Source organism: Adiantum capillus-veneris, chromosome 21 (genome assembly GCF_014529385.1).
Source record: "Adiantum capillus-veneris isolate H3 chromosome 21, ASM1452938v2, whole genome shotgun sequence".
Lineage (NCBI taxonomy): Eukaryota > Viridiplantae > Streptophyta > Polypodiopsida > Polypodiales > Pteridaceae > Adiantum > Adiantum capillus-veneris.
This window is the reverse complement of record NC_140951.1, coordinates 125,513,626-125,585,714: the sequence shown is the minus strand read 5'-3', so window position 1 is coordinate 125,585,714 and position 72,089 is coordinate 125,513,626. Positions and strand designations below refer to the sequence as shown.

Sequence of the window (72,089 nt, the reverse complement as noted above, 5' to 3'; positions counted from 1 at the left end):
TGTTTCTTCTTCCTCTTCCCTACCCTCATTCCCCGCTAGTTCTCTCCACCTTCGAAGGTGTTTGAGGCCTTGGGACTAGGGCTTGGGATAGTTAATGCTTTCTACAAATTTTATGTTATGCTTGTGATGCATGAAGCTTTCCATCTTCATTGCATCACCTAAGTCACAAGGAAGACAAAGATTGTATTGAACCAAGTCTCTCTTAATGGGAGAAACTATAATACAAATGCCTATTGGAGGGGGGGACCGGCTCCGTATGAATTCGGTCCTCAACTGTTGTCATGTTCTCTAAACTCTCTTTCTTGCAAAAGTATTGTTCATGCCAAGTTAACTAAGTACCATATTTATGTTGCTACCATCAATTAAGTTCACCCGCTATGCTCACAAAGTAATCTCACAAAAGTGCTTTATCTAATTCCCTAATTCCGCTATTCTCAAAGTTCATAGGCCATTTCCATTACAAGTATCCATTCTGCAAATTCTCTTTCAAATGCATTATTTAAGCATTGAAGCAAACACATATTTTCAGTTAGTCACAAAACTTTTATATATTATATATGTGAGTGACATAAAGATGTATTGGCAATATCTATAAGACCTTTCTTTTGCACACTTGTTAAGTTTTGTCTGAAATCTCCCCAAACAAAAGCACCTTTCTACGAAAGCATACATCATTTTGCATAATGTCCCTTAATATGTTCCATCTAGTGCCTCATCATATGCATTATGATAGTTTGTGGATCATTAGCCCATATGATTAAGGCGGCTCTCTTCAAAAGATATGTAAGATGACTATTTAATTTGATATTGTGTGTTCATATGAATGAAACTCTAATTTTATTTTAAACATTGAGTGAGTCGTTTGGTTCGTTGGCTAAGAGGTAAAGCCGCAATGGTAGATGAGGCACATGCCAAAGCAGCCTTATCTTGACCACAAATGCATCATAAAGATACCTTTGCTTCTATATGCGGATGTTGAACGATGGTTCACTTATCATCTTGATACTTTAAGTCAATGATATGTTCATTACCAAGAAATCTAAAGACAAGATTGCCATCTTGAAGAATCACTTAGCACACATGCATTTTTCTATGAAGGATTTTGGAGATGCATGTCACTTTCTTGTTATGCATATCAAGAGGGATAGAAAACATGGCATACTGGAGTTGTCTCGGGAAATGTATATCCACAAGGTCTTGCAACTTTTAATATGCAGGGGAGAAAGCTATATTGAGTACCCCAATGCATGCATATGCAAAACTTAGCAAGAATGATGCTCCTAAGGCTGAAAAAGCAAAAATGACCAAGGTGCCCTATTCTTCAATAGTTGGTAGTCTCATGTATGCCATGGTAGCCACGAGACCAGACATTGCTTTTGCAGTGGAATTGGTTACAAGATTTATGGAAAATCTTGGCAAAAAGCATTTGGAAGCAGTGAAGCACATCTTCAAATATCTAAAAGGTTTGGCAAACAAGTGCTTATGCTTTGGGAATAGTGATGCATCCATTGTGGGTTACACGGATGAAGATTATATGGGTTTTGTGGATAGTTGAAGATCCACGTCATGGAGATCATGTCTCCAAAACTGTACGTTATCTTTCGCCATGGAGATGGAGTATGTGGCAATTTCTCATGCTAGCAAGGGACTTGTGTGGTTAGCTTGCCTAGTGGGAGATTTTGGCATTTCTTAGATCCCAGTGTTGCATTGTGATAGTCAAAGTGCAATTGCATTAGCAAAATAACCTATTTTTTGCTCCAAATCAAAACACATAGAAGTCCGGTATCATGTGATATGCGACATAGTGGCTAGCAAGCACATCGAGCTAGTCAAAGTTCATATGAATGATAATTCTATAGATACTCTCATGAAGAGCCTTCCCTCCAAGCAGTATGCACATTGCATGGAGATTATGGGTGTAGGGTGAAGTCACAGGATTGATTCATGGTTGTACAAATGATCATATTTACATCTATAGCCATTTGGGCCATATTGGCTTCAAGTGGGAGATTGTTAGGATTTAGAAAAATTGGTTGGACACCCATCACACTGATCGTACTAACATTATCGATTCTTTTGATCATAGAGAGCAATGAGGAGAGGTGAGGGGTTAATCCTCACTGAGAGATCCACTTAAAATACTCTGCGTTCTCCTTCCTTGCATAGCACATCGAGCATGCACACATCCATGCACACACTCTTCACTGTGTGTGTGTGTGCACGCTCTCAAGAGCACAATCTCTCTCCTTCTTTATCTCTTAATATAGTATCATACCTTGGCTGTGTCTCAAGAGCTTGGAGCAACAAAAGAAGCATTTAAGGTTAAGGATCTCCCCATTCTACTCCCTCATGTGTTGATACTACACCCACTTGGGATTTATGGGAGCCATGACCAAACAAACGACATCCTATTGAGGTGCTTCTTCTTGGAGATTGTGAATCTTGGGTTTGTGAACAATTATTTGGACCACAACTATGAAACCAAATTTTTGATCCGGGCATTTCGACCCCCAATTTGGAGTTAGAATGCTTTCAGATGTAGGAATGCTAAGTTTGGGTTTTTGCAAATCTACATCTGGGTGGTGCAAAAGGCTCTGTTTTGAATGTGGGACACCTATATATTGTTTAGTACTATAGAATAGGTGTATGTACATATATTTGGGTAGAGGAGGTAACTTACTATTTTTAGCAGGCTGCTCAGAGGTAATGAAGAGTAGCAAAGTTCATCGAGCAATGATGGAGTTAGTATAGATTTGATAACAATGTCTTTAAAGATACACATGAGCACAGGATTCATGGGGCACCATCATCACATGTTTAGCGTGCATCTACACCATCATCAACACATGCTCTATCAGCGTGACTCTCTCCTACGGCGATGTCATCAAACTTGGCATGGCTTTACCACTTTCAAAACCCAAGTTTGACCTTCCAAGTTCTTCACAGTAGACCCTCCAAATTCTTGACTTTTCACCTGCGAGTCCTAAACTCACCCTTCACTTATGCATATGAGATGTTTTAAAGGAAATTTTTTTTTTCTAAGATTTCAGATTTGGGGGACCTACTCGATAATGTCATTTCAAAATTCAAATTGGAGGTTTTTACAAGCCATGAGCTCCAACAAAAATTGTGCTACCTTCTACAGCATGCTACCATTCACTACCATGGCCGTGTCTACAAGCTCATAGAACTTCTTCACCTCAACACTAGGTGGCTCTTGAGGGCACACTTGGCTATACTAGCCACCTGAAAGCAGTCTTGCATCAAGGCATCCTGTGTCCTCTTAGTATTTCCACCTTGTGTGTGTGTGTGTGTGTGTGTGTGTGTGTGTGTGCACGCACGTGCATGCATGCACCCTCTACTCTTGTCGCGTGTGTGCACACTCACACACCACCTTGTATGGTGTGTGTGAGTATACACACACATCCCCTCTACTTCTCTTTTCACACACAAATTCACTTCTCCCTCTCCCTCTCCCTCTCCCTCTCTTTCTCTCTCTCTCTCTCTCTCTCTCTCTCTCACACACACACACACACACACACACATCAACACTTCCTAGTGGCCACTTTCAAAGTCTATAAAAGAGAGTTATATCTTTGCATTAGCACACTCGATAATACTACTTGCTACCTTGTGTGCTCTTGAGCTTCTCCCTCATCTTTTCCATCTTTGCATGCATTCTTTGCAACCATATTTACAACACAAAGCGCTAAATACAAAAATCTCTCTCCCTCTCTCTCTCTCTCTCACTCTCTCTCTCTCTCACACACACACACACACATAGAGTCTATGCAAGGTGTTTCATCAAAGAGCTTTACTAGAAAATGCAAATACTTTTGTTCACACACCAATATTTTATTTTATTAAGACCCAAGACAAATGCTAATCAATCCCTAATTAATTAGGACAATGGCTTGAGTTTCTAGGTCAAGAACATGCTCACTGGATACTAATTGAGCATGGGAGCAAAATTGTAAGTACTAATTGTAGATACATGGGTATTTTGAGAATTTTTGAAATCTTAGGGGTTCCACAAATTAGAGGGGTATTTTGGTCATTTCCCCCAAAAAAATCCCCTCCCCAACAAAAACAAAAAACTAGGGCTCTGGCTACCCACCCCTCCATGCGCCGATGTCGATGTCCAAGCCTTGTCCTGCCCCGACCACGTGAGACTAGCCCCCTCTTGTTCCCCTTTTCTCTTTAATCAAATCGATGAAGGAAAAGTTTTCCTTTTTCTTTTCTCTTTCTCTTAGCCCAAGGGATCTCTTTAGATGCCATCTAATGAAAACAGTGGTACTACCTCGGTTGAGAGAAGATGAGTAGGATCTAGCATGTGATTACGAAGTGCTAATCACCCTAAGGCTTTGCCTCCAAAATGTCTTGTATACAATTGTACTCACATGATGCTCATGCTCTCTCTCTAGATTAGAGTAAATAATAATTAACTACAAGGATTATAGAACATAACCCATACCCAAAAAATACGATCTATAAGTTTTATTTTACAACCGCAGGCTCTCACATATGTAATTTACAATCCCTTAACCTTGTTGATGTACACATTAAAAAATTGTGACAAGTAAGAGGTAATCTACATAATACAATTCATTCAAAATGACAAAGTTGTTATACAAAAGCAGAATGCTCAATTGGCTAGCTTATTATGTTATCTTCATTACAACATCAATAGAACTGAAGAGTTCTTACATGATGTGGTGAGCAAAGGATAAGTTGCCACAAAATGAGAGTCTGAACTATTGCTGCTAGCTCCTTGAAGTCCGGTGTTGTGGTGGTTGGGGGTCACCCCAGGCCCATCCTCCTTGGATCTATTTACTTTTACCCCTTCTTGCCATTGTGTTTCATGGTGGGCAAGTGAGAGTTTGTGTTGAGGTTTAGGCCAACTGGCCGAACATCCATCACATTACCCATACTAACCTTGTCTATTCTTTGGTAAATATAAAACAATAAGGAGAACTGTGGTGTTAATCTTCACGTTGAGCTCCACCAGCACTCCTTATCTACTCTTCTTCTCCCTCTCACTCCACATGCACCGTGCACTCCACAAGAGGTATTACAGCTACGGTGGTGTCTTCCTTCCCCATGCATGCAGTAGCTTCAGAACGAGCTAGCCTTAGGTGAAGGACACAGCAAATATTGTACATTGTGCAAATCTTTTGTAGAATGTGCAAAAGCTTGAACACAGGAGCTTCAAAGCTTGAATCTATCACACAGTGGTGAAGTGGAGAGCTCAAAGCGGGTGAGAGAGAGAGAGAGCGCTGAAATTCGTGTTCGCACGCGCGCACAGTTCTAGGCCAAATTTCGGTTCCGATTATTGTTGCAGCTTCTTCATCGCCCGAGGAGTATTTCCACGAGGCATCCTTGGGCTTCACCCCTCTTTCAAATCCCTTTATTCACTTAGAATCTCCATTTGAGCAGAGTAGTAGAAGATGGTTTTTAGCCGACATTTTTAGCATCTCCATTTGAGCAGCACAGGACAAGATGGTTTATAGCCAACATTTTTAGCACCACAATGCTTCTCCAGCATTCGACATCGTCTTCGGCGATGCAAGGAGATTAGGTGCTTCTTCTCCAACATCAGAGAAAGAGACGAAGGGTGTGTACGCACAGTTTTAGGCCAATTTTTAGTTTCGATTATTTTTGCAACTTCTTTTTCGCCCCAGGAGTATTTCCATGCGGCGTCCTTGGGTTCCACCCCTCTTTCAAAGCCATTTATGCGCCTCGCAAGAGGGGGGGGGGGGGGGGGGGGGGGTCACTATGTATAAATTTTTTATATCACATGTGTTCAAGGATTATTTCTAAAACGCCTTATCTGTGAATTTTTTACAAATAAAACACACCCTTTTCCTATTTAATCTATAAATTTTTTTCCCAATTCCATTTTACATTACCCTTCTGTATGTGAAAATGTGAGAAAAAAACGAAATATGATAACCCCTTATGCTACATTCACGTGATAGTCACATAATTTTTAAGTGACCCTCGCCCCGAGTTATGCGCTCAGAATCTCCATTTGAGCAACATAGTAGGAGATGGTTTTCAATCGACATTCTCAGCATCCTCAGTGCTTCTCCGGCATTCGACATCAGGTTCGACGATACAAGGAGCTTAGGTACTTCTTCTCAGTGGTCAAGTGTGACTCCCACTAGTGATCGAACTTTTGCTCTCACTTTGATAGGATTTGTCAGTTTTGGACACAGATTGGTGTTCTCGTACACACTCTCATAAGAGTGAGATTTGCATATGCTCCGTAGCGGCTACAGCTTACATGTAGTCACAAGTTCTATAGGTTACAGTTACATGTTACTTGCAATTGTCAAATTATGAATGTAGTTTTGTGGGATGTGTATTGACAGTCATGTTTTCTCTCTACTTATACATATGCTTATGCATTTTATGTTTTGGTGAGAGTGTTTATCCCGGTCTTAAATTTTTGCTACTCGTTGTGCTTGCATTATGACTTGGTGCTTGTTTATGCACTAAATTTCCTTGGTTTTGAGCAAAGGTTGGATATTGCTACTATATATTTCTTTGGTAGAGCTACATTGGACATATGCAAGCATCAGATTGATGTAGTGATCCATATTAGGGAAATTTTGGACTCTCAAATGGGCCCTACAATAAGGACTTTGACTTTCTACCCCTTGTCCAAAATTGGCACACGGTAAAAATTTTACAAATGAAATCAAAACTTGTCGAGCCTTTTGGATTTACTCATCAAGATCTATCCATTGATATATAGCATGCCATCAGATTTCTTATATTCTAGAAGATTCTTTTTTTGATGTGACAACTCCGTCTTATAAATGGAATTTCTCCTCACATTTCAGCTTTAGTGGGGAGTCCATAACTTCTATAGATCAACTCTAAATATGTCGAAGTTTGGGGATTTAGAACCTACTTTCTATTATATTTCAAATGATATGTTGGTTATTTTTCTCAGTTTATAAGGGAGACTCTATCAGATTTCTCCCATGATTTCTTGCTATAGTTTGGTTTCTTGGCATCCATCTATCAAATGTGTGTAATGTTTCAAAGTCTGCAGACATGACTCATGGGAGACATAGGTCTCGTTCATGCCGATACATGCCTTATTGGCATTGTGGTTACACAGGGCACATTAGGCATCGTTGCTTTTGATGTATGAGGCAGCGGCAACGATGTATGAAAGATGTAGATGTGGTCTTGATACATGTTAGCGAGGTGGCTTTACATGCCATGCCAGTGATGTTACGTTTACCTTTAGCATTCCTCTTGCTTACATGTCTTTGAGAGGTGGCACTTCTCCTCGTTGGTTGTTAGATGAGGATGCATTTTTCCATGTCACACCACATCATGAGTGGTTTAGCACTTTCTCTAGTGGGCTCTTTGGTCATGTACATTTGGCTAATGGTTTGGCAATGTGAACAGGATGAAAACACACACAGCGTCTCTATAACGACCCGACACACACTCTTGGGAAGATACACACACACACTATGGGGCACCACTCGGCTTACACAACCAACCAGGCCGAGACAGGAAATACACAGACGGAGTGAGAAGAGAGAGATTTCCCACTTGCCCACTCAACACTCACACATACATACTCACACACACACACTCAATTCAGCTCAAAGGAGGCAAATTGCTATTGTTTAGACTCAATGAATCTCAGCCCAACACCAATGGGGCAAATAGTTTACACAGTATTGAGGAAATACACCAGATACAACCACAAAGTTAAGCAGAGGCTTCACTCACCGGAGAAGATTACACAGAAAAAAAACAAAAAATTTGTGAGGAATTTGGCAAAATGGACAGCACCATTGCGTCCGGAACGCCCAAAAACCCCAGTCTACAATGTCAAAGGGCTCAAATCCGACCTCGGATGAGCAGTTTAGAGCCAAAAAATGCTCCAAAAACAGCAAAAACACACTTGCGGCTGTTCCTCCTCTCTTCTCCATGTTTTTTCTGGTCTTCTCTCTCTTTTTTCAGTTCCCACACTTAGCTTTATTATTTGGGCACCCTTGGCCTTTTAGATGACCTCAAAAGAACCCGAACATGCCAAAAACTGACCTCGCAGTGCATAGTTGTCACCTTTTTGCATCATCCGCACACCTGGCACTCATTTCTTTTCAATAATGCGTCTCGCAACCACGTGAAGTGGACCCAAAAAGTGGTCCTAATGATGACCTTTCTGCATAACTCTCACAAGAAAACACCCATGTTGTGTCCGTCCTCATCCGCTGCAAATATTGACCCCGTTCGCCCTCCTGACACCACTAGATGCCATCTGACGCACCTGCTTACCTCATGTCGTTGGCCCGCGGATAGCTTCCTCGAGAATTTTTACGCGCTACCAACTCCTCCTTATTGTAGAAAAAACACACTGGTACTGGTAATAGTGAAAATCGATGCACTATGTATACCCTGTCCTACCTGTACACATGTGGGCCCCACGTAACCACCTGGCTCTGAAAAATGGGCAATTCTTTATTTGATGCACCATGCATGTGTATGTACATATGCGCAATCCCTTGCTCCAAAAAACTCCTGACATAATTTGCCCATCCCCTAGCCTGCTAGATCATTCATGATCAGCAATAGCATAAAGCGATATGAGACTCGCCGCATCACAAGTCTCCTCATCCCTCATCAACATTACTTCCTCCACAGACAGCTCATCTTGCTCCACCATCATCAATCTAGCATGATACAATTTAAGACGCAATCCATTTACCCTTGACTTATGTAAAATCCCATCCTTGTTAGCCAACTGATATGTACCATTCGGAAAACACTCCACTACCTTGAAAGGGCCTTCCCACTTAATTTGAAACTTCTTTTGGAAGGTGTTGTCCAGCTTACTGTTGTAGCGCAAAACCAAGTCATGCTTCTTGATACCCTTACTTTTGACCTTTTCATTTATCTTTGCCAAATCCCTATCTTGCATCTGCCCATAATGTTCCAATGCACTCATCCTATCCAGCTGAACCTCTTGTAGCTGTAAGAGCCTCTCTTCGAATGCATCACTAGGCGGCCCAAGCAACTTCTCTAACATCTTGACCGCAGGCAACTCTACCTCTACAGGCAATAGTGCTTCCTTTCCATACACCAAATGAAATGGAGTGAACTCTGTACCTGTCTTCACCGAAGTACGGTAAGCCCATAATGCACTAGGCAATTCCAAATCCCAATTCTTTCCTTGGTGCTCTGTCACTTTCGAAAGAATTTGTACCAACTCACCATTGAATCTTTCATTTAAGCCATTACACTGCGGGTAATAAGGAGTGGTATGCTGGTGCCTAATCTTCATCTTTGTGCATAAAAAATCTAGCAGTTTAGCTCTAAATCCTGGCCCCTTATCTGAAAGAAGCTCCAGTGGCACCCCAAACTTGCAACATATTTCATCATACACAAATTTTGCCTCATCCTTTGCAGTGATCTGTTTTACTGCTATAGCCTCTGCCCATCTAGAGAGATAGTCCACTGCAGTCAAAATATAGCTTTTGCCCCTGCTTGTGATAGGTAACGGGCCTATTGCATCAATCCCCCACTTTTCAAACACATCAAACGCCATAATGGTTTTTCGTAGCTCTGGCTTCAACACTCTCTTCCCAAATGCTTGACACCTATTGCAAGACCTACACCAATGATGAACATCCTTGTGCAAACTAGGCCATACATACCCCTCTTGCAAGATCTTATGCAAGGTGATCTTTAGAGCAAAATGGCCGCCACATGCGCCTTCATGATTCTCTTCCAACACTTTGTAAAGCTCCTCCTGCCAAGGTACACGTCTCAACACGAGATCAGCCCCTTTCATGTACAAGACATCACCGATCAATTTGTACCTGGATGCTCTACGCACAAAACCATACTTCTTAGACTTCTGAATCTCCTTTGGAATGATTTCTGTTAGCAAAAACTCCTCTTCTTGAGCCAAACTTTCCCGGCCATGATAAAGAGGTAAAGTGGTCCTCAACACAAATAGCTCCCCAATCATGCTTTGAGTTGCTTCATGTGCCTCTCCATTTAGAGCACGTTCAATGTGTCTAATGCTCCATGCTTCGAACTTTTTTAACAGGCCTTTAATTCTGAAGCACATTTCCTTCAATGAGGTGTTCTTGCTCTTCTCCACACCCAGCACTTGCTTCACCACTAACAAGGAATCACCTTTTATGCTCAACCTTCGAACCCCATGCTTCAAAAAAATGTGTAATCCGGCTTCCAGAGTAGCATATTCATCCTCATTGTTACTATGAGCATCCAATTTGAACCCTCTCTTGCATACTAGCTTCCCCTCTGGATCATAAAGTGCTATACCCCCTGAAGCTGCATCATGGCTCTTTCTGTATGAACCATCAAAGAACAACACATGTGCATTGCTGATCTGTGGCACTTCTTCAACTACCTTTCTCACCACCTCTTCCTTAACAATAAGGGGATTCTCCTTGTAGGTCAACAAATCACCTAGGGTAGCCCTTGTACTATCTTCCACTAGAAAAGAGAACTCAAACTCTTGCAGCTCAATTACCCATTTCTTCACCACATTTGACATGTTAGTACCATTAATTAACTGTGGCAAAAATTCATAACTCGTCAAGAAAACAAAAGGCCGTGGTAGCAAGTAATGACGAAATCGTCGACAAGCAAATATTACACTGGCCATCACTAGCTCTACTTCCGAGAACTTTCTCTCCGCTACCAACTTCACTCGGCTTGCACAATACACTGGCCTCATATAATGGCTGCCCTTCCCCTTTTGCAATAGCATGGCTCCAATGGCATCATCCCCTACTGATGGATTTACATAAAACACTTTCTCCCAATCAGGAGCCTGCATGGCTGACAACCCCCCTAACACCTCTTTCACCTCTTGAAACACTTCTTCACACTTGTCATCCCATTGCAATGGATCATGCTTTGCCACTTGCTGTAATGGATAAAGAAGCTGCGAAGACAATGGAATAAACCGTGCCATGTACTTCACTTTGTGTATAAAAGTTTCCAATTGCTTCGTACTCGTAGGTGATGGAAGAAGAATAATAGACCTAACCTTATCTGGATCAGCCTCAATGCCATTTTCTGACACCATATGGCCCAATAACTTCACCCTTGGCTGTGCTAGATGACATTTCTTTGGATTTAGTTGTCCTCCACATTCATCATATCGAGCCAATACCATCTGCAGCTTCTCATGGTGTTCAGCTCTACTGCTATAAACACAGAAGTCATCCATAAAAGCTTTAACACAACTACCAATGAATGGTTCCAACACCCAATTTGCTCTCTCTTGATAGAAGGAAGGTCCATTTGACAACCCAAATGGCACTACTGTGTAGCAATAGCAGCCCCATGGCGTAATAAAAGTGGTCTTTGTGCGGTCTTTAAGAGCAATCTTCAATTGAAAATAGCCTGAAAAACCATCACACACACTGTACCTCTCATAACCTGCCACTGAATCCAAGATCTGATCGATGAATGGAAGAGGATATGGGTTCTTCTTAGTGGCTGCGTTTAAGGGTTTAAAATCTACACAAATTCTCCACTTCCCATCCTTCTTTGGACTGACTACAATTGGACTCACCCATTCTGTGGTCTCCACAGGGACTATGAACCCTACCTTCAACAACTTGTCCACCTCTTCTCGCAAGGCTTCCATTTGCTCTTGACCCATCCTTCTTAACCTTTTCCGCACTGGCTTATCACCTTCTTTCAGCTCTATATGCATCTCTTCGCCCTTGAACCCTCTGATCTCTTCATATGAAGTAATGAACAAATCAGGAAAACTAACCAGCATGTGCAAATATATATCCTTCTCCATAGCTGAGAGGTCTCCACTGATCATTTGTGTCATCAATTCCTGCTTCTTTGACAACTCAACCTTGGTTTGCATCAGCCCTTCAATCACTTCATAAGGCCCTTCACTTTCATCTTCAAACTCATTCGCAAATGCAACTAAACCAAACTCTTGGATTTCTTTGTCCATCAAAAGAAATGCAACATCAGCATCCTCATCACTGTTGGTAGTGCTACTACTGTCCTCATCTGTCACCGTGGAAGAGTCTTCATCACTAGACTCATCCTCATCTTCATAAAGCTCCTCTAATCGTTTCCTTGTGTCCATATTATAAAGCTTCTTGGTACCTGTCTTTCCATAGAGGCTAATCGTACCATGTCGCCAATTTTGAACAGCTCCCACTGCACGTAACCATGGTCTGCCCAGTATAATAGGATATGCTCCCAACCCTGCTGGCATCACATGAAAATCAACCACTGCCTTTGCATCATATGCCTCCACTTCTAAGCTCTTTACAACACCCAAGCATTTTACTTTTTGATGGTTTGCCAATCTGATCCGAAAACCTAACACCCCAGCCACTGTGAGACCCATCTTCTCAACGCATGAGTGTGTTATGACGCATATTTAGGCTCCACCATCCACATAACCTTGTCCCAAATTTTTCCTTTTATGCCACACATCTACTATTGGACAAATGTCTGGTAGCTCATCCATTTCCAACACCTTTACTGAACCTCTCTCTAGCTCTTTCTCCATTGGGTTAACCATCCTCTTCCACTGTCGCTTTAGCTTAGGCACCATCTCTATAAGCTGCCCAAAAGTAACATCTGCCTTCCTGCTCGTCAGATCCTCCTTCAAGTCATAGCTTAATTGCCCATCCCCTAGTGGAAAATTTGAAACATGAAACTTTCGACGAGCTCTCCTTTTCCTCTTGGCCTTGACATCCTCGCCTTCATGGCTCTTTCCTTTCTTCTTACTAGGACCTGGGGCACTTCTTCCTTCCTTATCCTCTGTGGTCCTCTTCCCAATAGGCATCACTAATGTATCCTCTAGCTTTGATGCCTTCTCCAAGGTGACTACACTTAGCACTTTTTTCTTTCCCTTTTCCTCTTGGGTTAATCCACTGGTTCCTTCATCTCCCTTAATTTCGATGCCATAATCATTTGACCTAGTTAACACCTATCTTTGGCAATGGATTTACATGTCTCCCCCCATCCTTGGTGGCCACTTATCACATTGCGGGCTGATGTGACCCAACTCTCCACAATTGTAACATGTGGGCGTCTGCCTCCAAAACCTACCATTGCTTTGTCCAACACCATTCCTAGGTCTTTCTTCACCTCCTAGCTGATTTGCATACCTCCCTCGACCTCGATTATTTCCCACTTGACCTAGCATGTTTAGGCTGAGATTCTTCATTAAATCTACCACTTGCCTCATGTCTTGCCTTAGCCCATCATCTTGCACTGTTGTAGTGACCACTGCTGGCATAACCTGAGGAGTAACAGAAACCACTAGTTCATGATGAACCGCTGGCATGCGACCTTGTAAAGAATCCATAGGCTGAAATTCAGACCTCATGGGCAAAGACTCCACCCCTAACTGGCTCATTTTCCTCAACTTCCACTCTTTGTTCCTTGCTACCTCTATTGCATCTTCATATGCCCTAGCCTTCTTTAGCTCCACTCTCCAACGTATATTCTCCCAAAGACCAGCCAAGAACCTGTCCTTCTTCATCATGTCAGGTGGAGGTACTTGTGGTGCTAAGGCCTTGCACATCCGCTCCCATGCCAATGAAAACTTTCGTATGTACGCATCTACCGGCTCACCTTCCTTTTGCACTAAACCCTGTACTTCTTGCCACACTTTGTCAGGATCTTCTATCTTTACAAACTCCACTTCCAATCCATGCCTTAGATTGTCCCAACTCAATCTTACGGGTGGATCCGTTGCACGCAACTCCTCTTCAAATGCTTTGGACCAAACTCGTGCATCACTCTTCAAACAAATTTGAAGAAGATGTAACATCTGTGCTGGGTCATGGATCTGGTTGCTAATGCATGCAACCTCCATCTTTTCCAAAAAGTCTTCCACATCTTCATCACTTCTTCCATGAAACTCCGGATAAGAGAAAGCCATGGCTACCCAAGTTACAATGCTTTGAGAACCCCTTCGAACACACGTGCAAGAACCCAAAAATTTTCACTACCCAATCCCCAGAAACTTCAATAGAGCTCAACTTTAGATAAGGACGAACACATGCACATCAAATGAGTTCTCATAGTTAATCATTGGAATTACAACAGGCAAAGGACATTCCAGTATCTCCCTTAATCTTCGTGGCCCGAACATAAATATTATGTGCTGCTGGAAAAAAATCTTCCTGGACACATGAACATTTATCTGGATTCTTTGAGTTAAATGAAATGGAGTGAATTGAGGGCCATTTTGATCATCCATTAAAGCCAACCATGAAGCTCCCAAGAAGGCACGCCTAACTTAACCTCTGATTTTGCCAAAACTAAATGGCTCAAAAGACCAAAAAACCAGCCATCATAACTTGGAAAACTTTTGGCAGAGTTTCCCCAGAAATAGAGCAGTAGGAACCCAAAATATAAACTGTATATATATGCATAAACTGTCAACAATAGAACCCGAGCATCAAATAGGACTCACTAGTACATAGCCTATGGTGAGGTCACGAAAAGGGTGTTCCAGCTACCTGTATCACCAAAAGGATCTCCACATTTGAGAATCCCCCAGCTCAATAAAACCTCACGCTATCGACCCTCACACGAAGGCTAATGCAAATCGCGTATAGTCAAGTCTCAGAAATGACTATCTTCCAGACCAAGTCTCAGAAATGGCTGGGACTACCAAATAAAACCATATATGGCTCCACAAATGCGTACAATGGCACTTTCCACAAGTAACGTACAATCCAGCAGACAATGCGCTCAAACAGGCGCCAAGTGATGCATATCCACAACAGCTGCAAGGAACATCAATGCTAGTATATCACTGTACTCCAGCTACATGTACCTGTGTAAATCACCTGTACCTGTACCTGTCCCTGTAACCTGTAACCTGTAACCTGTAACCTGCAACCTATAATCCTGAATCTCGACGCTTGAAGCTCGAAGCAGAAGGTACTCGAAGAAGATCCTCCGTGGGGGCACCAAAAGAATGTGAACGGGATGAAAACACACACAGCGCCACTATAACGACCCGACACACACTCTTGGGAAGATACACACACACACACACACACTATGGGGCACCACTCGGCTTACACAACTAGCCTGGCCGAGACAGGAAACACACAGACGGAGTGAGAAGAGAGAGATTTTCCACTTGCCCACTCAACACTCACACACACACTCTCAATTCAGCTCAAAGGAGGCAAATTGCTATTGTTTAGACTCAATGAATCTCAGCCCAACACCAATGGGGCAAATAGTTTACACAGTATTGAGGAAATACACCAGATACAACCACAAAGTTAAGCAGAGGCTTCACTCACCGGAGAAGATTACACCGAAAAACAGTAGAAAATTTGTGACGAATTTGGCAAAATGGGCAGCGCCATTGCGTCCGAAACGCCCAAAAACCCCAGTCTACAATGTCAAAGGGCTCAAATCCGACCTCGGATGAGCAGTTTAGGGCCAAAAAATACTCCAAAAACATCAAAAACACACTTGCGGCTGTTCCTCCTCTCTTCTCCACGTTTTTTCTGGTCTTCTCTCTCTTTTTTCAATTCCCACACTTAGCTTTATTATTTGGGCACCCTTGGCCTTTTAGATGACCTCAAACGAACCCGAACAGGCCAAAAACTGATCTCGCAGTGCATAGTTGTCACCTTTTTGCATCATCCGCACACTTGGCACTCATTTCTTTTCCATAATGCGTCTCGCAACCACGTGAAGTGGCCCCAAAAAGTGGTCCTAATGATGAACTTTCTGCATAACTCTCACAAGAAAACACCCACGTTGTGTCCGTCCTCATCCGCGTGCAAATATTGACCCCGTTCGCCCTCCTGACACCACTAGATGCCATCTGACGCACCTGCTTACCTCATGTCGTCGGCCCGCGGATAGCTTCCTCGAGAAGTTTTAGGCGCTACCAACTCCTCCTTATTGTAGAAAAAACACACTGGTACTGGTAATAGTGAAAATCGATGCACTATGTATACCCTGTCCTACCTGTACACATGTGGGCCCCACGTAACCACCTGGCTCTGAAAAATGGGCAATTCTTTATTTGATGCACCATGCATGTGTATGTACATATGCGCAATCCCTTGCTCCAAAAAACTCCTGATAGCGTTTAACACTACATGTCCAGGAGATGTTTGCTTGTCATTACCTAGTGGTGCATCCTATACGCTTCAACATGTGCCCTATATTCCTCAGGTGAGGATAGAGTTTAATCTCATAGTGAGACAGTTAGCAGATTGTGGATGTCAAATATTACTTAAAGAGTTGTCTTTTTAGATGCATTGTAGATCACTAGTGATTGCCAAGGGAGCCCAAAGTGGCTTGGTCTACTCTATGCATGTGTCTGAAAAATGAGACAGCATAGTCTTGATTTTATTATTGGTATGCATTGAGCGAGAGACGAAACGTGTCTCCTTCACAAGTGATCTCCACCATGATCACGAGATAGAGCTTTTAGTCATGAAGGATATCCCAAAAGACTCGATAGATTGAGGTAGAGCGGCAGTGCTCTAGTGAGAGACCCGAGATGTCATCGAAGTCTATGCAGACAGAGGTAGAGCAGGTGTGCTCCCTAGAAACACACGTAGAGATGACGAACATGGAGTTCTTTGATAAGCTCATGCTAGAGGCTCATGAGTGGATGCCAAGACGCATAGTTCCACATAAGGATGAGAGGGACGTAGCCATCTCAATGTTAGTCATGACACATCCATATGTGATGAATAGTCTTGATGATCCAATGCATGCAGATGTTGAGGAAGCTATCACAACCAAGTTTACATAGATTTTTTCACCGTTCAGACGTCTCATATACAACCTACTAATGTCGAGGCCCAACCTGACAGCTACAGTGGGAGCATTTGCAGTAAGAATTGTCAATCGTGTGATGATTGACACTAGCATGATGCATTGTGGAGCTATGCACACCATAGAAATATGTTTGTGGGATTTGCATACATGCTCTAGCATGGATACAAATCTCGCTTACCACTAGAGCGAATACAGTTACACGTAGAGTGAGCTAGTGGGCATACGTTGAGAGATTCTCTCACCTGTTAAAAGGAATAAAGCTAAGAAAATCTGTAATAATCCAACCAAAATAGATACATGGGTATTTTGAGAATTTTTGAAATCTTAGGGGTTCCACAAATTAGAGGGGTATCTTGATCATTTCCCCCAAAAAAATCTTCTCGCCAACGAAAACAAAAAACTAGGGCTCTGGCTACCCACCCCTTCCATGCGTCGATGTCGATGTCCAAGCCTTGTCCTGCCCTACCACGCGAGACTACCCCCCTCTTGTTCCCCTTTTCTCTTTAAACAAATCAATGAAGGAAAAGTTTTCCATTTTCTTTTCTCTTTCTCTTAGCCCAGATTCCATCTAATGAAGACGGTGGTACTACCTACTTCATGCATTGTCACATGCGAGATTAATGCCCTCATCCTTTCCGGTGTTGTAAGTTTAGAACCACTCGTAGCAACGTGGGGTCACATGAAATGATGCATTGGAGTCCAAGATCTAAGTTTGAGTAAATAGGCTAAGCCCTATTTGCAAGTCAAAAGATATGGAGGCAAAGAGGTAAGCAAAACATCACCATCACCACTCTTGACTGCATTGACTTCTTCAACTTTGGATTTGCTTGTAACCTCTTTCTTCCCATCATCATGCTTATCTTTCCTCTTTGCTCTTTCAAATCCCGCCCCCCCACCAACACACAACACCCCCAAACTCACAATAGTGAGTGTATATGTATACATTACGAAAACGAAAAAAAGTTACATAGTAAGCCATGGTCCTCTCGAGCCATGGCATCAACCAGTAGCCAAGTGATAATGCACATAGAAACTGTTACATCGGTTGACAGAGGGAGCCACCCTGAACGCATACTACCTCAGCACAAAAGAGACTTAGATTTGCTTGGGGTTGCCACCAAGGAGAGAGCTCTGCCACGGCACAACCCTTTCCCACCAAGCCAAATCCAGAAACATATCCACCGCGATGAGACCATGCCAAATGATCTCTTTTTCCTTCCCATTCTTCTTTGCTCTTTCAAATTCTAGCAACGTCTAGCGTTGTGACCTTTCTTTTTACAAGGAATGCATTCAAAATATTTATTGTCTTGAGATTTACTATGATATTGCAAGGCTTGCTGGTCTCATAGAGCTTCCACCTAAGACAGTAGTAAGGCTTGCACTCTACTTGCCTTGATCATTGAACTTGCATCAAATCTCCCAAGGGCTTCAACTTAATCCTCAATATTTAAGTGCCACCAAATAGAGTGAAAATGGAAATAGCAGCCACAAATGTGTCCCACAATGAAGGTAGAGGCCATAGTACTCATTCAAATAACTACCTTCCTCATTTTCAAGGTGCGTGCAACTGCTTTTTGGGGATAAACATACATCACACATGGTGCATGTGCTTTGAGAACTCTCACCCACAGGGTGAGAGAGAGGAAGAAAAACATTAAGGTGGGTGGAGCTCGCGCAACAATGCCTACAGTAGGTCGGGGATCGTGGACAAGGACTTTATTTAACTACAATCACTTATAAATGAGCTATCTCAACATTCATGGTCATTGACTAGATGCCGTTGAGTGAGCCCTCAGAGGTGGCACCTACCTAGAAAGCTTTTGTGCAATAATTTCCATGTGTATGGCTGCCTCCATGCCCAACCAAGTTGTAGAGCTCACTAGTCTATCCCTTTTGTGTGGAAAAACAAACAAAATCAGGGACAAGATCCAAAAATTCAATAACAAGCTAAATCTATTGTTGAATGATTTAGAGTAGGTTCACCAAAGTGAATTAGGGGGGGGAGGGGGGGGAGAGAGAGAGAGAGAGAGAGAGAGAGAGAGAGAGAGAGAGAGATTCCATTATCGTCCTCGAAGGTCAAATATGACCTACGAGACAGAAGGAAACATATAATGTGGCATGTGGCTAGCTAATAAGTGACTCTCAATGCTCTAGGATTGTGGAAATGAGTGTCTCAATTGAGAGTCCACATTGTGGTTGGAAAACAAAATGTGTATAGTGAAAGCTCATGGCTGAAAGCAAGCTCTATTGTGATCAGAAGTTGAGCACTTAATTTGTAGTACTCCACACTTGCAAAGTTGCTAGGGCCATAAAGTGCATAGTCAATGCAACTCCTCACTGGTGCCCCAACACCCAAACTTGAATCGTAGGGAAAGAGAGTTGAGCAAGACGAAGGCAACAGAGTTGATTCAATGCAAGGGATGGGCTTGAGCGTTAACAATGGGTGGGGTTCCCTCGTTCATAGAGAATAAGATGGTTTTGTAATTTGAGGCAACTTATGTGATACAATGTATGAAGCGTAAACGTCTGGAATCCTCCCAAACCATGATACATTGGCGTTGTTTTTATTAAAAAAAGCCTCATCCATACGGAATCCATCGGGGCATCATGAAGCAAGTGGATGCATCCCATCTCCCAAACCACTTCTCGATGTCTTACATCCATTTTGAACTTAAGATTTTGCTTTTGTGCATCTTTTGTACATTTTTTCTTGGAAGTCGACGTAAAGGGTTTTGCAATATCATAATCACAACTCTTTCCATACTCATAAGCTCAAGAAGTGATCTAAAAGTCACTAAGTAAGAGCCTATATGGTGTTTGTGTCTGGAATTGGAGAAACTTTTTAAGAAAATGCTTTTGGACATTCTCAAACTCTTTCTAAATAGACTTAGAGATGCTACCAACCCATACTTCGACTCCATAAAGAAGCAACGGTGCCACCAAGGTGTCAAAGAGATATTTCTAGGGAACCGAACATTTAGTCTCGCGTGCATTGCACATGTTCTCAAATGCATATTGGGCTCTCTCCAAGCATCGCATAGCGCAATCTTTCCGATTATGATTGACCAACAACTCAAGGCCAAGGTACTTAAAGCTCCCCACCACTTTAAGTGGCTCTTTATTGCACACAATGCATGGCTTCTCCTTGTTGAAAGTTTTCACGAGCATAACCCGCATATATCAAAAGCAAGATCATCAATTCCAAGCATAACATGAGAGAGAGAGAGAGAGAGAGAGAGAGAGAGAGAGAGAAATGAAATGAAATGAAATGTTATATTAACGTCTTCAAAAGGCCATAGTGACCTATGAGACCAGAAAGTTACAAGGTGGTGGATCTGATACAAAGTCAGAGTAACAAAATAACAACAGTACAAAACAAAGATATATACTATGAGATCCTAGACTGGTCGATGTGAACTAAGCAAAATTGGGCGGCTTGCTGGGATAGCTGAATCACAAGAGATCTAGCATCGGTCGTTGGCGGATCTCATCAATCTCCTCCATGGTTAGTAGTCTGACCGGGCGTCGTGCATGCCTGGCTGGAGTGCTCCGAATCTTCTGACGTAGCCTCCGTCGATGCTGCGTAGTCCTCCGCAGTCGTGGGCGCCTGGATTTCCCCAGTTCATTCGCTCGGTCGATCAGTGTGCCTCTGGTGTGAGACGAGGGGGAGCTCTGCTGTGGGAGTGGCTCTTGCGGCTGTCCCGTGTCTGCTCTGAAGAAGTCTGTGATCCGTCTTTGAGACTGGCTAGCCTCGCCACTCATCAGGCTATCTCTGTGTCTGCGCAGCTAGAGCAAGAATAAACCCAGGCATCTCTGATCCTCATATCCCATGACTCTTGAGAGTGGTCCAAAACCCTCTCTGAACAAGCAATGGAAGCGGCCTTGTATCTCGTAGTAGACGGGGCAGCAGCATGTATAATGCAGCTCTGTCTCAGGCTCCATGTCACACAAGGGGCATGTCCTGGCCTCTGCTGGTACTCCGCTGTATCTCCCAGTCTCAATCCGCAGCTGGTGAGAAGATGTGTGTAACTGACCAATAGCACATCGTATCCCATGAGACAAGTGGGTGTCCATTTATCTGGGTCTTGTCACAAAACCATCCTCCGTAAGTTGGAGAAGGTGGTCTCTATAGAAAGCCGTCTTCGTGCCCAATTCCTGTGCTGGCTATATCCATATCCTCCTGGAGTCTAGCTGGGTCAAGTCTTGGCATATGAGCTTGGTGATCTCTCGCTGTGTAAGAGTGAGAGATGGTGCATCCAATGAGTACTGGAATGGTGGCAGCCTGTCTATGCTGAACCCATGCGCCTGAAACCATGATGCCATCTCCCCATACCAGCATGTTGTATCTCCTTGCATGGCTAATTGTTGAGAGGACTCAAGTGCTATGCGAGCATATCTGTCTCTAGGAAGTTCCCATGTGCGATTTATGAAGGAGACTGATCTGGTGAGCGCCTCCACCACTAGTGGGGGGGGGGGGGTGCTAGCTCTGCTCGGATAATGGCGCGTGGTACTGATGCCTTGGCTCTAATGAGCCATGAGATCATAGAGACGAGAGGTTTCTCCATGTTCCCCCATCCATCTGTGAGACCCGGCCTCCTGTGGTGATCCAATGAAGGTCCCCATATCTCAGCTCCATAGAGCAATGCTGAAGCCACCAACATGTCAAAGAGCCAGAGCTTCGTCCGGGGCTCCTGAAATTGAACCTGCGAGCACATCTTCTCTAAACTACCCAATGTTGCGTGGGCTCTAGTCAGTCTGGTCTCTGCTGCTCTTCTGAGTGAGAATGCAGGTCCACTAAAAACCACTCCAAGGTAAGTGTAAGCATATGTGTTCTCCACAACTCAAGGCCAAGGTACTTCAAGCTCCCCACCACTTTAAGTGGCTCTTTATTGCACACAATGCATGGCTTCTCCTTGTTGAAAGTTTTCACGAGCATAACCCGCATATATCAAAAGCAAGATCATCAATTCCAACCATAACACGAGAGAGAGAGAGAGAGAGAGAGAGAGAGAGAGAGAGAGAGAGGGGAGAGAGAGAGAGAGAGAGAGAGAGAGAGAGAGAGAGAGAGAGAGAGAGAGAGAAATGAAATGAAATGAAATGTTATATTAACGTCTTCAAAAGGCCATAGTGACCTATGAGACCAGAAAGTTACAAGGTGGTGGATCTGATACAAAGTCAGAGTAACAAAATAACAACAGTACAAAACAAAGATATATACTATGGGATCCTAGACTGGTCGATGTGAACTAAGCAAAATTGGGCGGCTTGCTGGGATAGCTGAATCACAAGAGATCTAGCATCGGTCGTTGGCGGATCTCATCAATCTCCTCCATGGTTAGTAGTCTGACCGGGCGTCGTGCATGCCTGGCTGGAGTGCTCCGAATCTTCTGACGTAGCCTCCGTGGATGTTGTGTAGTCCTCCGCAGTCGTGGGCGCCTGGATTTCCCCAGTTCAGTCGCTCGGCCGATCAGTGTGCCTCTGGTGTGAGACGAGGGGGAGCTCTGCTGTGGGAGTGGCTCTTGCAGCTGTCCCGTGTCTGCTCTGAAGAAGTCTGTGATCCATCTTTGAGACTGGCTAGCCTCGCCACTCATCAGGCTATCTCTGTGTCTGCGCAACTCGAGCAAGAACAAACCCAGGCATCTCTGATCCTCATATCCCATGACTCTTGAGAGTGGTCCAAAACCCTCTCTGAACAAGCAATGGAAGCGGCCTCGTATCTCGTAGTAGACGGGGCAGCAGCATGTATAATGCAGCTCTGTCTCAGGCTCCATGTCACACAAGGGGCATGTCCTGGCCTCTGCTGGTACTCCGCTGTATCTCCCAGTCTCAATCCGCAGCTGGTGAGAAGATGTGTGTAACTGACCAATAGCACATCGTATCCCATGAGACAAGTGGGTGTCCATTTATCTGGGTCTTGTCACAAAACCATCCTCCGTAAGTTGGAGAAGGTGGTCTCTATAGAAAGCCGTCTTCGTGCCCAATTCCTGTGCTGGCTATATCCATATCCTCCTGGAGTCTAGCTGGGTCAAGTCTTGGCATATGAGCTTGGTGATCTCTCGCTGTGTAAGAGTGAGAGATGGTGCATCCAATGAGTACTGGAATGGTGGCAGCCTGTCTATGCTGAACCCATGCGCCTGAAACCATGATGCCATCTCCCCATACCAGCATGTTGTATCTCCTTGCATGGCTAATTGTTGAGAGGACTCAAGTGCTATGCGAGCATATCTGTCTCTAGGAAGTTCCCATGTGCGGTTTATGAAGGAGACTGATCTGGTGAGCGCCTCCACCACTAGTGGGGGGGGGGGGGGGGGGGGGGGGGGGTGCTAGCTCTGCTCGGATAATGGCCCGTGGTACTGATGCCTTGGCTCTAATGAGCCATGAGATCATAGAGACGAGAGGTTTCTCCATGTTCCCCCATCCATCTGTGAGACCCGGCCTCCTGTGGTGATCCAATGAAGGTCCCCATATCTCAGCTCCATAGAGCAATGCTGAAGCCACCAACGTGTCAAAGAGCCAGAGCTTCGTCCGGGGCTCCTGAAATTGAACCTGCGAGTACATCTTCTCTAAACTACCCAATGTTGCGTGGGCTCTAGTCAGTCTGGTCTCTGCTGCTCTTCTGAGTGAGAATGCAGGTCCACTAAAAACCACTCCAAGGTAAGTGTAAGCATCTGTGTTCTCCACAGTCTCCTGGCCGTATGTGAATGTAGGTGTTGACCTCCTGATCCACTGTGGGGTGGTATTAAACACCATAACTTTGGTTTTACCAAGGTTGACAGACAAACCACTTTCGTGGGCAAACCTATGCAAAGCATCCAATTGACGTTGCATTCCCTTTGGAGATTAGATGATCAACACTATATCATCAGCATATAACAAAAGTGGAATCCATGTCCCTACCACCAACTGTGCACCTCTATCACCATCGCTCTCAATGTAGTCAGAAACCTCATCCACATACATACCGAAAAGAGTAGGAGAGAGCGGGCAGCCCTGCTTCACCCCAATAGTGGAGTGAACCGGTGTAGAAAGTCCCTCAGGGGTGCGTACATGCCCTACTACTGATGTGTACAATGTCATGATCCCCCAAATGAGCTCTGTGGGTACTCCCATTTCCTGTAATCTGTGCATCAATCTAGCTTTGGGTACTGTGTCAAAAGCTTTGCGGAAGTCCACAAAGCTACAATAGATCCGTCTCCCATGAGATCTACCCTCCTCGATGATGGCCCTGAGTGTCAAGATATGGTCAAGAGTAGAGAAGCCTCTCCTGAACCCTGCCTTCCTAGCTACATGCATTCCTTCCCTCTCTGCCCATCCACTCAGCTGTTGCTCAAGAATGGATGCATACAACCGTTCCAGTGTGTGTCCAATCATGATAGTGCGATAATTCCAAGGCTCCATGGGGTCTCTTGACTTGAAGATAGGTACGGTCATAGATAGGCTCCAAGTGTCCAGTAGGCCCTCACACATGGCACGATTAAACATAACTGCGAGAAGCTCTGCTAGTAGGTCTTTGGCATGCATGAAATGCTCAGCGACTAAGCCATCATGATCATATGCTCTCCCAGTCCTCATCCTATCAATAGCTTTCTTCACCATCTTAGTGGTGAAAAAAGCACATGTGTGTGGGCATGGATCGGGGGGGTTGGGAAGGGGCGGCTGTCCAGGTACTGTGTACAAGGATGATGCGTACTGACCCCAGGTCTCTATGGAGGAAATAGCGGGGGGGGGGGGGGAACTGCTCATGAAAGAGCCGCCACGCCTCACGCGAGTCCTGACTCAAGAATAGCTGGTATAGATCTTGGTCGAGTCAAGCCAAAAAAGCCCTCTTCTTCCACCACACGAGGAGTCGGAAGTCAATCTGTGACTGTCTGTGAGTGACGTCCCCCAAAAGCACCTCCATCTGAAGTCTGGCTCTAGTCTAGCGGCACTCCTCATCGTACCAGCTGTTCTGAGGCATGCTCCCTGATCCGCGTCTTTGCTCAGGCTGGTGTGTGGGTATGCCTCTGCTGCTGCATCATGTAATGTCTGTGTCAGTATAGTAGTTAGCTCCTCCATAGGTCGCCCAAGGTCCTCAGTGCATAGGCGTCTGTAGATCCCGTCTATGTATACAGAATCCGTCTCCTGTGTGAAGGTGTAGTGAGTAGGGGCTGCTACCCATGGCCTGTGTGCTACACTGAACTGGAAGGAGATGGTCATCGACACCAGAGCATGATCCACTGCCACCCCGACCAGTTTGGGCCCAACTGTGAGATCTTGGATACTAGAGATGAGATTCGGTTGTGCCATGACATAGTCCACTATGCCGGCTCCATGTCTGTGTGGGAAGCATGTAAAACCTCCCGCAGCAGGAAATCTCTGTAGGCCATTCAAGATGGCCAATCCATGTGCGGTGCCCATGTCTATCAGGTGTCGCCCATACTCAATATATTCCACATCGTGTGATAGTCTGGACAGGCCGGTCTCTACAGCATCTAGCTGTCTTAGCATCTCCTCTGAAGTATCATAAAACATTGTCTGGTGATGGGCAGTCCTAGCATTGAAGTCCCCTAGGATGATAATGTCACCATCTCTAGAGAACTCCCATATGTCATCATCCAAAATAGAGAAAGGGGACTGTCCTATGGGTGATGCATAAACTGATGTACTCGGGAGAAAGTAGCAAATAGCAAAGTAGAGATATCTGCCTGTCTCTGCTTTCAATCTCACCCACATGTACCTAGCCTGCTCATCCCTGCGGGCTATATGTATCAATGGCTGCAGATCCTCTCTAAATAACACTGCCACTCCCCCCAAGCCCCGTCCTGTGTGCTCTGAGCGTGTCTCCTATCTGTAAGCTGTCTCCCACCTGTATCCATTGATAGGCATGGATTGCCCAGGGGCCTGGTGTGTCTCGGAGTAAAAGATGATGTCTCTTCCAATAAAGCTATCCTCAAAAGCACCCACATCAAGACGCATAGATCCGTTACAGTTCCAGGCAACCACTTTGAGTGTGGTCCCATAAGTCTCGCACCATCATGTGGAGCGTCACTCTAGTATTACCACTCTTCCATCTCGGTAAAAGGCAATCTTGTCTTTTCCCCTTGCCGCTCTAATCTCCGGCATTACTTCCTGCATATGAGCGATCTACGAGAGGGTGAGATCATCCCCGAGAAAGATGCCAGTCTCTTTAAGAGTTGGTCTTTTCTTCAACAAGGACTTCTTCCCTTCCATGGAGGGAAAACAGAGGATGAGTGCTCTTTCTTTTGAGGTTTCCCCACTGCTTCCATTTTTCTTTATGTTGCCCACTCTCCATGCTCTTGTGTGCGTCGGCTCATGAACCCCCATCAAGGCTATGAGTTCATTTACCTCTTCGTCCACATTGCCTTTGTCTTTAAGACCGCAAATTCTCACATGTAAAGCGCGCCCGTCTTCTTTGCTCCTCCTCTAGTGTCTGATTAATGACAGTGGGTGTGGACGTGGGCGTTATCTCCTTGCCTTTTCCTTTCTTGGCCACCTTGATCCATTTCTCGGCTTCATCCGCCTTCTGTTGAGTTTTGGTAAGAACATCCACCCAAGAAGTCGTCATTTTCTTGTGTTGCTCTTCTCCCTCTTTGATGGCCCATACTTGCTCCTTGATCGTGTTGATTTCTTCGATTACTGAGGGTTGCAGTTCGCCCTCTTCCAGTGTGTTTCTTGATCGTGCTTCGGCGAGATCTTTCTTGAGTGACGCAATCTCTTCATCTTGAGTCGTCACTCGGTCTTCCAGCGTATTTATCTTGCTCTCTTGGATCAGCACGTGTCCTTCGAGCATGTTTATTGTGCCCAAGAGATTGCGGTTCATCTTGGTAATGGTCTCCGTCATTTCCTCTTTGCACTTTTGAATGGCATCCTCTAGGGGGTCGGCTTTATCGTTCAGCTTCCTCATGCTTGATCGCCGTCCGAAAAAGAGTCACTAAGCGCACGTGTGCATCCACACTAGCAGCGGATGTGGTAGCTAGGCGAGTGGGAGAACGCGAGGAGGTATGGCAAGGGAGGGACAGCGATAGAGTACGGACGAGAGAGAGAGGGGGGGGGTAGGGGAGAGAGAGAGAGAGAGAGAGAGAGAGAGAGAGAGAAGCAGCACGATAGAGTTAAAAGTTAAACAATAAGAGTTAAAAAGAAAAAAATATAGAGTTAAGTTAGTAGGTTAAAAAATTAAAAGGCGCGATAGAGAGAGGGAGCGAGGGGGCAACGCGATAGGCGATAGAGAGAGGGAGCGGGGGGGCAGCGCGCGGGGTAGGGGGAGAGAGAGAGAGAGAGAGAGAGAGAGAGAGAGAGAGAGAGAGAGAGAGAGCACAGGGGCAGGGGTGCGGGTGCGAGGCGGGAGAGGGAGAGATTCCCCTGCGGGTGCGGGGTGAGTGGAAGCGGAAGCACAAGGGCAGCAGCGCGAGAGGGGGGGGGGGGGGGGGGAGGGGGGAACAACGCAAGCGCAGAGGGGAGAGAGAGAGAGAGAGAGAGAGAGAGAGAGAGAGAGGAGCCCATATTAGTTAATCCACTTAGTGGATAAGGGATTTATTTTCTGGAACAAGAGCCACCTTCAATTTTTACCCATGCTTAGACTAGAATCTTGATTGTACATGATTTCTTCGAACCACCTTTTCCTATAGCCACGCTCATAAAAAAACTAGACCTTTCTCTCTTAAGCTCTTATGAAGATCACTCCATAGGTAAAGCCTAAACCTTGAATCAAGACATGCTTGTAGAAATCGATACACATGGAGAAGGGAAGGGCGGTTATCCATACAAAATTCCTTCCCCAAATTTCGATCAATTTCTCCAGCTAACAACAACACAATTGGCAAGGACTTTGGCTATAACTTCGTCATAAAGCCATCGATTTAGGGTTGTGACTCTCCCCCTCGCACACGCACGGAAAAAATTTAAAAAAAAGTGAGGAAGCTCTTGTTGGACTAGAGAAGCCAACAAAAGCTGAAAAGTTTTATGGACAGGTTGTAAAGTCTTCCCAAGGTGGCTAGAGCTTGTCCTAGTGCAATACTTGCAAGGCTGAGTCCACATGAATGATGCACAACATTCCACCGTACAAAAATTTAACCCCACTTAAAAAAACAAGCTCTCTCTCTCTCTCTCTCTCTCTCTCTCTCTCCAACCCTCCATCCCACATGAAAGTTTTAGAGTGGAGCTTGCATACCACCCACATTAGTCGAGGCTCTCTTTGAGTGAGTACGTTTCATCCAAAGATTGAGGGAGCTACCGCAAGACAGACTTTCATATAGAGCTCTTTAGGCATCTAGGCAGCTAGCAAAGACAAGTGAGAGTAGCTCATGGTATGCAGATGAGACATTGGTTTAGTACACATGGTCTGGATATATTGCAGCTCCACCTTTTCAAAATGATCCATACTCGCCAGTTACACACTTCACATAGTGAGAGAAACCGGATCCCTGGCCAAGACCGTTTGGCAATTATGCATCCAAGAGACACGGGTTACATTCAGATAGCCTCTTTAATCAAAGATATGGTACCAGAACTTCATATGACTGTTCTAGAGGAGGCTTTATCCAACAACCAAGATATATGGACACATGCCACATTGTGCTAGAATGGCGATACGCCAGCTGAAGGTCTCAAGATTCAGGTTGGGCAGGTAACACAGGTTAACAGAGATCAGAAGACATACAAGGTAAGCAGAGGTGGGGTAGAGAGCGAGGAGCACGATGTATGCAAATGTCCAGCAAGCATATGGGGCCGATATACAGCCCTGTGCTACTAAGTCGGTGACAATTGGTTTGCTTTCTTCCAAAAAACATCCTATCCTTCAAAGAATCAAAGAATTGCTTCGGTAGGGATTTGTCAAAGTCCCCTGTAGCATATGTAAGGAGCCAGCTTCTAAGATTATGTAACTTAGCATCACCTGCAGATGAACATGCAGAATGAATAATGAATAAGCTGTGAGGCCCATATAAAGCAGGAAAGCCTGTTTAGCAGGCCTAAGAACGATTTCTAAGACAGCATGTGAACTTGTATATCATCTTTCACAAAGATTGGTAAAGGGGTGCGGACGAGCCCAGAGACAAAAATAATGTTCCAATCTCCAAGTGCATCAAGGACTTATTTTAAATTGAATCTGATCTTTTCCATTGTTCTCCAACTCCTCTTAAAGAGGATGCAGTACAGTTTAGCCTGCACCTTCCAAAAATGAGTACTGATGAGCAGTGTGATTCGTAAAGCTTTCTACAAAATTACAAAGAATTCCAACAAGCGAGCCCAAAGCATCCCGCAAGAAGTGACTCGAGTATATGTCCTTGCAGATGCCAAATTTACACAATAGAGGAGAAGAACTGAGCTCTACATCATGTCATGAAACCTGGCGAGTGCTTTCTTCTGAATAACGACACGATAACTATCACCAGGCTGTGTCTCAAATCTGGCATCCGCCTTGCGCTGCTGAGATTGGCTCCCTAGGCCAGCCCTCACATCCATCGACGTAGCCTGAACAGGTTCAACAATACCAGTACCATCCTTGCCAAGCCCCTGACCTCATTAGCAAAAAGCCCATCAGGAAGACATGCCAAACATAATAAACCGAAAAAATGAACTGATAACCTGGGATCAAACTTACAGATCCTTCTTGCCATCCCATACTCCGGAGCATCCGATTGCCAACATTTCTCTCATCTATAGCTGTCTCTGCAGTTATCACTTCAAATGCTTGAACTTCTGGACCTCCCGAAGCAGCTCCTGGTGGAGCAGCCCCTTTTGGTCCTACCCCAGGAGGAAATGGCATATCCAAGCCCCAATCCCTGCCTCCGGAACCTAAAAACAGGACCCTCATAACATCAGAAACAAAAAGAAGCTGGAGGGCTGGAAACATCTGATGGAAGAACCTAGCTAACTCTGGATGGGAAGGGTCAGTGTGTCCATGTAAGAGAGAGACTAAGAGATGTGTGTCTGTGTCCATGCGCGCATGCAGAGAGAGAGAGAGAGAGAGAGAGAGAGAGAGAGAGAGAGAGAGAGAGAGAGAGCACACAAAGACATTAAGCTTGCTCTTAAAGAGTGTTGACGAGAGTCGAGCAGAGCCCTTTAAAGCTGGCTGATGGAAATACCTTTGTCTATCATGTCTATCTCCAGTAACAAGTCATCATGAGATGATGAGGAAGAACCATAGAGGCTTCTCCTCTCTGCTGCCCTGTCCCGATATACAGGTTGAGTTGGTTGAGGAGCCTCAGTAAACCTTCGCTTTGATCCTGCCACTGGTGCATAGGAACCTAAAGCTGAGGCATCGGTTTTAAAAGGGGTGGCTCCAGTATTTACTTCCGACGAAGCAGACTGTGAAGCTGCTGCCTCCACTCTTCTCACCGTGGTGCTCTGCCTCTCCTCCAAAGCATTCCCACTGGCCAGCCGGGTCATGCCGGATGTGGGCACCTCACTTTTTTTATTGGTCGCATATGGCTGACTAGGTGGCGTTCCCAGAACAGCGGCAGCACTTTGATACAGGCTCTGCTCACGGCCAGGAGCCGAGACGGAGATCAAAGAAACAGGGGTGGGTGTAGCCGTTGGACCTTCATTCTGCCTTTGCTTCCACAAAGTCAACAGCTTCTTTTTACTTGCAAGAAGAGAACCTTTCATTGCTAAACGAATCTCCTTTTCTTTCTCCTTCATTTTTTCTTTTTCTTTCTTTGCAGCAGCCTGTGCAGCAAGGGCAGCAGCCTGTACAGCCTCTGCTAAAGAAGGCTTCTTCTCATCTTCATTAGATGCATTTGGGTCAACCTCACCCTCTTCCACAGTTGCAGTTTCGTTTTTCTTTTCAGTTGCCACGTCTGTGAGGCCACCCTTTTCAGCCTCTGTTTTGTTTGTTGAATCAGGCACCACTCCTGTGTTGGGTTCAACATAGGGCACATACTGCTGCGATTTATCATCATAGGAGTACCAAAGACCATGGTTGCCATCATAGAAGAGACCTTAAATTTCAATACAAAAAGCTCATCACACAGAGCCAGCAATTTAAGAAACACAAGAAAGCGAAAACGTGTGAGACTGCTCACATCTATGAGGGTCGTAATAAAACCCAGAGGCAGCATCATAGTAATAGCCTGAGGCTTCATCCCACACATAGCCTGATTGAGGTGCTTCTTTAGCTCTTTCAGTACCAGTACTATCCTTGTGAGTCCGACCTGCAGAATCATACTGCATGGTGACGGTAATCAGAAGCGGCTCAACAAATGCCCAGAATAGTGCACCCCTGTGGCACCACCTCAGCTCAATACCTGCTGGGCGAAAGTGGCTGCTTCAATCGCAGCAGCAGCAATACTGCTGGCATGGAACGTTGAACCAGGCCCACCGCTCTTTGCAAATGCTACTCTTAACAACTGGCCATTGTTCTCCAGAGCTGTGTTATTAGTTGCCTCCAAAGCTGCTGCTGCCTCATCCACCTAAATGCATTTTTTATGGAGTTCCCTGGTTACATCATCCTCCCCAAATTGTGGGAAAAAAAGCATTTGGGAAATACCATAACATACCGAATGGAAGTGCACAAAAGCAAAACCCCTTGATACATGCGTAAACTTGTCTCTCACAAGTCTCAAGTCCTGCACAAAGCCCATATACAGCCGACTTAATGGTGAACTATGATGGTCCTACACCATGTCAACGCTAATTCCACAAAACACCCACTCACCTTTAATGGAGCGTACTTGGAGAACTCCGCATGCAGCATATCTTCATTTACATGTTCATCAAGACCCCGAACAACCAAAATGTGAGCGGGACCTGCTTCTGAGCCTTTTCTTCCATTGTTTGCAGCTATAGAGAGCGACATGTCTGCAGCTGGAGCATCATCAGATCGACCTTCATTACACTGCAAGCCCATCCAAGGTCAGTATTCTAAAAGAGGAATTCCAGAAGCAGACAAATTGAGCAATGAAAACAACAGAAAAAATGCACAAGGTTGCCACCTGAAAACACAGTATGCGGCGAGCAAAATTCACACAGCCACATACAGTGCACATCCAGTCAACCGCTGACATGCCATGTTTGGCTACACCAGAAGTCGAGTGAGTTTGAGGAGCTCCCGCACCTCCAGTTGGTTTGCTGCTGTAACTCACAAAATCAAATTGCTGTCAGCAAGCCTTTCAATCCGAGCAGCTTCGACGGCAGACGATGCCCTCTTGTCCAAACCAACATGGAAACATGTCCATATTGGGATTACACATTGCATGACATGTCAAACGACAACTTCCTTGCACATCCAACCTACAGATACTATCCAGGTTAAGATGAACTACCACAAAAAGAAGCCCAAATGCAGAACTCCACGAAGAACCACATCTTTAGCTGGCAACTAAGAAAGCGATGACAGAAATTCCAACAGTAAAAATGTGAGTAAGGAAAAGAAGGGAACCTATATTCAAAATACACACGGCGTCCGTCAAGAACCAAACCATCATCATGTAATCCCTCCATTGCCTTCTTTGCAGCATCCTAATGAGATAGCATCAAGGAGTGAGAATCTGGCAATTAGACCAAGGTATTGAGGGGACAATGCGCTCACCCAACTTACCACAGATGGAAAATCAATAAAAGCAAAACCTCGTGACACTCCTGAAACCCTTTCCTTAATCACACGTACATGCCTGAGTGGACCCCACTCTACCTGCTACACATTAACAAGAAGATCAATAACACAATGTTTGGCACCAGGGTAGTGAACCCTTGATGAGACAGTCCCTACCAGAGCCTTGTACAAGTCATCTTCCACAGTACTCTGAGATAAGCCTTTCACGACAAGAGTCGCGGAAGGTGCCTGCAAGATATTAGTTTTTTAAGCAAGGCATAATAAAGCACATAGTAGGCTCCACAAGTGATGAATGGCTGGAATTTACCACATGAGACCGATCATGATATCGCCTGTCATCTCGATCCCGCCTCCATGCAGACTCATGGTAATCTTCGTCGCCGCTGTCCTCTCTCCTACTCCGTCTGTGACTCAATGGCGACCTGGACCTACGGGGAGAAGATGATCTACGAGAAGAATGCAATCTTCGAGGGGAGCGTGAATCTCGAGAGTGGGACCTTTGTGGAGATAAAGACCTGTCCCGGCCACCATCATAGCTCCGAGAACGGGAGAAAGAACGTGACCGAGAGCGAGAGTGGGAGTGAGAGAGTGAGTGTGACCGGGAGCGGGAGCGTGAGAATGAGCGATGGCGAGCCTTGTATCTTCCTCTACCAAAACTCCTGTCCATTGGCTTTTCTCTGTGCTTTTCCCAACTGCCATCTCTGTGTCTTCGCCGGTCATAATCCGAGCCATCCAAATGCACATAATCCAGCCCTCGATTTCCATCTCTGATGCTACCAACAGGAGCCCTTGCCCGGTTTTCATAGTTGTCAGCTTCATACCTATCAGGAAACCCCCCTCTTCTTTGGATATCATAATCCCTGAACCCATTGACCTCTTGATAGCCATCAGAATGATATCGAGTGAGGTCCCTAAAATGATCCACATCCCTTAAGTTATCCAAATCCCTGTATCTTTCACCATCTCTCACAGCATCCCCATAGCCAACCTTGTCATGTCTTGGACCATTTCGGAGAATAGCATAGTCATCTTCCACGACACTCCTCCTTGCAGGTGGCAACAATCCCATCACAGGGGGAGGTGCTGCAAACCCTTCCCTGTCCCGGCGATATTGATCCCTTGGATACAGAGAGTCTCCTGCATAATTCACCTCCTGGAAACCTCTGCCACCAAAATTGCCACCCAACCTGTGAAAGATAGACAATAAAAACATGAGCTACACTCTAACCCAACACAAACATACCATAAACTACTACTAAATCCTGCTAACAAACAATCCTACAGGCAAACAACGAACCCCTCCGTACAAAAGCAGCACACAGTCAATATTGGACAGGCAAGCACCAAAATTTATATTACCCCAAGCTCATGAGTAGGATATGGGTTAACATATTAGAACATAAAAACAACATATAGGACAGTGAGCGGAAAAACCTGGAAAACAATTTAACTTATCCACAAACTTCAAGCACGGTCACTGACCTGTGATCTGGATCCCGTGCAGCACCAAAGGACGCCAGGGCCTGTGCATCCAAAAGAAGGCGTAGTCAGCAACATAAGAGCATGACTAAATCCCACATCCAAACCCAAATGCGGCCATGGGCTTTTTGCTTGTTTGAAGTGTATGAAGATGGAGATGATACATATGTGAGAATCATATGACCCATTAAACTTGGAAACAAGAGGGATCAACATCCTGTGCACAAGAAAGGATGAAAGCACTTCTGATCTAGTGTGCCATACGCTGTTATTATCCCATCTTGCTTGTGGTGGAATATATCGCCCAGAATCCATTGCACCAGAATAAGTGGGTTTAAACCTCCACAATCCTTATTAGTTTCTTCGAGTTGACTTATCCAAGATCACTACGGCACAAGTTGCGAGCTGCACCTGCCACCTTGACAATTGTCCTGGAATATACGCACAAACACAGGCAGATGTTATAGCGCTATTTCAAAGTAAACCTGAAGCTGATTGGATCCTTTACAGTAAATGGGCTAAAACTTTGGGACTTTCAAATTATAACCTGAATAATACCCTGTTTACAGAAAACGCATGCATTGGTAGGCAAAGAGGAAACAAAATGCAAATTACAGAACATATTTACAGAAATCCATCAATGCAAACAAACAAAGGCAATTACATTTTGCGCAATTTGCCTTAACTATGGGTAACAAAAAGAGTGCGACTTTCAGGGCGAGCTACTACAGAATCCTCAAACACCAATATTTGCAAACAAAGAGCTTGGACATTAGCAGCAGCCAACCATGACTTGTCGAAGCCTTCCACAGCAACCACAGTCTAGCGACACACCAAGCCACTATACACATCACAACATAAATGTACCCTGTACAAACATGGCTTGAACTGAATACTCTTAAGGATCTATACAGCCACGTAAAATTGTTATTCTACCATGCACTCCTCCTAAGGATTCAATTTCTACAACAGTGAATCACAAGCTACTACACTTTTCATTTTCAAAGAACCATCACTCGTCCACATGATCACAAGAACAGAATCTTGACAAACCCCTATACAAGAGCCTGCAGCAACAAAAATCCCAAGACCTAACCGATCGATATATGCAACACGACAACGAAACTATTCCCTGCACAAGTATGGCTTGAACTAAGGTATCAACATGTGGAATTAATTACACTGTGATTCTACCAAAATACACAACTATACTTGAAAAACAAGACCTTGCACACCATTTCAAACTGTTATGGACGCTTATCAAAGGAGACATATAGAGTCAGGAATGATCCAATTTAAGGAGCTGTTGACCTGTAAAGGGCTGACAAAAGCCCAAAATCAGAAGTGATGCATGTGATATTGTGCAGCTAACTCAGACTGCATTTACAATTATCTTAAACCTGGAAGCATGTGGAATAACCTGTATCTGTCGGGACATATTTCTTCCCATTCAAGCTTCAGTACAAAGCGTTCAAAACGAGAACAAAGACGCTTTGCGATTATGGGTAGCGAACAGCGGCAGAGTAATCTCTCATGCTCATAAAACAAGAAAAGAGAGCCCCATGCAGATCTGAATGCAGAAAGAGTGGAGCAGGGACAGCAAATCAGACTTACAAAGACGATGATAAGGAAAGGCCTCCCTGCTGCTCGATTGTCTCCTGCTTCTACAAACTACCCAAAAGCGTTATATGCTCCTATACATGTAAAAAATAAATCAAAACCTTGCATAGGCCGACCACGGGATACACTCTAATTCTAGGAAAATTGATTGTTGAGTGGTTATGTAGGTTTTGAAAAAATGCCACTTATTTTTATCCCTTTTCACCTCATCATTTGGAATCCACCCAAACATGCCTCACAAAAATATTTAGGCTATGGAGGCATGTGATTTGCATTAGACTAGTATGAAGCCACAATTTTTGAAAAAGATTAGAGGAGAAGAATCTAGGGAAATTATTTCTCCCTCCCATCAATGTTTAGTGGGTAGGTGCGCTGTGTCCACCACTGTTAGTTTGCATGCTCTCTCTCTCTCTCTCTCTCTCTCTCTCTCTCTCTCTCTCTCTCTCTCTCTCTCTCTCTCTCTCTCTCTCTCTCTCTCTCTGTGTGTGCAAAGGGCGGTGCAAATCCTCTCTCTCTCTCTAGGGCGTCATTGGTTGTGGGTCTAGAGAGGTTTTGCGTTAAGAAAGCTGTGTTGTTAGCATAGATGTGAAGGAAGCCCTTACTCCAAAGCAATCACCTCACCTTGACCACATGCGCCCTTGAGAGAATTGCCATGTCTTTTATGGTCTTTAACCTTTATGTTGGCATAGACTAAAGCTACATGAGGGGGAGCTTCATATATGTTGTTCTTTGCTATTGTTTCTTCTTGTGGTCGAAGTTTGTTACAATGGGAGACAGTGTAGAGGGACGAGACCTAGTGGATCTAGAGGGGAGGGGGAGGGGATGTTTCAAAGCAAGTTTCCATCCATGTTTGAGATGAGGTTTCATAAAAAATTCAAGATAAATGCTAAGACACATATACACGGACTTAATGATCATGCACATCTCACAGCATGTTCAAGTAAGACATAAATTTGGTGCATTATGCAACCTAACATGCATTACAAGAATTTCATAACATATGCACAAATTCCCTTCATAGCCTTCCAAAAGGTGGTTTTTGAGTTCAAATGGGAGGTTTGCCTCCAAAAAGGAAGAGGAGGGAGGGCTAGGAACCATGGATATCTCCATACAAGGAGATAAACAATTATCTAAGTAGTCTTCCATACATATTGGGCTACTCTTTACCTAGCCATCTCGTTACATCCACATAATGTCGCTACGGGCACTATACGACAAGAGGGTAGGTCACCAAGCTCACCACCCAGCCATGAGACAATGAGGTTACCCATCATCCCCGAACCCTTTATATAAGTGTGGCATGATGTCCACATCAGTTCGGTCATCGGGGCACTACGATCGACTGTTCTCCCCTTGAACCCTGCCTTCTTATCTCTACGCCCGGAAGGCGGTCGATTTGGTCACTGCCATTACATGCTGCGCGACATCCCCCCTCCCCCCAATTAAGATTTTTCATCATCGAAAATAGCATGGGGAAATCTCTTGGCAATCGCACAACGACATTCCCAAGTTGTCGCTTCCTTGTCTAAGTCCATTCACTTAACTAGTACCTCTTGAAACATTTTATGGCATGTTTGTCTATCTTGATACTCTAGAATCCTTTCCAGTTCACGTGGTATCTTTGGTGGCTCTATCAAGTCAACCAAAATCTCTGGAGAAACTACGTTCTCCAAATTGTGAACTAATTTCTTTAGTTTACTAACATGGAAGAGATGGTGAACTTGAGAACTCTTTGATAACTCAAGTTTATATGCTACGTGACCGATCTTTTTAATAACTTTGAAGGGACTATAGTATCTAGGAGAAAGCTTGTCACAGTTTCCCATTTTCATGGTTTCTGACTTTGCAAGGACCTTTAGGGATACAAAGTCACCTTCTTCGTTCTTTATCAGCATACATCTAAGGACGATCATGTGCACTACAAATGCTTTCCTTTGTTGCCTTCCGCATATCATTCATATCTTCAAGGAGATCCTTGACATATTGAATCCTCTCCTTCTCTAGGCCTATAGCCATAGGAGATCTTGGCTATGGAACTTTTGTAAGCAAATTCTAAAATGGGTAAGTACTCTTCCCATTTAGATTTCTTCTTAATTACATAAGCATGCAACATGCCCTCTAGGATTTGGTTAACACTTATAGCTTACCTGACACTATATTTGCGAGCAAGCCATATAGCTTGTAGATATGTTCAATAAAGAGTTTTGCCAATTTTGGTGTTTTAAATGTTCTCTTCGTCGCAATAAACTTTGCCATTTTGGGTTAACTTGTCCACTACCACCCACATTGAGTCATTATCTTGACTACTCTTGGGTAAACCGGTAATGAAATCCATGGAAATGCTTTCCCATTTCCCATGAGGAATCTCCAAAGGATGGAATGGTTCCCCAACCTTGAGATGTTCATGTTTATTGGTCTAACACTTATTGCATTTCAACACATAATTTTAGACATCTTTAAACAAACTAGGCCAATAAAGTTGTCTTTTAACTAGTGCATATGTCTTCTAAATCCCGGGTTGATTGGCACTTGGACTATTGGACTTTCTTTAAGAATGCGGGCCTGAAAGCCACCAATAGTTGGTACGCACACTCTACCCTTGTAGACTAAGTACATGTTGCGTCAATGGAGTAGTTGGCATACTTCTCCCCTCGACAAGGTTTATCACCCCCCTTTGAAGCTGTAGCTATCAAAAGTGATGAAGGGTCTACATCAAAGCTTTTTGACCTATACCGAAAAGTCTCAGTTAGTCTCTCCAAACCAAATCTTGCTTCCCTATTGGTTGCACCTAAGGCTTGTCTCTTCAAACTAGCACTACGTGCCAACGAGGGAGGTGGTCGTGTTTGTAAATTGGTGTGATCGTACAACACGCTAGATTGGGGGAAAGTGGAACACACCCGGAACCCAAGTAATCTGCTTCTCCATAGACCAGGATAATCATTGCACCTCAATCCACTATAGTTCACCTTCGAAACTCACACAATCGACAGCAATCCATACCAATTTTTCCCGTTTACTGTTATGAGCGCGTATAGAGCTAGAAGAGAGAAAGAGGAGGCGCTCACAATGTACAAGAACTTGGATTTGATGATAAGCTTAATATTGATTACAAGACTTAATACTTTATTAAGAGAGCTAGATACAAGACTTGGATTACATGACTTGAGTACAAGACAAGGCTTGATTGCAAGGACAAGACTTGAACATAAGACAAGAACTAGAAGAGGGATTTCCTCATAGGAGGCTCACGACTGGTGTTGGCAAGACTAAGAGTCTTGTGGCCCAAGACCCCTATTATACTAGTGCTTGAGGAGGTTAGGACTTTCTAGGTTCTTCTTGAGGAGGTTAGAATCTTCTAGAACCTTCTAGTTCTTCTAGAATCTTATGGATCCTTCTTCAACTTTCTAGAGCTTTCCAGAAACTTCTAGATTCTTCCGGAATCTTCTCCAAGCTTTTAGAAACTTCTTGATCCTTCTAGTTCTTCTAGATCCTTCTTCAACTTTCTAGAGCTTTCTAGAAACTTACAGATTCTTTTGGAATCTTCTCCATGTTTCTAGAAACTTCTAGAATCTTCTAGATCCTTCTAGATTCTTCTAGAGCCTTCTAGTGATGATGTAGGCGATGACATAGGCGATGATGCAGGCAGCGATTGACTCTCAAGCATCCATGACATTACCCCCTCCTTTAGCGACGAGTTCCACAAGGAGCTGTGGTGTTCCTTGAGTTGGGCTTCCATGGATGTTGTTGATGGAACTCTTGGACTTTGAGAGATGCATGTTGTAGATTGTGTGTTGGTTCCCAGGTTCGTTCACTAACATCATGGCCTTTCCAACGCACCAAGTACTGTAACCTGCCACGCGAAACTCGAGAATCTAGGACTTTCTCGACCTCATATTCGTCATGTCCTTGAATCTCAACCGGAGGAGGTGGTTGTAGGGCTCTTCCTGGGATCTTAGATGTGTGACAAGGTTCTAGGACTGAGACATGAAAGACAGGATAGATTTTCATGGATGAGGGCAATCGAAGTCGATAGGTGACTGGATTGACTTGACGTATAATTTTAAACGGGCCAAGCCTTCGATAATCAAGCTTTTGACAGGGACGAGATGAACGCAGATCACGTCGGAGAAGCCACACTTTATCCCCTTCTTTGTATTTTGGATGCTTCATGCGATGGAGATCTGCACTTTCCTTATACTTGGATTGAGCTTCTTTGATATGAATTGTAAGTTCTTTGTGAATTGCAGATAATTGTTGTGTAAGATGAATAGCAGCTGGATTCTTGACTTGATAGTGTCTGTGGATATCCTGTTTGGGATGTTGACCATAATTAGCAAAGAATGGAGTGTGATGGGTGGAGGCATGAAAACTGTTATTATAGGAGAATTTTGCTAGCGGTAGGAGCTCAAGCCAATTATCCTGGTGATAATTGATAGTACAGCGGAGAAGGTGACGCCAAGTGTCGAAGGAGTCGATGATTGCTAAGAGATCTTTGTCATGGATTTCATAATTGATTTTTGCACAGCTGAGAACTTGCAGGAATGAAAAGCCACTGGATGTACTCGACCATCCCCTCCTACTTGGGATAGAATACGCCAAGGGCAAAATCTGAAGCGTCTATTTCTAGGATGAAAGGCTTTGTAGGATCTGCGTGAATTAGAATGGGTGCGATCGTGAAAGCTTGCTTGAGAGTCTGAAATGCTTTCGCAGCCTCTGAGTCCCAAACAAACTTATTATGGCCTGTCAACCTTGTGAGTGTTGTAACCACCTTAGAGTATCCCTGTATAAAGATAGGATAAAAGTCCGAGGAAACATTGAACATCTCTTACCGAGGTGGGTGTCTCCCAATCAAGGATGGTTTGAACCTTCTTTGGATCCATGGAAATTCCCTTTTCAGAAATTACATAACCAAGAAATTCCACCTTAGATTGATGAAAAGAGCACTTCTCCAACTTTGCATATAATCCTGATGCACGAAGCTTTTCAAGTACTAATTGTACATGGTGCTCATGCTCTTCTTGATCCTTGAAAAATATCAAGATATCATCCAAATATATTACCACAAAATAATCCAAATACTCCCGAAAGATATCGTTCATTAAATGTTGAAAAACAGATGGGGCATTCGTGAGACCAAATGGCATGACGGTATATTCAAAGTGGCCATACCTTGTCCGAAAGGCTGTTTTCCATTCATCACCTTCTTTGATTCTGACTAGGTTGTAAGCACCACGAAGATCTATTTTTGTAAATATTCTTGCTTTGCCAAGGCACTCAAGAAGCTCTGGGATCAAGGGAAGGGGATAGCGATTCTTCACGGTGATCTTGTTTAGGCCCCTATAATCCACACACATCCGTAGAGTTCCGTCCTTCTTCTTTACGAAGAGTATTGGAGCTCCTGCTGGGGACTTTGAATGCCGTATGAACCCCTTGGCAAGATTCTCATCAATATTTTTCCGTAATTCTACCAATTCATCTTGAGATAGCTTGTATATTGGGCCAAAAGGGGGTTGGGTTCCCTCCTGAAGCTCTATAGCACAATCATAGGGTCGATGCTCCGGTAAGAGGTCTGCATTCTTCTTCTCAAAAACATCATTGTAATCTTGATTTGACGTGGCAATGCCTCCATGATTTTTGTTGTCGACGTGTCGATTGGTGTTGCAAATATCAGGAAAGTTGGATACTTTTTGGCTGCACGCATGAAGACCTTGGCTCCAAGATATATAGGCCTATTATGCCTTCCCTTCTTCCTTTGGACTTTTCGTGGTTCAATTCTCCGAACCCTCCAATCGATGTCAGCATTATGTAATTCAAGCCACGGTAGCCCAAGAACACTTGGACTGCTTGGGCTTTGTATAATATTGAATGCTATTCTTGAAACATGCTCCTGCAATGTTATTTTTATGGGTGAGTTTCATACCTGACATCCTCTGAAGCGAGGGGACGACCATCAATGACTTCTACAGTTGTTGGATTAGACTTCTCCACAAGTGGTATGCCTTGTTCTTTTGCAAATTCTTTGTCCACGAAGCACGCTGTTGCGCCTAAATCTAGTAATGCTTCACAATCCATGTGCCTACCCGGCATATGGATCTTGACTAGTAGCATAAAACTTGAAGTGGAATCAACGGGAAGAAAGAGACCTTTTTTTGCTTGTCTTTTGTCCAACCGGTCGTTCTCTATTGGGGTTGGACGTCCATGTTTTTCGAACACGTTGAGTCCATTGCACCACAAACCTTCATCCTTCTCTTCCTTGGACACTGTTGAGCCATGTGCCCCTGCTCTCCACAATACATACATAAGCCATTAATGCGTCGCCTTTGCTTCTCCTGGGCTGAGAGAGGTTGAAACCGTGCTGAATCAATTTGCATGGGCTCAATGCTTGATTCCTGGCCCTGTTGAGGTGTGTAGCCATTATGTGTCACTTCTGTTTAGGGTCCCCAAGACGCTTCTCTTGTCTCCTCTCAAATAGTCGATTATCACATTCTATTGCTTGAGAGATGAACTCGCTTAGTGTGTGAACCTTTGGCATAGTCAATAAAAGATCTTTTACGTCATCCTTCAATCCCCACCGAAATTGGCTAATGAAATATTCCTCATGCCAAGTCAGATCACAAGTGAGCTGTTCAAATTCGGATGTATAGACGGATGTAGATCTCGATCCTTGGCGGAGATTTCTAAGTTTGGTTTTAGCAACCCTTGCTCTATCAGTATCCCCAAAGGTTGCAGAGAAATCCCGCACAAAAGCTTCAAAGTCATGAAGAAGAGGAGATTCTTTTTCAAGTAAGGGAGCAAACCAAGAGAGAGCCGTACCCGAGAGGAGGGTCCCAATAAGGCCTACTTGAGAGGCATCATTTGGATAACGCTCTCGTTGCATTCGAATGAAGAGGTGCACTTGTTGGAGAAAACCTCTAAACTTTGATCTAGTCCCATCAAATTTTCAGGCATGCTGACCTTCGGCTCCTTCTTATGTTGTTAAGAATAGCTACATCTTGCAGCTTGTGCTTGATGTGTGCTTGTCTCTTGAAGCTCTTGAATTTGACGTTGAAGATTTTGCAACGCCGGTCCCAAAATTAGGGGTTGCCCTGCTTGAAGTTGAGCGGCGTTACTCTCGTGAAGTTCTTGCAACTGAGCTTGGATGCTTTGCAATGTGTGGATGACACCTTCCATCGTCGGCTCCATGATGGCTTGAGAAGATTAAGAGATGGTAGTCTTGCCAAACTGTTGTGAGCACGTATAGAGCTAGAAGAGAGAAAGAGGAGGCGCTCACAATGTACAAGAACTTGGATTTGATGATAAGCTTAATATTGATTACAAGACTTAATACTTTATTAAGAGAGCTAGATACAAGACTTGGATTACATGACTTGAGTACAAGACAAGGCTTGATTGCAAGGACAAGACTTGAACATAAGACAAGAACAAGAAGAGGGATTTCCTTATAGGAGGTTCACAACTGGTGCTGGCAAGACTGAGGGTCTTGTGGCCCAAGACCCATATTTATACTAGTGCTTGAGGAGGTTACTTGAGGAGGTTAGGACTTTCTAGGTTCTTCTTGAGGAGGTTAGAATCTTCTAGAACCTTCTTGATCCTTCTAGTTCTTATAGAACCTTCTAGATCCTTCTTCAACTTTCTAGAGCTTTCCAGAAACTTCTAGATTCTTCTGGAATCTTCTCCAAGATTCTAGAAACTTCTTGATCCTTCTAGTTCTTCTAGAACCTTTTAGATTCTTCTTCAACTTTCTAGAGCTTTCCAGAAACTTCTAGATTCTTTCGGAATCTTCTCCATGTTTCTAGAAACTTCTAGAAACTTCTAGATCCTTCTAGATTCTTCTAGAGCCTTCTAGTGATGATGTAGGCGATGACATAAGTGATGATGCAGGCAGCGACTGACTCTCAAGCATCCATGACATTTACAACACCGTGCTACAGCACATACCGCTCTCTCTTTCTCTCTCACACACACAGAGGCCCGGGGAGGCACACACATCTCAATCACCGGCACCACATAGTTAGAATAGAGGAAAGAGAAGAAGGGGGGAAGGGGAAGAAACAAAACCAAACATTGGTATGATTTGCTTCAATTGCAACCAAACAACCATCTACAAACATCCATAAGACCTCAACTACACCAGGCTTGGCATGACAACCTCGAACAACACAAATCTGGGCAACCACAGGCTCTACCGTTGTGCAGCTCTCCTCACTTAGAGGGGCAGGAAAGAACTCCTTGATGGCACCCTAAGCTCCTCATTTAGCTCTCCCAAGGATGACATGAGAGTCTCCCCGAACCCTCTCAAAGGAAGCTCCCCTCCTGCCTTGAGAACTTCGCTTTCTTCTTCTCCGGCTTTCTCATGCCCAACAACTCCTCGTTAAGCCCCCTCTCGGCTTGTATCTTCTCCCCCAAAGGAGCCCTCCTCTTGCCCAAGATCAAGAAGCCCTAAGTGCAAAAAAAATTTGCCCCTTATTGGGCGTGGGCACAAGCCCCCTCTATTTTCGTCGACCCTCTTCTATTTTCAGCTACCTGTCTGCATGTGAAAGCATCCTTGCTATATCCGGCTAGCTTGAGGCCCAAGTTACCATGTGAACTCCTTTAGAGGGGCATCGTCAGCGCCATCGGTGCTCCCCCTTTAGCCCTCAAAAAAGCTTGCCCATTGGGCGTGTGAACCCGGCCACGTGGGCCTGCCACGTCAGCAACCCACTGCGTAGACAGAGCGCCGTCCCCTTCTCACCGCGTGCCACCACGGCCGCCTAGCTACGCCCGAATGTGCCAAACCACACCGGATCCCCGCCTTTCTCGCGTAAGCATAGCCTGCCAGACAACGCCCATAGCCACATGAGCTATCTCCGTGCCCATTTGATATTCCAAAGAGAGGGTGCCGTTTAGGCTATATAGCCCATTTTCCATACTCACGAAAGTGTATACGAGATAATCCCCCTTCCACGTGGTGCAACGAGATGAAGTCGGCCTTCAAACCTCCCATAGCATTTTGAAAAACCTCTTATTTTACCCAGCTTTGGCCCTTGTGCCACTTGGTGGTCATGGCCCCAGTTCCCGAGCCGACAAAACTCACCAAAAGCCCCTCTCAAACTTTGAGCTCCTCCATCCCTGCAACATGTCGACTTCATCAAGACCACCAACTGAGCCGTTCAAAAATTGAAAAGGACATCTGATAATGCATTGTCACCATCCGCTTCGAACTTCATCTCCACGACCCGATGCCAGATTGACATGCCGTCACTTCCTGTGGCCTTCGTATGTCGTGTACTTCGCATAAAAGATCTGGCAAACCTCCAAAATTCTCAAAATGCACACAGATCGAGGCGACCAACCTGATATAAACAAAGCTCTAATTGCTGATCTGAAAAGACCAACAGGCTCCATAAATCAAGCACTACACAACCATCTGCTGAAACTGGCTGGGACTACCTGGCTCCACCTGCCCTATCCATCTTGGATATGCAATCATCTCTAACTTCAAAGCTCCATATCTTTCACACTGTGGCTCTGTTTGATGAGCCGTCTGGATCTGCTCAAGCTCTACATATCTGGACCAAAAACTAGCACTCTAATCACCCTTCATTTTCCACCATATTTAGCCCATCTTGGAGTCCATATGGTCTAAAAACCACATTATTCATACATCACAGCTGTCACTTGCCTGCCCAGTCTCTTTCCATCTTCTCTAGCCCTCTGCCATGCATATATAAGCATACACATAATTGTATGTTCCCTTTGCTAGGGTCGACACACTTTGGCTACACCATCATTGCCCAACCCCCTTGTTGAACATTCATGTTCAACCAAAAAACTGCTTTATTCTTTTACCAACTGCAAAAACTGGCAAACACTATCCAAAATTGTGAGCAAACCACAAAAAACTACCACATGTACAAGGCCCTACTCCTGCCTACTACTGCCAAATCTCAAGTGGGTTGCCCCACCCCCTGCATCACATGGATTCCGCTTGGATAAAAAACCTTGGAACAATTTCCTCCATCCATCTGCAGCATCCTCCAATAGTGCTTCACCCATGTCTGCAACCATCCATGCACAGAATATGCCCAAATCACTTTAGCATCTCTTCGCACATTTACTTGCCTCATAAACACACCTGGCCCTGTAAGCATATTTTCAGAACCAACCAATGCATCTGGCCCTGCAATCACATCATATGCATCAACCAACAATTCTGACCCTCCCTCCCAACCATGTAAACTAGATTTCCTCTCAATGGACCTCCATATCTGGTAGATAACATACCTCACTGATGCACTTACAAGCATACATTTCAACCATGTATTGCATACCTCTTTTGACAACTTGAACTCACTCTTGACATCTCTTTCCTTTTCCATAGAACATGCTAGTTGCACTGGACTCTCCACCTGTAGAGGGACTAACCCTCGCATCACCTGTCCTTTGGTCAAAGCTTTATCCACAAGCACTTGCATCTCTTCATCCATGGCATCCTCGGCATCATCAAAGCTTCAATCATCTACATTTTCAAGGCATACCTAATCCAAAAAACATGTGTCCATAGCATCACCTTTGCAATCCAAGGAACCTCCATTTACTCTTCTCTTTGGTCAACATCGAGTCACATCATGAGCTTCAAAAGCCCAACCCCTTCTGTTTCTGCTTCAACACCATCTCCTTGTTGACTCGGTAGGCCAGCTTGGCTATCCATAGACCTAGATTTACCCTCTTTTGCAAAGCTTTGAACCAATTGCACTGCCGTAGCAATTTCCACTGCTACCTTCACCAGCATGGCCGCCAATAGAGCACTGCATGCTCCCTTTGATGGCACATCCTCTCTCATTTGCTTGGGCACTTCAACGTGTTCTTCTTCCACACTGGCTATCACCACATCATCAGCTAAACAAGAAGGCACCTTTACCATCACCGGCTCATCAGACTCGGTCTCCTCGTTATAGGATGTGGGCGCATCCGGTCCATCTTCCTCGCTTGTCTCCCAAAAATTGGAACTGGCCTCTCCATCTTCATCAACATCATACAGTGATTCAGTATCAGCATCTTCAACCGCTTGCTCCTCCACAAAAGCTTGACCATCATCTAGGCTTTGCTCACTTTCTTCATCTTTGTTGGCCTCTGCAACTGAGTTGCACCCTGTTACCTTATCATGCAAACTTTCTACACAAATGGGATTTACCTCTTCAATCTGCTCTGGAAGCCTAACCTCTGCTACCTCTTTGGCACAATGGCTCACTTCAACAAGGGGCTTATCCTCTTTGATAAGCTCACCCATCATTGGCACATGCACATCATAAACTAGACATCTCCAAGGAACATAATCAATTGTTGGCCTTACCTCAGCATGCTTTGCATTTCGTACAACCGGCACTGCCTTTGGTTGAACCATAGAATATTTTTCTAGCTTTGCAATGAGCACATAATATGCAGGCTTCAACAAACCTAGCTCCAGCTTTTGCTTCACCTTTCTGCTCTTCATCTTGGCTAGATATACCATGTCTTCATAGGTATCAGCACCATCTTCCACCTTATCTCTGATCCTCGGATGATGCAAGCACTCAAGAATCTTTGATAGCTTCAAAAACTGATTGCCTTTCACTCCAATGACAATCTCTAACTGCCTCCAACATGCTTCAAATTGCTTAAGGAAAACAAAAATATATTTACTTGCATCGTGGCACACCACCTTCAATCTTGCACCAACCTCTGCCGGGGTGATCACTTCTCAAAACCACTCCAGAAACTAACTCTGCAATTCTTGCCATGAACTTTGATAATCATCCTTCAAAATGTTGAACCAAACCTTTGCTCGTCCGTGCATCAGTAGCAGCGACACCATCTGCAACTTCTCCGCATTTGTAAACATATGCATCGATAACATCCACAATTCAAAATTTGCTAACCAATCTTCAGGGCCTTCAACACCTGTAAATCTGGGGCCAACACGGCTCCATCATCTCTATTAGCTTCAAATCCGACCACCAAATATTTCGACCATCAGCCAACCGCTTGGCGGCTTCCAAACACTGCATTAAACTTCAAATTGGAGAATCATCGATCCTCAATGGGGGCACCTGAAGATGGATAGGGGGAAAGGGGAACACACCCGAAACCCAAGTAAATAGCCCAAGATAAACAGTACACCCCAATCCACTAGAGTTCACCTTTGGAACTCACATAATCGATAGCAATCCACACCAGTTTTTCCCGTTTACGATCATGCCGCAGCACATGCTGCTCTCTTTCTCTCTCACACACACAGAGGCCCGGGGAGGCACACACATCTCAATCACCACCGCCACACAGTTGGAACAAAGAAAAGAGAAGAAGGGGGGAAAGGGGAAGAAAGAACACCAAACACTGGTATGCTTTGCTTCAATTGCGACCAAAAAACCACCTACAAACATCCATAAGACCTCGACTACACCCGGCTTGGCATGACAACCTCAAGCAACACAAATCTCAGCAATCACAAGCTCTATCGCTGCGCGGCTCTCCTCGCTGAGAGCGATAGGCAAGAACTCCTTGATGACGCCCTAAGCTCCTCATTGAGCTCTCCCAAGGACGACCCAAGAGCCTCCCCAAACCCTCTCCAAGGAAGCTTCCCTCCTGCCTTGAGAAGTCCACTTTCTTCTTCGGCTCTCTCCTACTCGGCAGCTCCTCGTTGAGCCCCCTCTCGACCTGTATCTTCTTCCCCAGAGAAGCCCTCCTCTTGCCCAAGATCAAGAAGCCTTAAGTGCAAATTTGTTTTACCCCTTATTGGGCGTGGGCACAAGCCCCCTCTATTTTCGTCGACCCTCTTCTATTTTCGACTGCATGTCTGTATGTGAAAGCATCCTTGATATATCCGGCTGGCTTGAGGCCCAAGTTACCATGCGAACTTATCCTTAAGAGGGGCACCAACATTATTTGCGCAAACAACATGCCCCCCCTTTGGTGCATCTTGCAAGGACACAAAAAACTTCCTACATGATGTTATGTGCTTGGAAGTACCACTATCAAAGTACCAATCAAGATTAGCCTCACGCATTGTCATACATGTAGAATGTAATGAAGAATCATATGTGCATGTAACAACACAAGCCCAAACATCTTGAGCAAGATTAGCTTCATCATCCTTTGCATTACTCGTGCTCTCAATGATAGACATTCCCGATTGCTTCTTCTTATCATTACGCTTTGCAAGCTTTCTACATTCCTCAATGGTATGTCCCGACTTCCGACAATACTTGCATCTCTTCTTTTTTTGTGAATCACCATCACTAGAAGAATTAGTGGAAGAGGGAGTTTGGGGCTTTGGTTTTGATGTGCCCAAAGCTGGTCCGGACTTGCTTTTACCTCTTTGAGAGATAGCAAGTGCTTGAGTTCCCTCAATCAAACCACTTCTCTTCATTCTAGATTGCTCTTCTTGTAAGAGAAGTGACACAACCTCATCAAAAGTATACATGTTGGGATTTCCTTTTGCAACCAAACGAAGAGTAGTAGCAAAGCTTTGAAAAGAATCCAACCCTTTAAGCAAAGTGGAGATGAGAGAATTGTCCGAGATAATCTCATCTATGTTTGCTAATTGTTCTTTCAAATCCTTAATCTTTGTAACACACACATCAACGGACTCACCTTCAGCCATATGCATTTCCTCAAGTTGCTTCCTCGAGTAAGCCACATGGGCTTCATTGCGCCCGGCATACAAAGAAGCAAGTACATCCCAAGCTTGCCTGGATGAAGTGCAAGACCGAATGTGCGGAACAATATGATGCTTCATGGAAAGAGCCATCAAAGCATGTGCTTGGGCATCCTTTCATACCATCTACGCTGATCCTGTGTAGGTAGAAAAGATGAAGAAACAACTGTTGAAGAGCTACTTGCATTTGTAACAGTAGAAGTAGAACTGCCAGGTCTCTTGTCTACATCCGCCACAATGTTTCATAGTTGCTTTGCAACAAGCACATGTTTCATCATGTAAGACCACATCAAATAATTGGTCCCATCAAGCTTATCCTCAGCTTGAAGCATGCCAAACAAGTCATTGTTGCTTGCCATAGCACCCATGAACAATAAATTGGCAAGAAATGCACTCCCGACAAAACTTGCAGACATGTAAATGTTGTTAAAACAAAGCATTAATGTGTTCAAAAATGATGATTCATGATATCTTTGTGTAGTACTCATTCTTAGCTTCGTTTTGAGTCCTAGGTTGAGCAAAAGAGACACCCGAAGCACCCGTGGTGAGCAAAACGGTGACTAGCTGTCCTGAGGCTGCACCTCCTGCAAAACCTAATATGAGGTATGGAGGAAGGAGAATGCTTGTGGGAGCTAAAGAGCCTGCTCTGATACCATTTTTGGGTGAAGAAGGGAGTTAGGGAAGCTATAGACGCGCACACACACCCGTAGATGCACATACACACACACACACACACACACACACACACACACACACACACACACACACACACACCAAGAAGCTTGATAGCTTGAAGCTCCCTCACTTTGTTATGAAGAGTTCAAGTGTGAGTATGAGAGAAAGATACGAGTCTCCCTAAGTACAACATACCACCACACATGCGTATAGTGTGTATATATGGTTACACGGGGAAAAAACTTCTAGCCAGCACTAGAGTAAAAAGTGTCAGTGTATAGGGAAACGGTTTACATCAAAACTACCCGAGGGACACGTGAGTGTAACAATTGTGCTACTTGGAATGAGAGAAAAAAATGAGACAAGGGAAATTCAAGCTATGTAAGCTTGAGGATTAGGAGAGAGGAAAGGGAGAGTGTAATGAGAAGAATAACGTAAAGTTATGGCAAGCTTAATTAAGGTTTTGGCTTGAACTATAAGCTCATGAATGGATTTTTCAAAATGAGTGGATCTACTATGTTTTTGGATATTTTTTTCAAATCCCTAAAAGGAAACTTTCATGTCCTATTAGGTTACCAAACTAGTGTTAAGGTTTTGTCTTGACGTAAGTTTCAGTTAACCCCGTCTTGGATGAATCCTATTTTTTTTCTTTGCATCATTTGTTATCCATGGGATATTTTCCATGGAAGTGATGGGAGGTTTATATTTAGACAACACGATTGTCACTTCCACGAAGCTATCCCCTTACTCCCCCCCCCCCCCCCCCCCGTTTTGTAATTGCAACACAAATTTGAAAGTAGACAAACTTGAAATGAGCAATGCATATGCTCTCTACAATGACTTTGCTTTAGTATGGGCCATAAGTAGTAACACAAACATTTAGAATGCATCAACTTGTAATCTTAAGAAAAATAATCTTAAAACTCCTTTGATTGATTATGCAAGAGTAGAACCCTTTAATAAATGGTAGTGTAAGAGTAAAAATGCAAAATTCATAAGAGTGAACATGCTCGTGTAGTGAGAAATGCTTGTGCAAGGGAGTATGAATGATTACCAAAATCATGAGAAATCCTTGTGCATATGTCCTCAAACATAATCTTTCTTTCATTCTTCTCCACTTTTTTAAGTCATCGAAGTAGGCTCGCATGTCTACAATTTCTTTAGGCTTGGTGATTGTTCTCCTTGAAGTGAAAACTTCATCAAATTATAGCTTGATAAAAAGAGGGCTTCTCTTCTCATTTTACACTTCTCTCCTTCATTTTTCAAGGTGCAAACTTGAGAGTAAACATGAGAAAGCCATAGCTAAGCCTCTTTCGCACACACCTCCTACACACACACAGACCTCCAAGAGAAGCCATGGCCAAAACCCTAATCAAGCTTGCCATAACTTGATCTTATTCTTCTCATTACACTCTCCCTTTCTCCTAACCGTCAAGCTTCTATAGCTTGAATTTCTCTTGTCTCATTCTTTTCTCTCATTCCAAGTAGTGATAGCCATTTTTCGGCTCTCTGTAATTGCCATAGTAAGCTACCTCACCCTATCAAATCACTCAAACATTGTGGCTATCCCTACCATTTCACTGTATATAGGTGTGTGTGAGTTAGGGGACTTTTCCCATATCTTCTTAAAAACCTTTAATTAGCTAGTCACTGGGCTAGTTGAGCCAAAAAAATAAAAATAAAATAAAAAATATAAGTATATTATGGCCCATTTGTATGTAAATATTTCATTGTATATAGGACTTTTCAAAAGGATTTTTCATAATTATTTTGATATTTATTTAAATATTTCTACCTATGGTGTGTTATTTATGTTATGTACATTGACTCACAATTACTATATTTTTTCTTACCATTTTGCATACTCTTTATTCCATATAAAAATAATTTCATGCAAGCTTCTCTTATTTTTGGTGTAACTCCATCCCAACAAAAATCCAAAAAAACTAGTTTTATTTATGTGTATATTTTTTCACTATTGTCATTTTTCCTTCCTACATCTATTCTCTATTACTCTCATAAATTAGACCACAAAAAATATTCATCTTTTTATGGTAGACTTATAATGAGAGAGATTTATTTTGACCCCTTTATATTTTTTCCACCTATACTATTTATATTTGACATGTACATATTTTTAGACCCCTCAATATTTGATTTTCTTAGTTGTACTATTCACTTATATCATGATCTCAACAATATCTTCAATTATAGACCTACCAAATAAGGCCAAGGGTATGTGGCATGCATGCATGCACCATGGAGAGCTCACTCTTGGAGGTATTCAAAAGAATCATCCAAAGAAAGACCTCACAAGGACTTTGTGCAGTGGAAAAAACAGTCGATTTTGCTGAATTTTTAAAGATCACATGCTCCCCGAATTTAAAAAGGTGATACAAACAAAAGTTGTAGCTCGTGAGCTGAACTTTCAACTCAAATTTTTTCATATTTTTTTGAGCTACGAGCTGTGAGCTATGATTTTATTGGTGGACCCCAGTTTGCCCATGCTATGCAGCCACACTCCCTCTTCCACTTTATCATTTTCCTCTTTCACACACACTCCTCCCTCTCCTTCCCACTCCCAAACCTGCAACTCCCATGTCCTAATTCACCCTCTTCACCATTGCCACATCTCTCACACCTCCATAGCCTTCATCCTCCATTTCTACAGCCTATGTGTCTCCCTTTCTCTCTACATATATGTCCATATTACCATACTCTCTTCAGCTTTGTAAAGAACTTCAAAAAATCAGCAAAAATCCAAGGATAACCTCTGCAAATAAATGCTTTTATCATGAATATTTCAAGGTTTGAAGATAACATAGCTTGATCGACACGCGCTACTTCGCCATGCTGACCGCTTCTTCTATCGGTGCTGTAAAGAGGTGAATGTCAACTTCTCCAAGCTTCAACCTTGCTTTACAAGCTTATCCCTTCTCTAACTTTTCTCATCATATATCTCACCATTTGGCGAATGATTTTGTAAATATTTTGTAGTGATAATTACTAACTACTAACCACTAACCTTATCGTAAAATGCACCCTCTACTAGAGTAGGCACTCCCAAATTATTCACTCAATCCCTCTCTCCTTTCATCCTCAATAATTCTCTTCCCTTGAGCCCACATCCATGTGACTCAAAGGACAAGAGAGACCCACCCTCATTTAAAAAAATAAAATATGCACAATCTTTTATTTCTTCAAATAAACTTGATTAGGCCTAATCCTAATCGGGGCTTCTAAAACCTATAAATAGAGCCCTTCTCTCCCTTGTAAATTATCACATGATCACACTACACCACACCATTCTCAACACATAACACACCACTCTTCAAGCCTAGTTATGTAGAGTGTGTGCATTGTGAGTGCTCTATTCCATCACTACACATAGGTGCATGGAGAAGCTTGAAGTTAGTTATGCCATCTAGAGGAGTGGAGTGATACTATACTCTGCAATCACACTTGTAGCCTACTCTTGTCCATAAATAAGATTCATAGTTTTGGGTGCAATTGTATGTTGCAACTACGACTCTTCTCTCCAAATTGACTTGATAAGTTGGCTCATCAGGTGGTTGAAGGTATATTGTCCTTGAAGTTTGTTGTGCCATTTCATGCTTGGCGGTTTGAGGGCTTGTTGAATTGTTTGCCTAAAAGGTAAATTGTAAGAGGGTGCTCGGTGAGAGGGCTCCCGTGACCCTAAGACAATTTGTGTATTGGCAACAAGGTCAAGTTTTGTGTTGTCTCTCTATTTCTCATCAAGCTTTGTGTGCATCTAGTCTTTAAGGCTAAGACTGAGTTGCTCAAGTTGATTTGTGCTCTTTACCTCTCTCTGGCGTGGTGAATGTTTGTGTTTGGTGTGTGTGGCTATCTTGCATTCCCCTCTCTTTGTGCGTTTGAGTACAAGGAGATATCACGTGCGTCCTAGTTCGCATCTACAACTAGGTGGTGCCCCTTTTCTTGTTTGGTTTCTGGCTGTGGGTTGTTGTTGTCTCTGATTGTGCTTGCCCCATCCCCAATTGAGCAACACGGGAGCCTCGAAGGGTGTTTAGAGGCCGCTCTTCTTGTTGCCCGCCCCACACCGCCTCAAATTGGTGCCCCCACTGAGGAGGAGCGGTTGTGTTAGCATACACAAGGTAAGTCTTCAAAAACTAGTTGTGTTTACATTAACAATCCACCACCTCCTAATCCTGCTCATGCAATTCAATTTCATCAGTTTCATTGGGTGCAAGGGATTAGAATAAATGTTCGCATTGATACAGAAATCTTTTTTCAACAACGTATTGTATTCCTCTTTGGTGCTGAAGCATTAAGAGATATTCTACAATCTCCAAATCCTATTATACTCCCACTTGTAGACTATAATGTCTCTTTTGATGTACATGTGTTCATCTTGTTTTAGCTAGGTTAATGAATCAAGAGGACTTGTATCGTACATTCATTCCTTTGGCTAGACAGGACGTGCATGTAATAGTTGGCACAAAGTTATAATTTCAACGTGTTTCCCGTCGTATGTTTGAACCTAGGCAAGTAGCAGCTATCAATGCCTCAGTCAATCCGTTCATTTTGCCATTGATTCGCTACGATCTAAGCTTTGACGTTTACATTTTCATTCTCCTAGATGACTATTGAGCAGTCTCCCAAGGGGTCCAATGAGCCTTCAGGAGCCCAATGGCTTGCTTGATTCCTATTGGCCACGAGGCAAAGGGGTCCAATGAGAGTTTAATTGAATTATTAAGTAACCTAAAGCTCTCACAAAAGGGGAAAGGGGGACACATGTCAAAAGGCTATCACTTATGCTGCTTAATGGTGATAGGCTAGCCCTGGGGAGGTCCAATGGGATGAGAGCAAGAGCATTTAGCAAGAGGGCTCGCCCAAGAGAGAAGGGGGGCTGATTTTTGCAAGGAATTATCACACACACACTCACACAATCTCATGTGTGAAGAAAGAGAAGACTATCTCTTCCCAAGCTTTAATGGAGAGCTCATCACCTACTCCAAGCTTGTGAGATAGAAGCCTACATCAACACACTCTTGGCATGTGGATGCAAATCCAACCAAGAGCCAAGCTTCAATGCATGCTCATCTCCTCTACCAAGCTAATTACTAAGATAATCTATGCTAATATGAGTGATTATGTGAGGAGATGTACATCTTTCTTGTAAGATACTCCTTCTTCCTCTCAATCTACTCTCATACCCTGCTAGCTCTCACCATCTTCGAAGGTGTGTGAGGTCTTGGGTGTGAGAACGGGGATAATTCAAGCTGTGTTTGCTAAGTGTTTTCTTAGTGCATGAATCTTTCATCTTCATTGCACTAGCTAGTCTTGAAGGAACACAAAGAATTGCATTGTACAATGTCTCTCTTGATGGGAGAAACCATAATACAAAGCCTTTTGGAGGGGGAACTGGCTCCATGCAAATCCAGTCCTCAACTGTTGTCATTAGCTTAATTTCTCTCTCTTTTGAAAGTATTGTCGATGCTATCTAACTAGGTGTTATGCTTTTTTTGTTGCTCTCTCCACCCAAGCACTCTTGTAATTCTCATTAGGAATCTATTCTAATGAAATGCCCACTATGTTCATGCTCATTTACGCTACACACAAGTTATTAGGCCATTAAATGTTACATTTGCTCACTCCCCAAGCAGACAAAGGTCAGGCATACAAACCAGGCGTTGCCTTCTTACATACACAGAAATAGACATGGACATGGACATGGACATGAACATGGACATGGACATGGACATGGACATAGACATAGACATAGACAAAGACATAGACCTAGACATAGACATAGACCTAGACATAGACATAGAGATACACACACACACACACACACAGAGAGTCACTCACTCACTAGGAGTTGTATTTGGCTTGCGGTAGAGCACATAGCTTGCACTCACCTTGAACTTTGAGCCTTTCACTCACATTTTTTCAGAAACCAACAATGGGAGTAAGTATTTTTACAAGGAGTTGAGAGGGTTTGACAAGTTTTTGGCAAGGAATATCAACAGTGAGAGGAGTACAAACTTCAATTATAGATTGATAAGTGTATAAAATATATAAATAATTTACTCCAAGGACCTAAGATATGTGAATCACCTAAAGGATTACCCACTTGATGAGGCTCCCTCCAGATGGCAAGAGGTCGTCCATTCTCCTCTCAACTCGGTAATGAAGGAAAAAGCAAAGCTGAGTGCAAAACAGAAAAGCTGAGAGGGTCGTTTGTCACAAAATTCCTAGATACAAAGAGGGGATTCTTATTTGAAATATAATGCACCAACATGGTGGCCTACACTGCGGTTTCACAGAGAAGCACCTAAGAAGTGGAAAAATTCAAGAAAATTTTCACCTAGGCTTCGTTAATGGAAGAATATGAAGAAGATGTCATCACGGCTTGGCATCATCTGAGAATGAAAGAGGAAGGAACTTTCATTGACTATATCAGAGGTTTTTGGATACCTTTTTTCTAGTATCCTCATTTCTGAGGATCACCCCAAAAGAGATTCGATGGTATTGCATGAAATAAAATTCAAAATCTATTCAGAGGCTTATGGGGAAATACTGTCCTCTGTGCATTGTACTCGAGCCATATGGACAAGATTTTGATACAGGTCAACATCTATCTTAGTTAGTATAGCTGAGGAACTAGCTTCTCACTTAGTGAGTCCCTAGAAGGACATGCATGATCAGACACGTCATAGTTGCATAACCTTACTTGCATAGTAGTAGTCACTTAAGCATATAGGTATATGAACAATCACTTAAGTCATTTATTAATAAGTGAATTTGACATGACATTTATAAAAAGTAGGTAGGGAAAATGGTGAAGTAACTTATAAAAGAGTCACCTGGCCTTCAATTTTTAGGATATTAGAACCTAGTACTAACAAGGGGATGTTGGGCTGAGAATCTACTCTAAACATAACCGTGTACCATCATATGTGTCTATTCTACATACTTTGGGGTTGCACTCTCTAAGTATTGTCTCTTTGTTCTTCTCTTTCTCTGTCTCCTTAATATAGTATCAGAGCATGTTTGCTTTTTCTTCACAAAACATAGGGCATTTTTTGCCTCCCTTGTAGCGTACGCGTAGCAAAAATTGGCAATTCAACAAAACATAAAACTGTCATGACTTTCTTCTCAAAACTACAATTTCAGTGTTTGAAAAGTCGTTCTTAATATTTTGGATTGTTTTGGAGCTTCTTGTCATGACATATTTATCAAATTCTGCACCAAAAGTGACTTACATCAAATTAGTAACTTTTTTCAATATGTTTTCAATCAAAACCATCAAAAGATAAGAGCTTTTATATTTCCAAATCCATTTTCTTTTTGTTATGAATATTGAATTTCTTTTGATACATTATATATAATTCCATTTGTATAGAACAAATTAGACCAAGAGTTAATTACGTTGAAATTATATTGTATTCAATTAGATTTACATATTGATACGTAATGAGTTTCTTATTTCATGATTCTTGGATTTTCTTTTCGTGCATCATATGTAATTCGGTTTATATAAAAATAAATTAGATCAAGAGTTAAACATATTGAATCTACATTGTTTTCAATTTGATTTACATATTGAAAGAAGTAGACAATTTGATTGATCTCCATATTTACTCTTTATGTGTATCACATATATTTTGATGCATGTGTATCGAGTTAGATCAAAGTCATATCACTTTAGATATTTTTATTTTGATTTTCTTTTCAATTGTGTATGATTTATGACAAAGATCAAATTGAGATTTTCTTTTATTGTATTTATTGAGAGTTACATGATGCTATTGTAAAGACAATTATACTCATCATATCATATTTCACACACAAATTTGATGTAAGACGTTTCACTTGAAGAAAGAAAATTGTATTCATCATAGATATCGATGGGTTATGGCTTGTGGTACTCACATAGCACAATGTGTGCCTCATAGCATCCAAGTGTGGTTTCGTAGGAGATTGCATAAATTGACTTACCAACCCAATTGTGTAGCTCAAGTCTAGATGTGAAATAGTCAAGTAGATCAAGCTACCAACCATCTTCTTGTACATGGTAGCATTCTCAAACCACTTGGCTTGCATCATTTTCCAAATCTATATTATGATATAAGGGTATCACATTTGGCTAATCAAAATCATTCATACCATACTTTTTAAGCATGTCCAAATCATATTGTCTTTGTGATAGCCATTGCTATAGATGGAGGCGTAGAGAGCCCTGCAAAATACCCAAAAAAGTACAATGCAAGCCATAAACGAATAAAATTGTATACCTGGCAACCATCTTTCCACATACTCCAAGCCATACACAATAAGGGAGAGAGAGAGAGAGAGAGAGAGGGGGGGGGGGGGGGGGGGGGGGGGGGGGGAGGCATGCAGGCGCACCTCCTAGAGCGGAGTGCTACACCAGCACCGTGAAGGAGAAGAGAGAAAAAAATACACAGGCATTGGGTGCAGTCTCCCCCCGTGCAAGAGTGACCATTTCCCTCTTGCACGTATTTCATTTATAGATTTCTTGAATGGTCAAATTGAGTACAAACTAGTCGGCCGGTCATAAATGGCCAAAGCTCATAAAAGGGCACTTGAATAATAAAATGTATAATATATATATATATATTTCCATTCTCATAGGCCTAGCTCGATCCAACCTTTTTCCACCTGTCAGCTGTAAAAATAGTAAAATATCAATTCCATAACATACATCTGCGTTGGAAAGCAACTTGCCTCAGTTGCGAAGATAAAAAATTTACAAACAATACTTGTCAAAAACAATGATTAGAAATTTGTATCGAAATTATCACAGAGTAAAAGGAAAATCTATAAAATTAGACAACATTGCTTATGTCTGCCATCATCCACATACTACCTATTCTAGTGTTCCATACCACTAGAATAAGCAGTATATGTCATACCCTAATGAATCAGGATATCATTGGTCACACTCATCATCAATCTCATAATGTCAAGTCTCATCACATAAACATTGTCGTGACAAAATAACCATCAGATACCATATCCCAATCCAACTCCAATTCCACAATATAAGTCCAAATCCAAATCACTTTCATTATGTACCCGGGTAACAAAATCATACCAGTTACAGTGGTGGCCAGCCACTGCAGCATGATTTTATGATTGGTGTTGCCTAAATTGGCGAATCTACACCAATAAGACGTGCTTCCTAAATCGGCAAATCTGCACCAATGATGCCTAAATTGGAGAATCTGCATTTGGTATTAAAAAAATTGCAAGTATGTAGTTTTTTGGTGGGCTGCCTAAATCGGAAAATTTGCACTAGGATGAGCATTGACATGTTGCCTAAATCGGCGAATCTATGTGCCTGTGACCAATGGACTCTAGACATGGCATAAAAAGTAAAAAATAAATGAGCTGTTTGATATAAATTTGGAATAGATTGGAATGTGTTAGTGATCATTGCACACCAACTGAAGTCATGTAAGTAGAGGTATGACAAGTCATCTCAGTAAGAGTTCAATCAAAGAAAGTAGAACCCATGACATTAGAAACAATGGATTTTGCAACATAATGTAAACAAGTAAGGGAGCATCTGAAAAAATGTATTTGCTTGCTGCAAAGGTGTTGGGGTATCTATAGGGGTGTGAGAATATCTACAAAAAGACTCACTTAAAAGAAATCAAATATAATAAATATTAATTTATCAAACCACTATAAAACTAGAGGATTCGCGCATAAGGAGATGTGATGAAGGGTGGGGGAATTTGGAGTGGCCAAGATAAGAGAAGAGATGGGATAAATACTTGTGATAAATTAGATAATGTTACTTTTATGTCTAAGGATATATAGAGAGATTTTACGTATCAGGGATAATTGTAATGATGTTTCAAGAGGGATATTATCAGAATGCATTAAGGAGTACATACCTGGATTTGGATATGAGAACATTGTATTTAGATTTATCTGCAAAACTTTTCTAAAAACCAAATCACTAAAAACAATGGCTTGTTAATTTAAAGAAGTTGTTAATAATTGCACATCATATGCATTAACATTTGAAATGCCATGAAGGACAAAACTGATGTAAAGTTTGTTTGCCAAGAAAAGACAATGAAAGTAGAAAACTTGAAGGACAGATGAGCAGAGTGGTTTGCAAGATTGGGATGACCAGTGGATATCGATCTTCAGATAAAGTGAGGCCACATATAATGTATAATTGTGAGGATAATCCAAAAACAGCTCCTAAAGTAGTTGCCCCAAATTCTGGTGGGGAGGTAAATATCCTTCACTAAACATAGTCTTCTGCGAAGGAGTATTGGAAACATTGACAGGGAAGTGATACATAAGCAAATACCTGGAGCTTTATCGAGTAATATGTAACAAAAATTGCTAATGGATATAATCTTACAGTACATAAGTAAGGGGTAATATGCAAATAGTGATGTACTTGGATCTATATTCATGTAACCGGGATAACAGTCACCTTAAGTTTTGGTAGCTAGAACTGTATCTACTTAGAGTTCTCATATGGTTATCCTTGTTCAAATACTTAGGCTTGATACATCTTGACCATACGCAAAATAATTAAGGGTATGGAAAATACATCCCAATGACGTATACCTAGTATGTCACATAGAGAAAAAGAGAGAAGACTTGACACCAAATGTGGTCCTACATCCGAGTGCCGTAGTACGTGAGCATCTCACACTTGACACAAAAAACGATAAAAGAATTATGACTATCAAATTTATATCCATTGCTGTACAAAAATGTTAAACAGAAAAATTATTATTTTGAGTCTCCTCTGATAGAGCCTAATAGCTTAAGCCTTAGTAAAAATGTGTTGTACGATTTTGACAATCATTCAAACATCAACTCCAAGTTTTGAAAGACCATATAGAACACTCCCAGTATGTGTGCGTGTGTGTGTGTATATGTACATCATCAAAATTGATGAGTCAGTGAGTGGGGATGGCAAGAGGTCATCGACTTGTGAGGTTGGGGACAATCAAATAAAAAAGGAGGGTCCGTAGATTGGTTTTGGTATTGATATCAATCAGGGTCCAAAAGGTAAGGGGGAGAGGGGGGGAAGAGGGATAGAAATGAGATGAAATGCTATATTAACCGTTGGCAAAAGGCCAAAAGTACCTACGAGACGAGATCCTTGTGGTTGTAAACCAATGTCTAGACACAAAATTAAAAGGAAGTACATTGAAAGACTAAAACTAAAAGCCTAAAGGTGTGATAAAAATCATCATCAAGATCATGGTATGCCGGAGGATACGTGGCAAAGGGCGTCATGCAAGAAAAGATTCCACAGGTTGTTGAAGTGCGTCACTGATGGCCACTTTTGCAAGTAGCCGTACTAGGAGGGGGGGGAGAGAGAGAGAGAGAGAGAGAGAGAGAGAGAGAGAGAGAGAGAGAGAGAGAGAGAGAGAGAGAAATGACATGAAATTACTCGTCTTCCAACCCCTATGGGACAAAACCGCTACAATCCTTATGGAGCTAATAAAATGTTTGGGTACAAAATAAAATGAAGTAAAATAAGGGTTAAAAAGAACTCAAGGATATCTAGCGACTTTCAAACTCTAGCAAAAAGGGCAGGTGCAAGGCCCCAAGGACCTTTTATGCATAATGCAAAAGGCTCATTTCTTTTTGGCTGGACTCCATAGCCATGGGCTCTTCTTAACCTCCTGCAAAGGAATTTTATTGTGGACATTGGAACATGGGAAGCTCATGTTCTGCTTTTCTCTAAGACATGCTCCATTTGAATTATACTTGAGTCTTAAATTCTGAGGACCTCAAAAAGGATGAACCTAGGTCCCTGGAGTTAGAGTAGAGCACTATGTGCAAAGAGCTTTCTGGCCACCCGCTCCATGGGACATAAAGTACATATTGAACTCTATTATGGAATTGATATTTACCCATTAATTGCAGCTGATAGGTGGTAAAAGCATCAGCAGATAATGGATTATGCAAAAGGATATTACATTTTATGTATATTTGATTATTCAAGTGCTCTTTATGAGCTTTGGCCATTTATCTCCGTTCGGCCAGCTTGTACTCATTTTTGGGTATTCAAGAAATCTATAAATAAATACCTGCAAAAGGAAAATGCTCACTCTTCCACGGGGGGAGATTGCACCTAGTGTCTACGTATTCTTCTCTCCTCTCTTCTCTTCTCTCTCGTCGTGTCGGTGTAGCACTCCGCTGTAGGAGGTGCACCGACACATGTTCTCTTCCTCTCTCTCTCTCTCTCTCTCTCTCTCTCTCTCTCTCTCTGTATCTCTCTGTTCGCATACATCATTGATAATGTGCTATGTGAGGCGTCAGGTATGCAGATTCGCTCATTTATGCTTAGTAGTAAGTTGTTTCGGGTATTTTGTAAGGCAGCCACACACCCTTTTGTAGTAGTGGTATCAGAACTGGATTTACGCTCCTACTAATATAAGTACAACTATAGAGATCTCTACGAGCTGCATCTAAGTCATCATCCTCTTTTACCTTAGTCTCTTCTCGTTTTTCTTGTTTGCATGGCATATAGATTCTGTAAAGACATGCTAAGCAGAAGATTGCCAGTATTGTTTTTATAGTTTTCTATTTTCCTATTGTTGAGAGTGTATGATAACAAGCAAAGAAACACACACACACACACACACACACACACACACACAAACTAGGCATAATTCGTTCATCTTGTATAGATAAGTGGCATTGCATAGTGTGGAAGATCTCACATGCTGAATAGGATCACAACCCTCTTTGAACAATCTTTCTAATTGTATGTATATATGCAGCGATTGTTAGATGTATAGATGAGTAGTATAGGAAAGCATGAAGACAAAGTCAGAGACTACCCATAAGCTTTAGTAGAGTTTAAGTAGATCAAGAGGAAGCGAAGAGGAGTGACAGATCACAAACCGAAGAAGCTGGCAGGAGGATATGGGAATGATCCGATGTTAGGGAAACTATTTACAAGATAATGTATGTGTCACGGCATGACTGCAGGGGTAGAGATGTTTTCATGTAGTAGCCCGATGGAAGAAAACATCGCTTGGGTGAGCCCCTCCAATGTGGGATGGTAGTACAAAAATACTTGTTTGCTGGAACACTTTCAAAGAGTTTTCTCTATTGGACTAGAAAGTGATATCTATCAATGAGTATTGTAATTTGTATGGATGGGTTCAAATCAACCTTGCTAACCACTGAAAGTGATATCTATCAATGAGTATTGTAATTTGTATGGATGGGTTCAGATCAACCTTGCTAACCACTGAATTGTAACCACTGAAGTGATATCTATCAATGAGTATTGTAATTTGTATGGATGGGTTCAAATCACCCTTGTTAACCACTGAAATTGTTTTCGACTGTATGGTAGAAGCTCACCCAACTCGAATGTCGAACTTCACTTTCGTGCTCAGGCAGTAGCACCATCCCGTAGCATGGGCTGCCCATCCTCGTATCCAACTACCTGCCATAACATTAAGTGTGAGCTAGATGTCCTCCTCGACAAGCTATTGACATCAACATACGATATCGTGAGTGTTTCTCCACTCCTAACCCTTAACCCTACAACATACCCTCTCACCCCCCCCTCAAAAGCACTATTGGTTGACGGAGGCAATCATTGCGGATACGTTGCCTTACGTCGGCAATGCAGGGTCCAACACCGGCAGTATAAAACTTGGTTTTGCAGCCTCCCAGCCCCTTTTGGGTTCCAGTTACTTGGTTGTTGGTCGGTCTAATGTGCATGCGCAACCACTCAACTACCCAAGCCCTACAGTAGTCGTCGTCTACCAGTCACCTAACACCACTCCACCTGCCTTTCACCGTTTAACTGCGCAACCCTCCACATCACCTCGACCTTTGCGGCTTCACGCAGCCGATTCCCCCCTAACCACCTGCAGCATGCGACTGTTGGCCTTTCCTTTATCTTGCTCCCTCAACCAGTCACTTTGATGGTTATCTCATATAAGCAGCCATCGGGGTCGTTTTCACGCCCTCATGCAACCATCCAACCCTCACTGACACTCTCTCCACCTCCCTCCTTCTCGGTCAACGATCACTTCCCTACCATTAAAAGGTGCCCGCGCATGCGGATCATCCCCTGCAGCCACCGAGTGGTGCTCACACTCTCTCTCCCTGTCTCTTTCCCTTATCTTCCACTACCGGCTGACAGTAGCTACACAAATACCCACCCCTGCTCTCTCTCTCTCTCTCTCTCTCTCTCTCTCTTTTCTGTGCAAAAGTAGTTAGCTCCTCTCTCTCTTTCTCAACTGGAAGCATGCACACATGAATACCCTAGAGATACGACATCTTCCTAGACTCTTGACTACCAATAACCATCCACAATTGAACCCTTCTCCAGTTACTCACTATCTCGAGTGCAAGGAGTCCTTGGAGCACCACCTTTTGCCCGACCGCGTATTGCATCACGGTGTTTGCCAGCAGTAGCTTAACTTTGCCGCATATCAATCGCCATGCTTCGCTGTGTTGAAATTGATTGTAATAGAACCGATTGGCCGATAAAATGACAACGATGTGCATCGCTTCATGATCTGAACAACAATTGGATAGTACATGGCAGGCCCAAGGACGTTATTTGCAATCCAAGTTAAGCATTTTTTAATTAAAAAAAAACCAGAGCGATGGTGAAATTGTGATTTGATGTTCAGAGCTGGTATTGCACTAAAATATTAAAATCTGCCCAACTGATTTTACATACCCTGCTTGCATGCACGATGAACTAAACTCAAGGATTTAGTGGGCGTGTCGTCGACGGCGGGCCACAGCTTGGAAGTTTGACGAAAGGGACATATGGGAGGGACATACAAAGCATACATACTAAATTCGTGGGGAGGTTCAAATTTTCCAATCGTCGTCTGTTTTTTTTAAAAATTATCGCGCAATCATGCACAATCCCAATCACCATCGTCGGTCTTGGTCCATCTCGGCAGTTTTTGTGCTGAGTTGAGATAGCGTTCTCGATTGCTGCATCACTGAGTTGAGATAGCGTTCTCGATTGCTGCATCACTATGAATTCTTTTTGATAATACATATAGATATATATTTGCAGACCATCCTTCACCTTTGAAGTTATCCCACATGATTCTCCACTCATTTGGTGATTTCTTAAGGTCTCCTAAGACGTTGGCTGCTAAATTAACCAAGTATGGTAATTTGGTTATATTAATCGTCTTCCAAAGGCCCAAACAACCTATGGGATTAATGTGCTACAATCTTGTTGGATCTCCTACCATGTCTGGGTACGAAATAAAACGTAGTAACATAACGACTACATTGAACATCAGTGTCTTATGCGATTGGCTCGCATCGGGCACTGACTAGGGATATATTGCATTGGTCACTGAAGTCCGTCGACAATGTTCGACTCCACAACAATATAGTCGTATTGGATGTCTCCCAAGCCTTGCTAAAATAGCCGAGATCCTCTGCTAGAGCCTCCATCACTGATGGGGTGGCCCTCGTAGACATAGTCGTCTCACTATCCCAAGCATAATAACTTTATCAATCACTATACCTCTAGTATAGGGGGATTTTGATGTTTGTTGTAAAGCGTGCTCCTCTCCATGTCGAGACTCTTCTTCTATCCTACTGGGATCCAACAGCAAGTCACTTGACTCTCACAAGGCCATATTCACAGTCCCACTACTCTCTTTATCTTTTCTCCTTGACAAACACAATTCCTCCACTTGCTAAGCACGACTACCACCTAGATATGGCCAGATCAATATCTCACTCGTATGTTTTCATTAGTGAAATAGAAGTATTACGCTAATTACACATTGTTAATGTATATTGAGAGTTGCAAATAACTGTGATTGTTTCCATCACGTATATAATGCGTTCTTGAAGCATCTTTCACTTATTTTTGCAAACCTTGTCAAATTGATGCTGATCTTCATTACACAATTTTTGCCTGATTCCTCCACTAGTGATGCTATAAAATATTGTAGTATCTGCAGATTCGCTCATTATGCTTAGCAGTATGTTGTTTCGGGTATTTTGCAAGGCAGCCAAGCATATGTTTGTAGCAAACTCAGTCGCTTTGGAAGAGAACATTCCACTGCTCCACGCGTCTAGATTTGCAAAGTCTCACTTGACCGCATGGGGAAAGCCCGTTGCAAAATGGTGGGGGAAGCCAGACTTTGAGACACTGGTCCCTTTCTTCCACTAAAACAAAATGGGTTGATATCCTGGGTTTGGCTTCTTGCGACGACTGGCTTGGCTGTTGCTGGGGTGTCTATCAGTTTTGCAATTGACAATATTATAATAGTATGATAACAGTATTACATCCGGCTGGCATGCTGTAACATCAATTTTCTATGAGCATCAACAACGTGCATGTTTTTGGTGTCCACTACCTATCTCAGGGTGTACCCTGACCACCCAAGCGTTACTTGATTAAGTTGATTACACTGCACGGATATCCTCTTAGAGGCCTCTAATGACAGGCGTAAATGCTAGAGGCTAAAAATCTGTTGAGATGTGTACTAAGAGCGCACCAACCTGCATGCTGCAAGCAAGTGTGTGTGGTTGGCAAGCATACCATGCAACCAAAAAGGGTGTGCGTGTAGTTGTTAGGCGAGAAAAAAGAGAGAGAGGCCGGCGGACTGCGGCTAGTTAAGTGACCACAGCCGCATGGCGGCTAATGGAGGAGAGAGTGAGGACGAGAGGGAAGCCGGCTAGTAAGGACACTCCCGGCATTTTGGACGCTCTGGGGTGAGCCGTTTTCTTTGCAGCTGAGGATAGAGGTGACTGGTGGAGAGTGAGAGACTCGAGAAACTGTCATGAGTGTACTAAGGGTCGGTGATAAAAAATCTAGGGCCGAAGTGTTGCATGGATGGGAATTCATCTTTGGTTTGCATGCGCACACGAGTGGTGCAGGCCAAATGACAGCTTATGCCCCATGCGTGTGCTTAGGTTGTAGTGCGTGCATCCTATGGCAAAGCAAATGGCACGGACGTGAGGCAAGGAAAGAGGGCAGCAGAGGTAGATGCAAAGCCAGGGAGTTTGCAAGATGTGCCACCTAGAGAGGCTGACAACTCCTTGCCTCGCTGCTCATTCATCTACAGAGGATGCCGCCACGGACCTCCCCTTTTATGAGCCTCCGGCCTGCTTTCCAAGGTGGAGGCATCCAATTTTTGGATTTATGGAAACACCAATGCAAAGACCTTCCGCTCCCTTTTTGTTGCTCATGAAGGCAAGAAGGAGCTTATAGTCTATCGGGCTGCGTCACTTCACACAGCACCTTGGACATGGCATGGTGTCCCAGCTATGGGCCAACATCACCACTACTGTCCTTTGATCCCTCGTAATCCTTTGAAGACCTTAATTTTCTTTCCACGATTATTTGGTGTTTTGTTCCCATGTTGCTAATGTTAATCAATCTTGTAATCTGAGTGCTCATGGTTCGACGATATCATAGAACATTGAAATTTCCAATCTACTATATCTACATTAATACTTACCTATAATATGATATTGTGCTTCCCTTTATTCTATTGACATCTCCATATCTTGGCAATTATATGCAAATCTATTACAACTTGGCGATTTCTACTATTCAAACACCTACCATTTCGAACACACATCTAAGCACTCAAGGTAAAATACATATTAATACATGCATATTGAAGATCATTATTAATAAAATTGAGTAATTAAAAAGTGCTTAGATCCTAAAATTGTCACGTTTGCTCTTCTTACAATCCATATCTTGCCAAGAGCAATGGTTTGTGCTCTGATACCACTGCTACAGACGGAGGCACGAAGAGCCCTGCAAAATACCCAAAAATAGTACAATATAAGCCATAAACAAACAAAATTGTATACTTGGCAACCATCTTTTCACGTACTCCAAGCTGTATGCGATAAGAGATAGATAGATAGATAGATAGATAGAGAGAGAGAGAGAGAGTGCAGGCGTACCTCCTAGAGTGGAGTGCTACACCGGCACCGTGAAGGAGAAGAGAGAGAAAAATACATAGGCACTGGGTGCAATCTCTCCCCATGCAAGAGTGACCATTTCCGCCTTGCACGTATTTCATTAGATTTCTTGAATGGTCAAATTGAGTACAAATTGGCCGACCGATCATAAATGGCCAAAGCTCATAAAAGAGCGAATAATAATAATAATAATATATATATATATATTTCCATTCGCATAGGCCTAGCTCGGTCCAAATTTTTTCCACCTGTCAGCTGTAAAAATAGTAAAATATCAACTCCATAATAGCCAAGAATTTCAATGCCCAAGAAGTACCACAAGTATCCCAAGTATTTCATCTCAAATTCTTGCATAAGTAGAGCTTGTACGTCTTCTACTTTAGTCACATTATCACCTCAAACAATCAAGTCATCCATACAAATGCATATCACAACAATTATTGATTCATTCTTTTGTGCATATAATGAACGATCTACATTTGATATCTCAAAATCCAAGGAAACAAGGAATGCTCCAATCCTTTCATACCAAGCTCTGGCTACTTACTTCAATCCATATAGTGCTTTCTAACCTCATATTCACATAGCCTTGTGGCTGCATCATATACACAACTTCCTCTAAGTTTCCATTCATGATAGCAATATTTACATCTAAGTTGCATTATACGCTATATGGGATATGTATAATAATAGTTTACACGACCTCATATTATACGAGCATATTATTCGATGCCACATCAAGAAAATGCGCAATCCATATTTTTTCCTAGTTTTTTGATTGAAAAACACTTTGCACAAAGTATTTTTCGATCGAAGAAAACATTGATTGAAAAGAAGTATTTATAGCGGCAACATGCCTTGTTGAGACTAGTATTCATCACAAAAGGTATCCCATATCAATTGTAGATAAAAAATAATTAAAATTACTTATAATTAAATTATTGTAATTTAAAATAGTTTTAAAATCTTTTGTTTAAAATCAATTTAATGTTTTTTAAAAATTTGATTGATTATTATTTTTTAGGTTCAACTTATGTAAGCTTTGTATGTTGTGCAGAGCTCAAACTCTCACTCATACAATGTGTTTATTTTTTAGGAGTCACTTGCTGCGTGCTCTGTTTACTGACATGTGGAAGTGAATTAGCGATATAATTTAGAGATTTCCGTTGTGTGCAGAGTGTACTCTCACATGAGGTTATCAGTCTGCAAAATATAATACAATAGAGATTGGTTTTATTTAGGTAGGTTCGATTTTGACGTGCATATATTTTCTCACTTCAAAGTGAACATAGATAGAAATTTTTTTGTATGCTCTCATTGGAATTATAATTTAGGAATATCATGTCAAAACACATTGATATTAAATTATCTTTATTTGGATTGCTACGTCTATCATACTGTGTGATCATACACGTGCAACAATTGCAGATAGGTAAGCTCTCAAAGATCTACCCTCGAGTCTGAGAACCTCATGTTCACACTTTAGACAGATATGACAATTGTCAAGGTTTGCAATTAATCCTCATGCTCCAATGAGAATCAATTGCAAGATTTGATTAATATTATCAATTATTGTAATGTGTGAAAGCCGTAAGTTGCACTTTAGATAAATTGATATAGTGCAATGTGATAATGAGATTTATTTGTAGTGTTTTAAGCAAGTGATTAGGATTGTAATGTGTGAAAACCAAAATCTTGCACTTTAGATAAATCGATATAGTGCAATATGAGCATTGTGATTGAAATGTTTTTTTTCAAATGACTAAGTTATTTAGCACTTGAAAATCAATTTGATTGATATGAGTTTATTGAAGAATGATAAGACTATCATTGTTTATTATTAATTGATAATTGATAATGTAGTGAGAGTATAATTGACAAATCTATAGCTTTATAAGAGCTGATTTCTTTGCATTGTTGCTAATTCAAAATAGTTGCTAGCACACAAAGTGGTTTGGACATAGCTTCCTTCACTCCTTAAGGCTAAGAGGATCACCTTACAACACGAACTCATCCCCTTCAATTCTAGCAATAACTTCGAGGTCTTTCTCTTGGCCATAACGCTCTCTCTCTTCTTTGTAGATGGCTTGTGCTTTAGCGTGGTTACGTTCTTCTTCCATATCTACCAATCAAGCAAATATGTCATCATTAGAAAGACTTATCATGAAGTTAACAAGATATCACTTTTAAATCATGAAAGAAAAAGACAAGATAACTTAATCACGCTGCAAGAAAGAGACATAATATTTATCACCATGTTGTTGGACTTTAATCATCAACTGGTTGTACACCAAAAATTATACAATGTCATAGCCCAATCTATGGGCACCATTTAGAGAGAGACAAAGATCAAAAGCGCTAGGTTGGGTTGAGGGATTTTTTTGCTTGCCACTCTCAAGATGGTTAAGTACATTGCTTAAAAGATCCCTTTTGTTTTGCTCTTGTGGCACTTACATGCAATTCAAGAGTCGTTTACAAGTATGACACATGGAGAAGCTGTCCATGGATTTATTGATCTAGGGAGGGGGATTAGTAGATATGCATTATGAGGGAGCCCATGGAAAATATCTCTCAGTCTGCTTTCTATTTTCTATTTTCAAGTCGTAGATCGAGAGGAGGAAATCATGTCCTCATTTTGGTCTTTGTACATGACCCCCAGTCCACAATGCCTGCATAGACCCCCTTCTGACCAAAATGAAGCATCATGTTGCGGGAGTGAAGATCATTGTGGAGATAGTCATGCGCATGTAGATACTTCATGGCCTAAAGAAGAGCATTTATTATCTACAAAATGTTATTTTAAAATAGCTCTAATGTTCCTTCAGTTGTTACATAATCAAGAATGGCAAGTTGACGACCATCTGTAGTGCACTCTTTTATCCACTGCTCTACATGGCCCCCATTTCAAAAATGTGAAATAAGCATTGGATGCTCTATGTGGCAAACCATGGAAAGTGGATGAATAATTCCGCAATGAGCGACGTCCAAAACTGTTGCTTTGTCTTTAACCCACTAATCCACTATGGGTCCATGGAAGTGGAATTTAAAAGATATTAGCCGCATACATTGGAACTTTAAATGTAGGATGCGTGACACCTACAAGCTTCATGTCTGCCCATCTCGCTTCTCCCAGCTGTGGATCCTGTATATTGAAGATTGCAATTTCTGGTAAAAGATGCAATATAGGGGGGAGTTGAGACTGATCAAGAGCAAGAGTGGCACTAGCACCAGACTCTATTCTAACGGTAGCTCTTGGCTCTTTAGTAGCATCAAAAGAGCTGGCTTCCACTCTCGTGCACTTTGCTGCTCTTTCGAGCTTCTCCTTGCTCTTGAACTTAGTATACAACTATTGCACGAGTTGTATGCGAGTAGCTATGCCTGGAAAAGTAATGATTTTAGGATTTTTTAAATCCTAAAAATTCTTTGCAATCTATCCAATAGACTGCTTAACCATGTAAAATAATGGACCTGATATCATTAGAGATATATCAAAAGAAACGGTTATAAATACAAGTTGAAGTTGCTCAAATAAAAACTTTGTTAAGGCCTTTGTGAACTGGTAATAATGCTCCGGAGCAAAGGGGTTTAGGGAATGATGAAGCTCAAGCTTCAACATGTGATGAAAGTGACATACTATCACTTTGAAGGAAAATTTTTGTTGATGTTTTGCCAGCTTAGTATTTGTCATATCTGCAAGATATAATTTTAAAACATAAACGTTGTCAAAGGAGAGGGTAAACTATCAAAACCGTGTCATGACCCTAATCCATAAACAATTGACATAATTAATTAATAGCAAACAACGATATATTATGATTGCAATCCATACATTGTACGATAGAGAGGATAACACACAATGAGAGAGATGGAGAGAGGTGAATAGGCGAGGAGTGTGAGGGACGCTCATTACAAAAATGGACCCTCTTATGTGCATTACATAATACATGTAAACGATCGGAGCATACATGTGAACAATCTAGCTTGTGTGAGGTATGCTCAGCACATTTCCTGGATGTTGTTGTAATGTTGATTGATAGTTTAATCAATTTAGTCACTAATAAAGTTTGTGGAATGCACAACACAACCATCAGCGAACAGTTTAACAATCTCAGGTTATGGTAAAAAATCATACATATTTACATCCAAGACAACACCAAGTAATCTATTGGTGACTGGCGTACCTACGGATTATAAAGTACAAGGGCAAGGCATGCCATGCTAAGATAAAGAGGGCATAGGTATGCATCTCTCAACTCTTAGGTAGACAAACATAACCCTCATATTTCCACGTAGTAAGAACGA

General features: G+C 42.7%; 2 protein-coding genes across 6 annotated transcripts; both read right to left on the bottom strand.

Annotated features, from left to right (window-relative positions):
* Positions 1 to 28,908: 28,908 nt before the first annotated feature.
* SUA (suppressor of abi3-5) lies at positions 28,909 to 35,622 on the bottom strand. Of its 5 annotated transcripts, none has more exons than XM_086494186.1 (15): positions 35,477 to 35,622; positions 34,127 to 34,293; positions 33,866 to 33,906; positions 32,691 to 33,570; positions 32,540 to 32,611; positions 32,369 to 32,464; positions 32,210 to 32,289; positions 31,764 to 31,902; positions 31,487 to 31,666; positions 31,329 to 31,397; positions 31,077 to 31,241; positions 30,855 to 30,996; positions 29,916 to 30,770; positions 29,432 to 29,625; positions 28,909 to 29,343 (listed from the first exon to the last, which is right to left on the bottom strand). In XM_086494186.1, exons 2-15 carry the CDS (start codon positions 34,175 to 34,177, stop codon positions 29,158 to 29,160), a joined length of 3,150 nt encoding a protein of 1,049 aa, XP_086350312.1. In that variant the 5' UTR covers positions 34,178 to 34,293; positions 35,477 to 35,622; the 3' UTR covers positions 28,909 to 29,157. The 5 variants fall into 5 exon arrangements, with proteins under 5 accessions (XP_086350312.1, XP_086350315.1, XP_086350314.1 ...); XM_086494189.1 differs by having other exon boundaries at positions 31,764 to 31,899; XM_086494188.1 differs by having other exon boundaries at positions 32,369 to 32,461.
* Positions 35,623 to 48,344: 12,722 nt separating this feature from the next.
* LOC147431677 (uncharacterized) lies at positions 48,345 to 49,179 on the bottom strand. Its single transcript, XM_086493066.1, has 2 exons — positions 49,165 to 49,179; positions 48,345 to 49,121 (listed from the first exon to the last, which is right to left on the bottom strand). The coding sequence occupies exon 2, from the start codon at positions 49,107 to 49,109 to the stop codon at positions 48,345 to 48,347; it is 765 nt and encodes a 254-aa protein (XP_086349192.1). The 5' UTR covers positions 49,110 to 49,121; positions 49,165 to 49,179.
* Positions 49,180 to 72,089: the final 22,910 nt, after the last annotated feature.

Excerpts from the sequence above, each read along its gene's own strand:
- LOC147431677 (XM_086493066.1), bottom strand. The coding sequence starts at position 49,109 with ATGCATATGGCTGAAGGTGAGTCCGTTGATGTGTGTGTTACAAAGATT.
- SUA (XM_086494186.1), bottom strand. The coding sequence starts at position 34,177 with ATGGATTCTGGGCGATATATTCCACCACAAGCAAGATGGGATAATAAC. Across the intron at positions 32,612-32,690 it reads ATCATGATCGGTCTCATGTG|GCACCTTCCGCGACTCTTGT; the intron begins GTAAATTCCAGC and ends AATATCTTGCAG. Across the intron at positions 32,465-32,539 it reads ATGACTTGTACAAGGCTCTG|CAGGTAGAGTGGGGTCCACT; the intron begins GTAGGGACTGTC and ends GTTAATGTGTAG.